At 28.9% G+C, this 72089-nt stretch overlaps 3 protein-coding genes and 1 long non-coding RNA gene across 6 annotated transcripts in view; 2 read left to right on the top strand and 2 right to left on the bottom strand.

Moving 5' to 3' along the window:
• The window catches only part of LOC114131519 (meteorin-like protein), an 18950-nt gene extending 7968 nt beyond the window's left edge, over nt 1-10982 (top strand). The window contains exons 2-4 of the mRNA XM_027996757.2: nt 3251-3660; nt 7853-7909; nt 9421-10982. Of these exons, the coding sequence (XP_027852558.1) occupies nt 3251-3660; nt 7853-7909; nt 9421-9773 (820 nt within the window). The 3' untranslated portion in view covers nt 9774-10982. The remainder of the gene's footprint in view (nt 1-3250; nt 3661-7852; nt 7910-9420) is intronic.
• Nucleotides 10983-51945: 40963 nt separating this feature from the next.
• Nucleotides 51946-59205, top strand: LOC126548966 (uncharacterized). 2 transcript variants are annotated; one of them, XR_007603091.1, is made up of 6 exons: nt 51948-52087; nt 52172-52387; nt 55348-55583; nt 55710-55868; nt 56382-56664; nt 56732-59205. It is a non-coding gene; the product is annotated as an uncharacterized LOC126548966 (long non-coding RNA). The 2 variants fall into 2 exon arrangements; XR_007603090.1 differs by having other exon boundaries at nt 51946-52087; nt 56382-59205.
• Nucleotides 59206-60089: 884 nt separating this feature from the next.
• On the bottom strand, nt 60090-61971 carry LOC114131532 (uncharacterized). 2 transcript variants are annotated; one of them, XM_050197117.1, is made up of 3 exons: nt 61813-61971; nt 60670-61690; nt 60090-60549 (listed from the first exon to the last, which is right to left on the bottom strand). In XM_050197117.1, exons 2-3 carry the CDS (start codon nt 61601-61603, stop codon nt 60269-60271), a joined length of 1215 nt encoding a protein of 404 aa, XP_050053074.1. In that variant the 5' UTR covers nt 61604-61690; nt 61813-61971; the 3' UTR covers nt 60090-60268. The 2 variants fall into 2 exon arrangements, with proteins under 2 accessions (XP_050053074.1, XP_027852580.2); XM_027996779.2 differs by having other exon boundaries at nt 60090-61690.
• Nucleotides 61972-71158: 9187 nt separating this feature from the next.
• LOC114131533 (nucleolar protein 12) overlaps nt 71159-72089 on the bottom strand; it is a 3718-nt gene continuing 2787 nt past the window's right edge. Inside the window, exon 4 of the mRNA XM_027996780.2 lies at nt 71159-72089. This exon is cut by the window's right edge and continues 173 nt beyond it. Within this exon, the coding sequence (XP_027852581.2) occupies nt 71987-72089 (103 nt within the window). The 3' untranslated portion in view covers nt 71159-71986.

The raw sequence follows: 72089 nt of genomic DNA, 5'->3' as shown, positions 1-72089 counted from the left end.
TCTTATTATTTCCTTTGTAACCACCATTAAAATCAAAATAATATTTATAAAACATATTATTATACTGAAAGAATAGGTCACTATTCTTTCATTTTTTTTTTTTTTTTTTTTATTTAAATAATAAATCTTTAGTAAAAAGGCTACATATACGGCGCTGCTATGAAATAAATAAAAAAAAAAAAGGAATAGAAAAGAGCCGCTGCTGTCAATGCGTCCGAAAATCAATTACTCTAGTCAAGTTGTTGTTGATTATTCATTGAAGTGACAAAATTAATAACTATTATTTATGGTACGAAAAAATCTCATAGACGTCACATTACGCGCCTGTTACCATTTATCATGCGTTCGGATTGTACGTATATACACTACGAGTAGGCACACAAGGCGGAAGGGCACTCGTAAGCGGACCTTTTATACAATATAATATAATGATATTATTATGTCCTACCATTGACGATAGTGTGTTGATAGTTTCGTGTTATCCTTAACCTCCATCATTAATATCCAAGACGGAGCGCAATAATAAGCCGGGTATAGGGATAATCGGAACTTGGCGGCCGATGCGCAAGCCCCGTCTCTTCCCTGGTGGTCCGTTGTAGCAACTCTTCGTCGTCGATCATTTAATATCATTACTGTCGGCGCAAATCCCCACACGAGGTCCATTATAATTATACTTTGTGTATATTATATACATAGACGCCCGCAGTGTTATATATAAAAATATATTAAGTATTAATGTATTATACATTATTATATTTATAATCACAATGCAATATTCTGTTTCGGTATATGCAGTATATGTACAATAATAATAATATATTATGTTCAAACCGAAATCCGGAATGACATTTTACTCGCCATTAAAGTATTATACTATTATATATTTTTATTCTTTAATCCAGTGTAAGTACTTACTACACGTCACGATGTGGATCGATGTTACTTTGGAAATATTTGTCGATACGAGATCATTTGAGGCGAGCCATCTATATACATATACGATTGTTTCAACTCAAGGTTATCCGTATTTTTTTCCAAACTACATATATTTTATCCACGTATCCGAGCGGTAGTTATATTATTATATATTATATTAATTTTATGACGCTTGTCGTGCCCCTTACACGTAGCTACATTTAATTCTATTTTCAAAAAGACAAGACGTCGAAACAATACAACATGTATAACGACCACCGTGTTAAGACATTAATCATAGAATTAATCCGTAGAGGGTTATACATATAAAAAAAATAATAACACGTAGGTACCTATACAAAATTGGGCACGATAATCCGTCGGACGCATTCGTTATTGCGCATTATCGACGCTTCGCATCGTCGGGTCGACGTCATCCGATTTCGGGGCCAGAGGGTTGACTCTCAGACATGCCACAATACTTAATGAAGTGTTTGCCGGACGATTAAAAAACATCCAATAGACTACGATGCTCGAGATGATTTTACACGTCGTTATCCTTAACACGTGTTGAAATCCGGTGTAATTTACAACGACCCCGGTGAAGTGTGCGCGTCTGTACGTATTTATAATAGGTATAGATAAGATAATAATTTATTCGGATTGTTTTTATAGTTCAAACGAAATAATAGAACCGTGTTTCGGGTTTTGGTGCAGTAATAGCTCGATTTGCATATACTATAGTCTATAATATATACTTATTTTAATACCGCCAGAACTCGACTACTATATTATACTATATTATATTGCTACAAATATTATTAAGGTATAAGGTATACGTTGTAGATATTATTAGGAGGTACTAGTGCAGGCGTTTTGTGCACTGACGTTTGTCGGCTGTAAAATATATATTATATTTATAAATATATATTATGTATATTTTACACAACATAGAATTGCCCACAGGGAAATTACAGTAATAAAATTTACATTTCATCCGTAAAAATAAAAAAATCCTAAGGGCGGGCTGGAAGATTTTTGACCTCACATGTTAATGACAAAACGTAGATTTTTGATATTTCCGGATCATCTGCGATTTCAAATAAAATTTTTTTTCTGGCTCATTAAAATAATCAAAAATCTGTATTATTGCACATAATATTATAATATAAGAGTTTTGAAATCAAGTTGATTACGAAAATAATTATTATTATTCATGCATGTTGTATAATGTACGTATCATGCATCGCGTATAGACGATAAAAATTATGTTATTATAAATATATTATTATAATTAATATATTTGTATCGTTCATAGTACAGCTATATATTAGTTATATGATTCAGTTATTATTATATGTGTCTGGAAAAAAAATCCGTAAAATGTTAAGTCTGACATCAGTGACTTTATTACCGTATTATTTCCACGTAAACTCTGTATAATACCTATCTATATACCATCTATTAAGTAACTAACCTGCACTTGAAGTGTGTATAATATATAATTATATAGAGTTGACATGTCAATTTATGTACTCTAAACGGGTATGTAATATAATATCTATATTTTAGATATATCTACATTTAGGTATGTACTTATAAGGTCGTATCGTTTAAAAATGTGCATTATATGTACATTAATTATTGCATGGAAGGTACAAATTCGGCTGATTTTAGCGGAATGGACGAGAAATATTATGCTAACCTATAAGTTCTATCCAAATCGTCTAAAAAATCGAACACAACTGAAAAAAAAAATCATAAGCTTCAATACTATAGCGTAGAAGTCTTTGCTTAATCTATTAGAGAGGTTTTTGTCCACATTAAGCGATATGTTTTTGGTAAATAATGTTAGACCATGTCTTAAGAAATGTATTCATTTAATACTATTCGGAGACTCGATAATGGATGGCTGAACGCATCATAGATAATATTATTATATACATCAATAGAGACATGTATAAGACACGCAATGTATCCAAATGCGACAGAAGAACATAATATACTAAACCTATAATTATATATATTTTAAAAAATAACAAAAAAAAAAAAAAAAATAATTGAAATCAAACATATTTTTTCCCCTATGGACCGTATACCTGTATGTATCTACCGCATTATTATGACCATAGTCCATAATATGTGGTAGGTACTTATATAACTATCGTAGACTCTTCGATCACAACAGTATACATCGTGCGTGTTAAATATAGGTTAACGTACAACGATGTACATACCTACCTATGTTGTCTAACATTAACATTTTATTTAATATATTAAATAATAATATTTTAAGTGGTGTTTTTAAAACGTATCTGTTTTTGTTGTTTTCCAGCGGACTGACTTCGGACTCGTCGGAACACTCGGTGAGGCCCGTCCGATTGGACCGATGCTGGGCCGGCACGGTGCGCTGGTCGTACCCGCGGGGCGCGCTTAGGGTGGTGTTCCGGTTGACGGGCACCAGTGGCGGCCGCGAGTTCCGCGTCTGCCTCAAGCCGGACCGGCTGGACGGCGTGCGCGTGCTGTTGGACAGCGCGCCCCGTCGCCTGATCGCCGTCTACGATTACCGCACGGCCGGCGAACCGCTCCGGTCGCGGTGCTTCAAAAGCGTCGGCGGCACGGCCGCGTTCTACGTGGAGGCTGACAAGACGGGCGATCGGTCCGGTCCCGTCCGGTTCCGGTACGATCTCGAACCGCTCGCCGAGCCAGCGCCCCAACTGTTCGTAGCCGACAACCTCGATGACGGTAAGTGAGCACGGCGATTGCTATATATAGTACGCCCATACGTATTAAATTATATTATATGCAGTATGCACATTGCACATGCATCCTATCCAATGCTGCAGTAAAACGAGATGTCTAACACCTGCCTGTATGTATATATATATATGTATATATATATAGGTATACCTATCTCAATACCTGCAGTATCAAAATATATTTGTTTTTGATATTCTGCAATCATTTAATTAGTTATGTTTGATTCAAAATTATACGAACAGCGCAATGTATATCTACAGCTAAAAGATATTTTAGAATATTTTTTTTATTCATCTGCATCTAATTTCCCTAGTGGCTAGTTGTCATATTTTATGTTTTATTTTACAGTATTAAATTGCTATTAAGTATGTAAATTGACACCACGGGCGAACGTTTGGTTGAATTTTTAAGGGAGCTACTCGTAGAATAATCATAACACAACTAACAGTAATAATAGCATTTATAATAAAGTTTCAATTATGGGGAGAGTATATAAATTTGTGGGAACTAAGCCCCCCCCCCATACACAACTATGATTGGCCCAAACAAGGTTGATTAAATTATACGATATTTATTCGGTTCGGCACTGATAAATCAAATAACCGCAATAATTTAATTTGTTTTATTACGGTCGAATACATTATTTTGTCGTTTTACAAATATTTACGGTTCATCTATTAAAATAATACATTGAACTAAAGTTTTTAATTTTTTTTTTTTTTATGTTGATTGTGAAATTATTGACACAGTTGACAAAGAGAATGAATCCATCAAATATCAATAAAAAATAATGTAATATTATATAATCAACTATATAAACATATTTAAGTTCAAAACAAGTCAAACACGTAACTATAATAATTTCATTTCTGCTAATAGCGACCGTAATGTAAAATACAAATCTTAAAAAAAAAAATAAAAACTTGGGAAGTCACTGTCCTGTGTAGTAATTGTCGAGTAGTCTGAGTCAGAATATAGTCACTGTAATGGATGTGTTAAATTTGAATCCGATGATAATATTGCATACGAAAAACATTTTTGAACAAGACTGTCTCTGAACCTGTATTTCTAAATATATTATTTATTTTATGTTTTTTTATAACCAATATGACAAAATAGACTAATATTTTGAAAATATCTTTGTGTATTATTAGTAGTATAATACGAGTATGTAGATAATAGCAAAGAGTTTCAAATTCTTACGAATATTATTTTTCGAAGTAAAAAAAAATACTAAAAATTACACAATTTATATTTTAGACACATATTTTGTCAAAATTTGAACTTAAAGTGTCTAAAATCTATGCATGATATGTATTTTAAATATTAATTTTTTCCTAGACCTCCGAGAAATTTTGTATTGGATATTCAAGCTTTTTGACCGATTTTAAAAATGTTTATCGGCATTTCACCAGAAATCATCATTGCATTAGAAAATAAAAGCATTTTTATTACTCCATGATGTTAATAATAGACAACATAAAACACTCATACACAATAATTTGTAAACCTAATACAATTATCGCTTCTCTTAGAACATAAAATAGAATGCAAAAGCTTTGATAGGCATAACAAATTGATGTATAATATTTAATTGGTCTATCCATAAAGTACATAAACTCTTTGGCCGAAAATGTTATTTTAGTATTTGGAAATAAATAATACATTTTTGTTGTTGGCTATTTATAACGCATTGGTATGAAAAAAATAAATTGGAATCGTTTAACTAAACTCGTTTTTTAGTACACAAAACTGCCGTAGAACCCAATCGCAGCTGCAGTGCAGTAAAACATATTTTATAATTGATCAAATTACATTTCATCCGACGTTCGTTCTTCATATATTATTATCTGCTTGAAATAACTATCGAAGAAATAAACTATTAACACCATTAACATCCCAGTGTTCTTTTCACAAACATATGTAGTTTTTAATCTGATGGGGCGTGACAAGCATGGCGTTAAAACTTAAAACCGGTGGTTTTCGGCGGCACACAAAATCAGTTGTCCGTTACTATAAATTAATAATAACAAAAAAAAATTAAACATATTTGTTTTCCGAAGTACACATTATTCAGCCTTACGTTTATACGTGGGTGTTTACCTAACAGGTAATTTATAATATATTAAAATATAAATAAATAAGCAAGTACACACATGGTGAGTTATTTCTGTAACGTTTCACAACAAATATAATTATTATTATTATTTTTTAATATATCTAATATTAATATCGTTCTTCCATCAATATGGAATATACAATCTATATTATGTACAACACTAATAAAAAGTTGGATAAAAAATAAATAAATAAATAATGATAGACAAAAAAAACGATTTGTAGTGCCATATAATAATAATGATTATTATTTTATATATTTTCTTATTATAATATTTTTTTAAACCGTATTCGATCTGACGTTTTGAGATATTAAAATTCGGGACAACTCATTTCATGATAACATAAATAATTGTGATCGTGTTCATATATAGTTTTTACACGCGTCCATCAACTAACTAAGATTACAAGATAGATATAATAATATACAATTTTTTTTTGTTCTTATCTCTGTGTTATAGTTATAATTATTTTTTATTTTCGTACATCGATCACGCTTGTCTTAAGCCGTCCGAGTTTGTTAATATATTATAATGTGGAATAACAATGACACGCCGGCGTCTCGCCGATATTGCTGTATGCCTATAGTATTATGTAGATACCTATATACACTCCGAACGAATTAAATCGGGCAGGTGTCCCAGGTATATTGTTCTTTGAAATGATCATTGACCCTAATTTTCTTTACTTCATAACAAAAACAATAGAAAATCAGCTTAACAATACGCATTTGTCTTAGATTTCCGACTATCTCGAGTATATAGGCATCAGGTTTTCACTACAAGTGTATAATATAGGACCATAATTAATGGAAGAGTGTAAAATAATATTGTTTAACCATATATTATATTTCTATGAAGATAATAATGATTTTTTATAAAAGCATTATATTTTTGACAACTTTAGAAGTGTTTACGCATTGTTAAGCAATTAAAATTATTTTACTTCGTTCTATAACTGGTCTGATGTGCGTATAGGTACGTACTTAACCATAATTTAAGTAATATGGAAAAGCACACGTTGCTACATATAGTATATTATACTATGTTTGCATATAAATCGTACAGACTATAAAGCAAGACAGTTTCTAGATAATTTTGCTTTTTTTTTAACTGCGTATACTTAAACAGTTAATTTTGACACGAGTATAATATATTCTCGATATTATCATTTTTTCTTCTCTTTCGGTTTCATATGTTAAATGCGGATTTAACCTACGTACGGCTAATAAACGCGTACTATCAAAGTCCTCGTTGAAAGTCACAAAAAAAAAATAGACCGATCATAAATTTACTCGAGAAACCTCAAGATAAAAAAAACCACATAGGTACGCGTTCTTTAAAAATACCGGTTTCGCCTACATTAACAAAGTACACACTGTATAATATACACTTTTATTTCTGTTGTATACGAGTAGGTATATAATACTATATTATGTATAATTTTTTTTCTTTTATTACTCGGTTATAATATTTATTTATTATCACCATAAACAATGGTAGATGGTGGTCGTCGAAGAAACACGCTAATGGTGATTTTTATTTAAAAAAGTTATAGGCCATTCAACATAAATTTCCCTTTATTGGATATGTATATATTTTATATGTATATATTATATATATGCTATTATGCGCATTTGAAGCTCCTTAACTGGACACAACACTAGACTATAATTATAACTATGTAACACTACACCTAATTATAGACGGTTTATTGGATTTTAATACTATACTATGGAGTCAAGAGTAATAAATATAATAATATTTTAATTCGTTGTGTAAAGAATAAAGATGCATTCAGTATCTCAAATATACTATAGGTACTTATGTAATAAAATAATACGACTTAGACTAATCTAAAAGAAAATTACGCTTATCCAGCCATGGAACGTCGTATGATTATATGTCAATTTAAGAAAAAAAAACATAGACATTACACACAGCAGTCGAACATTTGGCTTTATTTTTACTTTTTAGTGATATAACAGTGAAAAAACTAAAAAAAAATTCAATGTCATCTTTAATACGATTTTAATTATATATATTTTTTCTATTTTCAGAATGCCGACCGTGTACCGTGGAAGAAATGACACAAGCTTACTGCACGAGTAGTTTAGGTGAGTTTAGTTGTATATTTATATTTATCATTTTATACTTAATTTTTACAACTGTTTTATAAATCTTCACGGTCGGGTGCGTGTTTCAAAAATCAATGACCACATTAACCAAATTGTCCCCGTTATATAGTATAATCGATTTAATTATCATTTATCGAGTTTAAAATTTTAAATGTACAATAGTTTAAAGTTAAATAAATTCAATAAAACATATGCGTACAATAATGAAATAATTTACATTTTAATTATCCTTTTTCTTATCACTGCCCACTTGATTAGACCATTGTTATCTTTAAATTATAGAGGTACTGACTCTATAATACTTGTCTACAGAAATAAGGAGAGTTCTTTTAATTACTATCAAATAACGATATACGATACGTGTTGCCGGTACATCCCGATAACAATACGCGGATAATCAAAAGCGGGTGTGGGAAATGTAAAAAAATATTGTATATAATATATACGTAGGTATATATAATAATTAATGTAATATATAATTATATGTTTAATACAATAGTGATGATTACGATGTACTTCTTAGGTTTCTATTTGAATTAATTATTCTATACACCGTTCTTAAAATACGTATATAATAGTACATAATATTGTTTTAATTACGTGCAATAATATATATGTATAGAAACTGGGAGTTCTTTTATCGAATAACACTCATTATTTCAAAGTCTATTAACATCTTTGAAAATAGTTTTTATTTAATATCTAGTTGAAATAAAGTACCCATTTTTAATTGTTATATTTTTTTTAATTTTTCAAATGACAACATAAATTTTTTATTTCATATTCGGAAGCAGAAAGTTTTTAGGAATATTTTGATGTACAAAAATCAAATTTCAGACGAAATACACGCAAAATGTTTGTCTACTATTTCACAAATATCAAAAAATGTTTTTATTATGTAAAAAAAAATATTTTCAAAAACGTTAATAGAATATTTGAAATAATGAGAGTTGTTCGATAAAATAATCGACCTGTTGTATATATATTTGCGTGTAACTATAACAGTGATACATACCTTTAATAGACATAAATTGCATCGGTACAAGCGTTTTACGACGCGCTATGTACAACGCATTTAGTTTTCTATTATCATTCATCAATCATCACCATACACATTACATTATATTTTGTGGATTTGTTTATAATAATCAGTGGCGCGAAATTTGAATTTGAGCTAGTCTTATATGTATTTTTCCAATCATCTATGTATATTTATAGTTTGGTGTTATATATTATTCTAAAAAAAGTTTAACCAGCTTAATGGGAAATTCGATTGATCCTTCGAAACCGTTCCACTGTATATCTACCTTTATATTATAATTATATTATATTGATTTATATTGATATTGTAATATGCGCGTGTCTCGAACCGCGGATCGAAGTATCGTGCAATTTAAACACGCGATAAGAAAACAATTAATATTATATATCATATTATGAATATCACTCGAAACAGTATCATAATTATATTTTATTTTTTTCCTTCGCAGTGGTCCAAGGCACCATAGTGGGCGTGTCTTACGACGGCGACGTGTCACGCGTGCGCGTGATGCCCACCAAGGCACACCGTTTGCCGCCCGAAGAAGACGACCGGGTGGTGGTGCAAATGTCACCGCCGCAGCAGCTGCAGCCTGAGGACGAAAGCGGACGGCCCCGCCGCGACGACCGGCCGATGACCATAACGTTCGGCCGGGGCTGCAGGCCCGCCGCCGGACCCGGTGAGTTCGTGTTCATGGCCCGAGCCAAATTCGACGAGTTGGCGCTGCGGTGTGCTCCCAGGTTGGAGGAATGGCGACAAGCAGTAAAGGCGGACAAATCTCCCGGCTGCATTCTAGCCGGTTGAACGGCCGAAAATACATCATGTTATGCGTTCATATACATATAATATATTATATATATATGTCGTCTAGGATAAGATATATATAATATTATATATTTATAGGTACGCGTATAGTACCTAAGAGTAGAAACTGTTATATATTGCATACTATAATACAGGGTTACCAGAACCGTTGTTGAATTAAGTTTTTTTTTAAACATATTTTTAATTTTTTTTTTTTTCAAAAGTCATCGTGCTATAATTATAGTATTACTCTTTTTTGTATAAGAATATACTTATATAAAAATGGCCATATAAAGGTAATATTATATTATATATTATACTTTCAGTTGACGCTTGAACAAAAATCGCTTTAATACTGCTACCGCCTACCAGCTACGGCTATGCATATAAATGATAATCGTTCTGTAAATGAGAATTCGTATAATTATACTACAGCGGATATAGTGATCTAAAATAATTATCGTTATAAAAGTTCGTTTGGCGCGTGAAATTTGCAAAAATTATACGTTCGGCCAAAGCGACTCATCGGTAAGATAGGAGGAGGAAGAGGGAGGAAAGGTTCGCGTACATATATTATTTTACTTTCCTTGACGTAGAAGAAAGGTTCTGTGGCTGTGATTTCAAACGTTTTATGTAAACGTTGAAAAAATTCAAAATAATGTAAAAAAAACACAGTGGATGTGCGTATACTATTATATATTATACATTCATAATTAATAACATTGAAACTCTACATCAAGTCTTTTGTATATGTACGTAATTTTTTAATTCTGATTACTATAGGTAAATAATGTAGCTCTTGCACTGCTTTTCGTAGAAATTCTTATAATATACATCTATAGTAATGTATATAGTCTTTATGATACTATAGCTACAATGATATACTATTAAATATTATAAAGACTTAAACGCACGCCAAGGGCGGCTTCGACGACAATAAAAAATATAATATATACGAACGAATTATAAATTTCACAGGAGACATGTTTCTTTCCTCCGTGTCTCTTATTATTTCACACTTAAGTCACATTTATTATACAATATTTTTATTCTTTACCCCATAATTATTATTGTAGCCAAAAGGTAATTTTACTTCCTCCCCAGTTACATTTATGTAAAATAAGCGCGATATATGCATGAATTGTATATATCGTTCATATGTGAATCTATGTGCCAAACTTTATAAAAAAAAAAACAAAAGGTTTTTTTCTACAAGTATAATATCATAATTGGTTCGTAGTTAAATTACGATACGTGTTATATCAAATGGTTTATTCGATTTTATTATATTATTTTACTTTATTTATACACATTAAAAACAATACCTATATTATAATTCTATTATTTCTAACGAGTTTCATATTATGCATTTCCTAGTGCAATGTTAAAATATTAATATTAAGATAATGTGTTTGTTAGGATTATTGTATTAATCATTTTGTTATGTTTTTAATTATTGTAAAATCTCATATTTTGTGTAAATTATTTTTGTTTGTATATGAATATATTGTCATTATCATTATACGATATATTATGATCTCAACTTTTTAAAACGATATTAAATATAGCGAACAAAAATTGTAATTAATTCGACTAATATTGAAAATATATTTGTGTTATCGGTTAAAATGGATTTATATTTTTTTTCCTCTCCCGAACCGTATATACTATTATTATAAACATCTATATCTATATAATATTATATAAAACCACTTATTTTGCCGATATAATATTATATATCGTTTTCCTCTCCGCCGTACAGCAAAATGCAGCATTTATACGGTATAAAAAATAATAATAAAATATGTTATTATATAATAATGCCTGTTATATATAACTTATAAGTATATATTTTTATAATAATATTAGGTATTATATAGTCGGTCGCATTATATGTTGTACGAACACAGTCGGGCCGGACAATGGCCAGTGGAGAGTGAAAAAGAGCGCACATTGCAGCAGGAGATGATCGAAAAAAATAAAATATAAAGGTATGAATTGAAAACCGGCCATAAATCAGAGGAGCCTCTGTGCAAGATGCCCTACGGAGGACGACGACGACGAGGTATGCCGGTCTCATTAAGGTCCGATTTTATTTAGAACACGCGCCGCGGCCATCTCTCGCGAGCGTTCACGGGACGTCCTCTAATTAGCGGCGGCGCGCGCTCGTTTCGACATTCTCCGAGCTCGCGCGACGAACTCGTTTGTCTGCCACTGCCGCCACTGCACCACCGAAAGACGCAGCGTCATCGGATATACCCTGTGCGGCTGTGGTGGTGTCCCCCTCCCACCGTGCGACCATCACTGCCCACCCGCCAAGCGACTACTCTTGGCGAGTATATATATTTTTTTTTATATTTTTTACCTCACTATTATATTCAGCCCCCCCTGCCCGCCATCGATCGCTTGGCGATACGATCACCTCGTCGTCGTCTGCATCACTGAGCTCAGGTCGCGATTTCCATCTCGACGCGGTCGAAAAACTGGATTTTCTCGTCGATTTTTGCCTTTTATTTTTATTTTTTTAACGACCATACAGTACACCGGCGGTTTGTTGTGTAAATTATAATATTATCGAAACAAGCTGCAGGAATAGGCCTATATATATACCTATATAGGCCACCACATGTTTTGCGGCCGCTGAAGCTGCGATGATATTATTATAAAAACAAAAGCGAAAAACATAACCTTATCGCACGCGTATATTGTATTGTTTGATATTATTCAATTAAATCCGAAAACAAAAAAATTGTACTCCTGAAAATATCTAAAAGAAGAAAAAAGAGCTGAACTCATTATGATGATATCATTATAAAGTAAACTAAAAAAAGAATTTTATGTTTTGTAGGTGGCCGAATAAACTCATAATTATTTATATGACGCTTATTATATACCCGCCTGTTTCTGAAACGTCGAATAGTCTGAAAAAATAAAATACGAGTAAATCATAACATAGCGTAATGTTATATGACTTATAAATAATATATAATAAATAACTAATAGGTAGATAAATATATAGGCGGGTAGATATATATTTATATACACGCAATTACTATCAGAGAGTAGGTAGTGGCTGTACCTGTGACGTATATAGTGAACACGAAATATTGTTCAGAGGTTATAGACCATCACCACCCTCAACACGATAAAGGCATTTACTGTCATATTTTTAACTATATACACCTATTATAGTAAGTAAATACTAAATTATTGTTCGTTAGCCATTATCCACCCACCCATCACCCCTTAAAAATACTCGGAGGCGGCCGCCTGTTGATTATCCCTTTGGCACACCACTATACATATAGCGAGGTATATACACTTTGGATTAGTATACCTAAATACAACAAAACTGTCGTCTGTACGGCGGCATAATAATGTACCTAATAATAGCAACTGCTGTTGCTGCTGCTACACCTACGACGTTTCGTGCGGTTTTTATTTCCAATTTTTTTTATTCCATCGTTTCCGCCTTTTCCCGTAATGGTGTACCGCTGTTATACGCGAATTTATATACATACTATGAAACCAGTACCTACAATAATGTGTATAGTAACATAACGTTATATACGCTGCTGCACCGACAACCTAGTGTGGTCAAACTCTAATAATATATAATATTATAATAATAATATGTATATAAGACGTGTAATACGTTCGGGCAAATAGCCATTTACATATGCGCGTACGATGTATAATTTTCTGTGTGCGCCAATGCGAACATTTTCGTGTGGGTTTATGCATGGGATTGTTATTTATTATTCTTTATCATTATAATGTGCACACGACGTTATAATATATCCCGCACAGCACACATTAACCGCGACATCATTTTACGTACAATTATTATTACCACTTCGGTAATAATTATTAACATTATAAAACCGCCCTATCAGACGCATAATGTGTGTATACCTGCCATGCTAATAAATAAATCGTATAAATTATAATAATAATAATATAATATATATACCATGTACAGTACACTATATACGTGTATAACGAGTGTTTGAGATTCAAGTCTACTGAATATTGTTTATTTTTCGCTTCTCTGCACCATTATAATAATACGAAGTTATAATATTATATTCATATAGCATACTATACCGTATCGTACGTAGGTAACTATTATTTACACAACAGCTGTTCGCAGTCGGATGGATATCGTTCGTGTTGTTCAATGAAATCTATTATTTTTTATATACATACAATATATATATATTTTTTTTTTGCTTTTTCGTAAAAGTAAATAATAATTTGAAATCCTATACGATGAAAAAATAATAAAAACGTCCAACGGACATAGAAACAATCTACGGGGAAAAAAACTATGAGGTGGCCACCATACTTACTAGGTATATGATTTTAGTTTATATTAAGTACGTCATACTATATTATATACATCTACAGGTTGTTGCTACTTAAATTTTTACCAGGTAAAAATATGTGGCAGGTATTTAACGTATAATACATTCTGTGAACCCATTTCTAAATAGGTACTACCTATATACTTACTTATTTTACATATCCCAACGGACGAAAACATAAAAGAAATTATCGTTTTAAGAAAATAACTTCAATATCAATAACTATGACAGGCGTTGTTCTTTCGTGCGCTGGGGTTTACTGCAGTCATAATCGGTGCCTCGAAGAACAATTGTTATAGAAAATTATAGATCAAACAAAAGTAGCCACAATGCCACATGTATATTATATTATTTCATTCTCGAAGACCTATATGCTAACAAATCTGCAGTGATGGCCAGTTGTTCTCTTGTACGATCGTCATTTCTCTAACACCTGTTGAGACGCGTATATACCTAGCTATTATTATATAATTTAAAATAACTTTCGTGTGTACCAACGGTCAACGGACAACGAAAACGTCAAATTGTAGACATCCTGATGTCATTGTGATACTATATTATATTAAACATTGATACGCAGTACAAAATCGCAGAGTAAGATATTGTACATTTCAATTTTATTGTACTTCTATCGATTTGAGAAATCATATTTTTCGGGAATTCCCGTAATTATCACTTCGACGATTTGCATTAAAAAAATGGAGATAGGTATATCATATTATCATATTATATATGTACGTGTAGTACGCATCGACGCCGCTACTATTCAGATACCGATCGTCGTCGTCGTCGAATACCTAATAGCTTCGTACCTACTATAATATAATATCGGGTAAGGTAAGGTATACTACTCTAGGAGTATCTGGAGACTATAATCTCGAAACGTAATTATTTTTGTAGGATGAGTATCATACATAAGTATCATATTATTATGTATATATTGTGCGCTCGTATAGAGACAAACTAATAAAACGGTATATTTTTATACATACTACGCGATAATATATAACGACAATAATATTTTAATGTCCGACGCAGCACGCCCGCGGCAATGAACGACGCAAAACATATTATATTATAATATAGTCCGTATAGGATAACGCAACATAATAAAATGTCCGTAGAAACTGAAGACAGGACGAAAATAATATAACTATACGGCCAAGATATATTATATACCTGTGTAGTAGTTTATTATATTCGTATTCGTGTAAACGTTATCCGCACGCGTCGTAAAAAAAAAAGGCGCGGCGGCGGCTGGGCTGTTAAAAAACATATTTATTTAATATCATACGAAAAACACGACGACATATATTAATATATAATATAATTAATGTGCGTGTGTGCACGGTCTCGGTATAGGTACGCTTATAAAAATAATATTACAAGATAATCGCGCGGCGAACCGTGACCTTTCGGTCCGCAGTGACGACGCCTCAGCGATGAATATGTAATATTATTATAATGTTTACCTGATATGACACTAGGTATATGAAACGACGACCGACGACGACAAATCATCGGGACGAGGTCGCTATTTTCGATCTGAACTTTCGACTGGTTTTAGCGGAATCTCGTTTTTGGATGACGAAGAAGGGAGTGGATGGGTCAGTATGGGGTAGTCGTACCGTTCAATGTGGAAAATTGAAATTTCCGACCGAATCAAACGACGGCGGCAGTTGTGTTTTACGATAAACCGTTTGCGGATCACAAGGCGTTTTGTGTGACGTTCCTACATGGCGTTTATACGATAAAATGAGAAAAAAGGAAGTCTGAGAGAATAATATTATCAAGTCGTCAAGATAAAACCTTCGAAAGACCTGAGACTCGTCAACGAGACCAGCCTTGGTGATTATAAAACGACCATGATAGTGATATCGCGAAACACGGGTACGTGCCGTCGGTCGCAATAATAATAAGCGTATATTTTTATTATCATTATCATTATTTTAGTTTGGTATCGTGCGACATATACCTATTCTCTGGCTCGAGTTCTCCCGTACGCCATATTATATTCCAAAACATGATATCATGTTATAATAATTATTATTATATTTAAGCGCGAGCTGTAGGTACCGCCCGTCGGCTCACGCGATTAATAATTATCGCCCATTACAAATTGTTTGCGTCCCGCCGCCGAGTCCGTTGGCGGGACGCAAACAATACCTATGTAGCTGTAACAATAATAATATTAATAACACGCGCGCGCCTTATACGTGTGCCTACACATCAGTTTTTGCACATATTGCCATTATATATATTATGCGGTCGTCCGGCGTTATATATATATATATTTATATTTTATACACGGGTAGGTGCGCGACGACCGACGTTAAAAACGATCGTCACGATAACTGCATTGCGGCGTATATTTTTATAATTACCAATATTATTATTATATTATGTATATAATGTATAATGTGGTCGACGCGCGTCGATAAATGGATTTTATATAATATTATTATGTGCCGAGCAGGTACAGAAGACGACGAGTGGTATACGCGGGCGAGAGGGTCGCTATGGACGGGAAGAGAATATTGTAAGGACGAGGAGATGGACGTGACGGAGTAGAAAGAGTGACGACGATATATCTGCGGAGACGGAGTCGTGTACTCCACTATAAGTTGTGTTATAGGTAGTTAATAGGTGCTGTATATTATATATATATATATATATATTATTATTATGACTAAAAAAAAATAACGCGTATACGCGACCATGACGAGGTGTGGTCGGGCACTATAAAATTAACTACTTAACAGAAAACCCGCACGCATGTATTGTAAGTGTATTATATATATATATATATATAAGTATACTGCAGGTATAATATGGTACCTCATAATATTATAATGTACGCGTGTACGGCGGGTAACACTCTCGCGGTAGTAGTCGTCGTCGTCGTCGTCGTCGTCGGCCGGCTAATGGAAGGTGTGTTCTTGGTCGAGATCGGACGGCCGTGCACGCGGTTGCAGAATGTGTAATATTTTTGGACGTCAATCCGCCGCCGCCGCCGAGATCCGGTACATTTTACCACTTATGAGTTTGACGGCCGTGTGTGTGTGTGTGTGTGTCGGTTTACGAGTGGACTTTGTCACATTCGAAGAGCCCGAGACGTGTGAAAAATTTACATAAATATTATTATCGTAAAAAAACAAATCAAAACGTGCGGAGCGCGTGCGTTATACGTATTACACCTTTAATGGAACGCGGCCGGTCAGAGAGACGGGCGGACGGACATACGGTGCTAGAGAGCGGATAAGTCTTAAAAACAATCGTATAATATAATGTAGGTACACGGCTTACAATAAGGAGGTAGGCAGGTACGACGACAACGAAGGCGGCGGCATGTCCTGGCGGAATGGCAATTACGTGTTTTACGCGACGTATACACGAAGATAAGCCAAAACGAACACCTGCTTAAAGGTTTATTATAGAAACACGTCATAATACGATATTATAATATGTGGTGCCGCTGCGCAGTGTGACGAAGTCGTGTACGGTATTTAGTAATTTTATACAATTTGTAAAACCATACTATATAAGTATACAAGTTTAACCAAAAAAAGGGGAGGGGGCGCATTCCGGATAAAAAAACAGTATTTAGTATTTACACAGTATACTATTATAATTAATATTCATCGATTAATTCTCTCATATATCCAATAGGCAATAATTTATTGTGGATATTTTACCATAAAAAAAATCGGTTCGTCAAAATGGCATTGAATTTATTTATTAAAAAAAATAGATTCGTTGATATACTTTGATAGCTTATTTCTTTATAACTGGAGCTTATATAAGCTATAAATTATTTCTCTATTCGTTATGAATAATAATTTTAACAATTTTTTTTTTTAAATTTTATTTTATGATTGAAGAATCGAAAAAAATATAAGCTATCAATACAAATAAGTACCTACATTTTATGAACCACATAATATTTATTATTTTTTAATGATAAAAAGAAATGTATTATGAACCATTTTACCATGGATGTAGGTAAGGGGGGTTTTGGGTGTTCAAATGCCCCCTAAAATTAAAGCTAAAACAATATTAAAATAAATATTGTGAATTAAACTTAATGTATATCTAGACTATAAACCCTCTCCGAAAATATTTCCTATCTATGCCTATCTATCTAATGTATATTTTACACTATATACGTACACAATTTTCACGTTTTGTTTTATTTTACTCCTAAAAAAATTATTAACTTTTTGATCAGCAAAAAAAGTGAAATATTTTATGTAGGCAATTGATTAGAAATTGCTAAATTATTATGGCATGTATATGATATTATACTAACAATTGCAATTGTACTTTAAAAACAAATTAAAAAAGTATAATTTAGAATAAGAATTGTTGTTAAGTTTGATTGAAATAACTATCCTATATAATCTTTATGATCTTTATGAGCATCTTTCAGAGTTTCACACGTATTCTATTGATAGAGAAAAGACTAAGTATACACGCAATAATCTATCGGACGTACGTTTCTCTAGGCCCACCTAATACCCATTTCAAATTTTGAACATTTATCTATGTACAAATATTCAGCACGTGATTTACATAGATTTTCTGAGTTAAGGGGCCGCCGCACCAACATTAATTTTCTCTATCTTCCACATAATATTATAGGAACAAATATATTTCGTATTTCCACGATTACGACTCTCTGGTTTAGTTTAGAGCAAAGACACCTATTATGCATTTTATAAAGAAGAATATTTCCTGTGCGTTGACCGGATAAATTTTTAATTTTTACATTTTTTAAATAAGTTATTAATAGTTAAAAATAATCGAAATAATTTTAAATTAAAGCATATTTATTACGCGATATTATCAAGTCTATTTTTTATTTTCAACAATTCCGAGTGATTATAGTCTATATACGTCGTGTATTATGCTCTGATACTGACGTCTAATATTGGATTCTGCTGAGAAAATGGCGGCACGTCTTTGTTAGGACGGTTTTCAGTATGTTTCTCACGTTACTTGTTATTTTTATGATGTATAACTCGAGTATAAGTTTCGATTTATGTATTTTAATACGTCCAATTCCGGTCCAATAATAAAAATCAATTTTGATCTTGATTACGACCACTGCGGCGTTGTGTATAATAATACGTCATAATATATAGGCTATAGGCATGATATACATTTCGAGTTTAATGCATCAATGCGAAATAATAAGCACAAAATAATCATTCAGCAATGAGTCGACGTTTCACCAAATACGATTGTATACATATGCGCTATATTGTTATCGAATTGATATATTTTACATACAAATACGAGGTTACGTATGATATGGTATTTATATAGAGATTTCCGTGTGGACGTGTGGTAGATAATTCGATTTCAATTCAATCGTCGTGAATTCGTGATGCGTATGAAATAATATCGAACGCGTTGTGCTGTGTTATGATTGCCGCACATTATACGCCTATTATATTATACATACAATATGCATAGGCAAGTATATGTGGCAATTAGAATACTCATCGATTTTCACATACACCAGAAGTTCAGAATAATATATAATAATATTTGTCCGTTCGAAACATTTACTTTAAAAGTGGATAACTGTACAGGAGTACCTCCTCTACCAAAAAATGTCAAGTACAAATTGTGTCTTATAATTATTTTTAAAACATATTTTTTACTTATCGCTATTTTGAAAATAATATATTTATATATTTATTTTATTTATACAGTATATGTACCTACACTTGTATACGTGTACAAAAACCGCGCATTCGTTCCATCACGAGATGTTTTGAACAGACACAATATTGTGTAATTGTATGTATACTGATACTATATGTCTACATTATACATTCAGTATATTTCTGAGAGCGTACTGTACATTCAGCTATACATAGAGCCTGAGACTCAACCAGGTAATACTTTATTGTCTTAGTTGAGAAAAGCACGTACCTACCTATACTTTATAAAATGTAAACAACTATGAATAATTATTTTAGTTGTTGTTAATGATTCCGTTTGTTATCACTTATCGTACGTATAATAATATGTAGTATATACATGTTAATGTATAACACACCTATATAATACATAGTGTATAGAGATAAGTAAGCCTATTTACGTTTTTCATTAGTAATTATGTTCTTTCAACTAATTTTACAACTATTAAATATTTTAAAACGTTTTACCTCATATGTGCCGTATATATATAACATAGGTTATTGACAAATATTTATTTTTGAGTGACCAACGTACCAAATGTCTTTTCTAAGTGTATTTACAATTTACCTCAACTAACAAATAAAGAAGATTTTTAGTGCCTATATGATAAATAAATACGTTTATTTACAGCGCTTGTATATTATATTATTCGTTAATAATTTTAATTATTAGTCAATTCAATTTTTAAAACATTAAAACAGATAAATATTTATTTAAACATATTTTTCATGTTTAATATACAATGTGTCCCGGGGCGAAGTGACCGGCCGCTGTCATATGAAAGTATACCTAAAATGACGAAGAAATAACCTTTAAAGTGGGGGTCTAACTCTTTTTTTTTTTGAGTTATGGGCAATTTAAGTTTTTTTAAACCAAAAAAAAACTACCACGGATTTTTTTATGTTTCTCCGAAAATTTTCAACATTTTAACATAATTTTTTTTTTGTTTTAAAGCTATTTAATTGTCCTTTCAACCAACATACGCAATTAAACCAAACTTATGTAAATTATTATTATTAAATTGAAAAAATTAAATTTTTTATCAATAGTTGGAATTTTTAAAAATAAATCTCGTATTACTCAAAATAATTCAATATTTAGTATGGGTTATTTTGGTTGTGTATTATTCTACAGAATAATACCTTGATTACCTTATAAGTTTGGTTTTCATATCTTTCATAATCGCAGAGTTATACGCAGCTAAACATTACAGGTCTTTTGTGATTTTAATTATTGGCAATTTATAATTTTTCTAAACATCAAGTATAACTTAGGCATAAACTCATTAGGGGCGTTAGCAGCAGAAGAAATACGACAAAATCATGCTGAAATACAAAGGACTACACAAAGTGTTTCATTTAGAGCTCAAGCTTGTTTGCAGTTAGGTGGGGAACACTTTGAAAATCTTATTAATTAATCAAATAAACATAACATTTATTTCCTTGTTATTTAATTATTATTATTATTAAACTACTTTATTTTTATTTTATTTTTAAAAAAAATTGACTTCTTACATTATTTATATCACCTAAAATTACCATAAAATAAATTGCCAATAATTAAAATCACAAAAGACCTGTAATGTTTAGCTGCGTATAACTCTGCGATTATGAAAGATATGAAAACCAAACTTATAAGGTAATCAAGGTATTATTCTGTAGAATAATACACAACCAAAATAACCCATACTAAATATTGAATTATTTTGAGTAATACGAGTTTTATTTTTAAAAATTCCAACTTTTGATAAAAAAATTTAATTTTTTCAATTTAATAATAATAATTTACATAAGTTTGGTTTAATTGCGTATGTTGGTTGAAAGGACAATTAAATAGCTTTAAAACAAAAAAAAAATTATGTTAAAATGTTGAAAAGTTTCGGAGAAACATAAAAAAATCCGTGGTAGTTTTTGTTTGGATTAAAAAAACTTAAATTGCCCATAACTCAAAAAAAAAAAAGAGTTAGACCCCCACTTTAAAGGTTATTTCTTCGTCATTTTAGGTATACTTTCATATGACGGCGGCCGGTCACTTCGCCCCGGGACACATTGTATATACTATTTATTATATGTTATTATATTACTTATAAGATTTAATGTAGGCACACATCAATACTGCGTCATTGCTAAAGGACATTTTTTTTTCATTATTTGACGACATTTTCAAAAGATTATTAAATTATTAACTTAGCACTCCCTTTCATTTCAGAGTGATAAATTGATGTATGATATTATGAAATAGTTTAACGCGAATAGAGGGTGACTTAGTCATTTAAAACTGTCAAGTAAGTTCTAATTATATATAATTTGGTTTACATTTTTAAAATTAAATGAAATAAAAATTATTCCATTCATGGTGTTTGTGATTGTAGTTTTGAGCTCATTCGGGTCTGATAAACATATTTTTACATTTTATGTTAGTTGATAAAATATGCCTATATAAATACATAATATTATTATACAATAATTATTAATTAAACACTAATAATAAGAGTATTATAAATACAATATTTTCGGATAAAATATATCAACCTATCGTAATATTAAAAGTAAAATAAATGGTCATCTCAAAAACATTTGAAATATGCTTTGTGGTATGGAGTATAGACTATAGACTGAATATATCGACAGACCATCTCCGCTCAAAATCATTTTTTGTATACAATTATAATTTATAATATATTATTAAATTCAAATTTAACAGACACATTACACTTACCTATCTTATTTTCATTGTTAATACAACTATAGGATAATAAAATATGTAAAAAATTACTTGTAATTTGGCCATGGGGTACCTATAAGTAATATTTTAGAGAGTTGAAAGGAGGTAAAATAAAAAAATCTCAAATTTAACCTAAATAAAGGTATAATATTATTTAAAAATATAAATATAAAATACACCCTATACCCTATAATTATATTTAATTATTTATATAATTAATATATTTTTAAATATATTATAGTTAATTAAAATAAATTTCAATAAGTAGGTACAGGAAAAAAATAGAAAATAATAAAATAAAATATAATACAATGTATTATTCGGTTTATCGAATAATTAGGTAGGTAATATTTATTAAATTATAAGTTAATACTATTTTTCCATGGGTGTCTATGACTGGCATAACTTTTTTAAAAACGTTTGTTTTTGATATCATCCCGAATAGTGAAAACAAAAAAATTACATTTATACTCTCACTCTCACATGCCACATATAATATATTAATATGTTACCTATACGATAATATAAATAATGTATATGGTAGCCGTCACGAAATCCTCTCTATACTTGGCCTATATTATAATTATGAGTTTCTAGTGGTGTTTTTTTTCTAGCACATACTATATCGATATAGTTGCTAAAATAATAATGTACAGACTTTCGCAAAGCGTTTTATTGTACGCGACAGTGTGCCGATACACATCTGTTCACGACTTTCGTTCACGTCGACCAGGTGAATGGTTATGTTATATACAAATATACATTATACACACATACGGTTATTGCTGTGCACTGTGCAGACTCGTCAATCAGTGTTCCTATCTTGGCCTGTATACAAATGTATACCTATATATATATATAAATATATAACTCAATATAAGTAACGTTCCGCACGCGATCCGGACGGGGCCACCGCCTCTGTTTTACTTATATATGTTATTTTGATTTATCGGTGACCATTATAATTCATACACATCAGCCTCTGCAACTAGCTATATTATATAAATATATATGTGTGTGTATGTGGATTTACGATCGAAGAAATCGCTGCACTGTTTTAATAAACCATGTGCGAAGACGAGTTAACGAGTGAAGAGGTGTCGGAACCAGTTTTGCGCGATTTATATAAGTACGTCGATAACTGTTTATTCGTGTGATGCTGGGCACTGCAGCTGACGGACAGAAAAGAGTATAGGTATATATAGCGCATATCTAATGTACACTTTTCTTGTATTATTATTCGTGTTGGGTAATCGTGACACGATGAGTGAAATCCGAAATCGGCTAGTTTACGGGTTGTAGAACTGTATAGCTATTTTTACTTACCGTACGAAAATTATGTCAAATGTAGTGGTGAGTTTTACGTGAAACATTTTTATCTCTTACGATATAGATTTAAATATTAAAACTTACCATAATGTAACCACGATTAGGTTAGGCTTCCGCTAAAATTAAGCCAAATCCGAAACACATCTTAAAGACTCTTAATAAACCAAACACTTATAACAAAATACAACCCAAATTATGTTTTTCCGTTTATATATTATATAAGAATCAAAAATATGAAAATACTACTATTTATTGAATTATAGGCTGGTAGCGCAACACTTACAATACAAGAAACATTTAAGCACATTGTTGAAATATTATAATATGAATTAATTAATTATTATTTTTTATTTTTAAAATATCTATAATATTATAATACAATAATTGTTAACATCTAAAGTTTTTTTAAAAATACATAAAACTTATTGATTTTTAATTATTTTATAAAATATAGTGTAAATTTATAGAAAAGTATAGGTCTATGGGTATAGCAGAAGGATAATGGATAACGCGAAAGTTTACGTAGTTACTAACCATTTATTGTTTTTAAACAAAAGCTTTGACACTATCGCGACTAGATAATAGATTTATCGATAAGATTATATATATATGGCCAAGTACATTTCATAATCAAACAAGTGATGAATATATTTTAGTAATTAATTTAAATTTAAAAACGTTCATACAAATATGTAATATATGTACCTATATACATTATAAAAAGTATAATTTTATTTATATGTTATATTTATCGACAATTTAGTAAGATATAATACTACAACAGTCGAGTAAAGTTGCAGCCGTTGCAGGAATCACGAATAATAATGCGCATTCGGTTTATTATTTCGGGTTTCCTCCACGACCATTTCTCAGTCGTCTATAGACAGTTTACGCGATTGCAGCTGCATAAACCTGCGATCTGTACATAGATTTCTCATTATATTATTATATATTTCCATGATTTCGTAATTTCTAAGCACAAGTGGCTTGGCGACGACGACCATAGTAGATCGTAACGCAAGTTTTGTATTTTTAATACACCCGTATATATGTAAATAGTATATAATATTATTTATATGTATGTATGTATCATATACTCTATCGCATAATAATATTATAAATTACAATACATATTTTTATTATTTTACTGCCTTGTCTCTTTGTCTCTGTCTCTTTCTCCCTCCGTTAACGCCGCGAATCCGCCGAGTTCCATGTATTTAGTTTTCAAAATACATATAATATTATAATACACTCGTGCTCATATTTACATATTTATACTATCGCATGAGTATTAAAATTCAAATCAGATTTATAATCACACTTAATCTTAGTTCTTTTTTTTTTGCGATTTTTTTCTTTTACCACAAACATAAAAAATATATTATAATCTTTAATCACATGTTTAGAGCGGTTTAATGTGTCTTTTTTTTATTTTATGTTATATTTTTACATTGGATATTTGTTGTTTTCCGAATCGCGGTACACGTACACGTATGTTTGGATATTTTCTTAACTCACAAATATATAATAATATATTAATACAGTGTATATTTATCAAAATTATTATATTGAATGTTTTACGAGAATATGATGTATAGATACATGTACTTTTACCATAAATGTTTTAATACTTTTATTGTGACTATTGTCGTCGTTTTTATTTGCAAGAAATCATAACAATATATTGTAAGTTGTTTACAAATCGATGTATGTTTCTCGTTATTATATGACTATACAAAGAATAATACCTATCTATGTATATAGTTTTGTTATAATAACTAGCTATAAATAACATCGAAGGCAATTCTAGTTTCATACGGTGTCATATATATATAATATGTATATAAGTATATATAAATCCTTTTAAAATATACCCTTTTAAAGGATTACATATTGTTTTTCCCAGATAACTTTTTTACCTACCCATTCAAGTACATGTCCCCTTCCGTTATTTAATAAGATGTGTTCATATGTTTTATTCCCTGTATTCCCTGCGAATATTAGCCACTATTCGGTCTTTTAAATGTCTTAATATTATTAATACTCATTGTTGCACATTATACTCGTATTCTATTGCGATCAAGAGTATGAGTTTCTTCTTGGTTTTGTACCCATTATTTATTATTTTTATACATTATCTAGTTTACTTCCTTTACCGTTTCATTCTCAATGTTTCTGTTATTTCCGTTATCCCAGTTACCATAATCTTAAATATATCAGCACTTGATTTCCTTTCACCACAACACACCTTTTTGCACGAATTATTAACATCGCCAACACGGAAAGGTCTAAAACCACTACCACGCCCATTATCCACATTCGCATAATGCTATAAACTAGATAACATCGTTGTTTGCCATTCGTGGTCTGTATAATATGGTTTTATTGAAAATGTAAAAAATATTTTTCGTTTAATCTTTAGTGTGAATACTCGATAGTACAATATTATTTACGTTAGTCGTAACTCAGTGTATTTGAAACTAGTTGAAACTTTTATAGATTTCAGATAGGTACTTTATAGTTGGTCTAGATAGCAGGTACATGGAATTGTATTTATATTCAATGTTTTTAATCTAAATATTTTTTTAATGATCTTAAACAACAAGTTTAAAAATAAATTATACGTTTTATACATTCTTATCAAGTATTACAATTTAAAACCGATATTAAATATTCAAAAAACATAATATATTTCACTATTACTAACTATAAGCATTGATTTTAAATTATATTAGTATAAGTATATAAGTATATATTATTTATCTATAGTTTATCTAAGTAAACAATCAAATTTTATTTTTAATGAATGGGTAACTAAAAAAATGATTCTTCTGTTCGATAAATCATTGTAACATCTCAACTGATTAACTAAATAAATAATTTTAAGACTTATACTTTGACTGTATTAAAATTACTTTGAACAAATTTTACAGAAACATTTGGCAACAACAAATTTTAAAAAATGTTAAGATTTATTTTACTGCTCAACAACAGATTATGTATTTTGGATTTTTCGGTTTGAAAGAGTGATACGAGCAAATTTCGGGATAGGTCAAACAATTGCATACTAATTATGTGCAAAATATTAGAGTAAAAAAAATTACAGCTTATTATGTTAATATATTTTGTTCTCTAATTATAAATAGTTAAAGGTATACTCCATAGCATTTTCATCATTTGCTCTTATCTAATTATGTTTTTATACTTTTTTAATTTACGTGTACACGATTTATAAAAACAATACACCTATTTATATTATATACTTCTTACAATTTTTTTTTTATTCATTATATAATTATATTACAGTATTGAATATTAATTCATTTTTCTACTATTTTAATATGTATGTATGTAAAATAATTTACATATTTTACATAATTTAACCATAGATGTATGTATAATTTTGTGTTGTCTTTTATATTCAATACGCATATTATGTTATGAATTTTCTTATGAAGTATAATTAAAAAAATTAACTAATTACAGTACGTCATTTAGTTTTATATAAAATGTACATACAGTTGACTCTCGGTAACTCGAACCTTAATAACTCAAAATTCTCAATATTTCGAATAATAATTATTCCCCTTCAAATAACAATAACACTTAATGTTTAAACAATCTTGTTAACTCGAAAATTAATTTTAAAATTTTCGATATCTCGAATTTTCTTATCCAAATTTAGTACTAAAAATAATTTATCAAGGCGATTATTTATAATTTATGATTTGGTTGTAAAACCTGACCATTTGAGAGTCAACTAAATATTTGTAACTTAGAACTTTGATAACTCCATACAATCGATTTCAGTTTAGTCTTATGTCGTCTGTTCGTTTAATCATTTATCGTGTGTGTGAGTGTTAATACAGTGATAATCATGGCTCAAAAAGAAAATTAACAACATTATCACTTGCAGAAAAATGAACTTGCTTAAAATTATTGAAAAAAGCGAAAAGAAAAAACCTGAAATAGCCAAAAATTTTGTAATTCCAGCGAGTACATTGTTTATAATAATAAAAAATAAAGATGTTATTTTAAAAATCTTTAATTTAAAGTTAAAAAATTAAATTTTTAACTTTATTTAAACTTGGCAACTTAGTATATTTGCCTACTATAGCAACTATATTTGTATATAGAATTCTGTTTATTAAAATGGGTTCAACAATTTCTTGACAGAAAAATAAGAATGTAAGAAAACATTTTTTTTTTATTTCTTTAATGTAAAAATTTAAAAACATACTTTTTAAAAGTTTTTGATAACTCGAAATTTGTATTGCCTTTGAATTTCAAATTACCGAGAGTCGGCTGTAAAACTAAAATAAATTTGTGAAAACTTTCGATATAGGTACTTGATTTTAATAACTAAGCAATATCAATATTTTAAGCATTAATAACTCAAATAAACAATATTATATTTAAAAATATATTCATTTTAACTATAATATTATAATACATAATAAGAGTTAATAAATATGTTAAGACATAAAAATAAAATATACGTTTCACGTCAAACAAATAAAATATAATTATACATTGTTGAACGATAAAATAAATCTACAATTACAGTAAAACCTGATATTTAATCATATTTGCGATTCTATAGCTGTCAAATTGAAATATTATCATCAATACGATGAACAAGTTATAATAATTATACAGATTATAATGAGCATTAATGCATATTAATTTTTTAATCAACTCATCATGTAAACCATACCTACATTGTTTTAAATTTAAATTTTTGTGATGAATACTACATAAATCACAAATTTAGGTAATGTCAACTACATTACATTATATTTTATTACATTACATTGTACTATCTACTTACATTATATGTATACCTATTTTAAAACCAATATTTTTATAATAGTCCATTTATGTACTTTAAAACAAATGGGTATCAAACAAATAATTGTATGCTGTATTGGTTTTCTTTATTATAAAATAACCAGCTAATATTTAAATGAAATTAAATGTTATTTTCTCAAGTAGTATAAAATAAACTAAATGTTTACAGGGTAGGATAGAATAGAATATTTTGAATATTAAGACTTTTCACAAAATTAAAATTAACTCATTAGAAAAAAACAACAAATCTTATTTGTATACCTGCCATAAACATTAAAACGTTGAAATTTCCAAAGTAAATTTCTAATCAATACTATTATACAAATATTTGCACCGTGATTTCTTTCTGTAATTTTATACTACACTCACTTGATACTCTACCTAAATATAGAAGTTAGTATAATTTAGACTATGACAATTAATAAATCATTGAATCTAAAATCAATTCACAGTAAGCGAGTACATCAGATTCGTATAAAAAAATAATAATAATTACAGTGAAGGTGCGTCTTATACTTACACATAATATCGTAAATTTGTAACAGCCAGTCGATACTGTATATATATAATTATCGTATAAATTTTTATACCTATACTGAACTTGGTGCACATATCATAATGTTAGGTAATGAGTAAAGTCGATTACGCGTAAATTGACTGCAAATGTGACGAACAACAGTCGCCGCCGCCGGTCTCAATACTCTAGCCTGGCAGTGCACGTGTGTATACGAATATATTATAATATATAATATTATGCTAAAGTACTACACAGGTGTGTACAAATCGCTACGGAAAACATGAATTTTTTCCGTTTTTTTTTTTTTTAATCCACGACGTTATTACACGTCTTATCGCATCGCGTACAATATATACGGCGGCGCGCGCGATTTATGTAAATCGTACGAGCTGGTTTTTTTTTTTATTATTACCTATTCTTGTCGATCGGGCGACGAGCCCTGTCGTGCCGAACCGCTAGTAATAACACATAATATAATTTTACGTATTACGCGCATCTATATGCGTACATATATATATAATATTACCGGCTAAACTGTATACTATATAGGTAGTGATGTATAGATATAACCTATATGTGTACGTATTATAAAAAAAAAAGAGCACCACCGAAGGGCTTGCTATTATTATCAGACACGTGAGCGTGCGCGATCTCCTACCTATACAAGGCTCGATACTCTCGATATATATTTTTCAAACGGACTATAGCGTTAAATCCGGTGACTGATGGCAGGCCAACAGTTTGTGTAGGCACACTACACCACTTTGAGTCTGTCGTATCCCGTTTCATCGGTAACGTACCCGCCGGGCCGTATACGAAACCGGTCCCCTCAGCGCCCCGGACACGACGACGATTATATGACGACCTGCTCGGGCCGACGGCTATAAGGTTTGTCGTGTGTGTGTGTGTGTGTGTGTGTGTGTGTGTGTGTGTGTGGTGTGTGTGTGTGTGTGCATGAGTAGCGGACTGACTGGACGTCGTGGCGTGCTCAATGATTGACGGCCATCGATTATCTTATATGTATATACTCCATTACGACTTACCTACCTATGTATTATAATATGTAATATATTAGGCATGTACATATAAATAAATAATAATATATTGTAATTTATCTGTATATGCATACCATTCCGAGATCGATACACTTAATATATTATAATAATATCTCTATACGTGTACGACGTACGTATCAATATAAACATAATATTATATTCCCTCGGATTCCCACATGTGTGTGTGTGGATGATTTATAACAATAAATAAAGTGCGTAATCAAATTAGAAAAATAACCATCTCCCCCCGCCCCGGGAGTCGACTCTGTCCTCGATTACGTAATCATCACGTAAACAGTGGTGGGATGAGGAGTGTTTGCGGGAGTTTAAACCACGCCTAAAATGTTTTCGAAAATTATCCAGGATCAAGATATATTATAAGGATAGACCTTAATGATTTTTTATAAAGATCGATGTCAAACGCGCTTATATGATAACGTCGTCATAGTGATAAATGAATAATATTCTGTTTATTGTAACCACGAAAAAGGTTTTATTGCTTAAAAAACCCCTCACCCCTTTAATTGTTTTCTATATCAAGCACTGGTTGTGTGTATGTGTGTGTGATACTCTCTCTGAAGCGTCCAAAATGAGCTTCTCGTCAATAATCGGATCGTAAATTAATAATGCGTGAGCAAATAATTAATAATTTATAACCGACGTCCGTTGATATTACATAATTATATGGAATTAATATTATATACTGGGCGCGTGCGCTGCGTATAATATCGTCGTATATCATTTTTTTTTTATTATTATTATTAATGCGTATTATAGCTGTTTGCAATCGCTGTTGTGTAGAGTTATATTTTGTTTTCGGCAATAAATAATATACTAAAATTTGATGTATCTCGTGCTAGAATCACTGTAATGTAATAAGGTATTTCTTGTCTCGAGCGTGACGCATTATAATAGTTTAATCCACATCGGATTATAATATAGAGCGTTGATATTGTAAATTGTAATTAGAAGATTCTAAAAAAAAAAATATATATATATCGTGTTTAAAGCTTTGCGGGTATGACGTGACATCGATGGTCTTCCGATTCCGACTCGACCTTGACGAAAAATAAAAGAACTTAAAAGGTTTTTTTAAGAACACGCATTATATATCAACCGTATTAATAACGCGGTGTTCTAAACAATTTAATGTGTACGCCGTACGGTCTCTGTAATATTATATTATTATACACACACGTACACGTTGCCGAGAAAGGTTTGAAACAACGTCTCATAAAAAGTCGACCGTCGCCCGTCAAAAATCGAATTGTTTTACGACGACGACGCATTCTGCGGCGTGGTGTATAACCAAAATTACAGCTAAGTGCAGTTGTACCTAACTCTCTCCGTCAAATAGCCTCGCCCATAGCATGCATATAAATACATTACTTATGTCTATAGGACGTATATTGACGTCTTATTAGTATTCGTCCGAGGCGCTTGCACCATACGTTTTATACACATAATACATAATATTTATATATATATATTACATATTTAACGCATTAATATATTATAATATCATAACCCGTGTGCACAGACTATACGGTTAATGGATGCATAACTGCGCATAAAGGGTAAATATGTATAGCGTATTAAAACGAGTATCAGAAAGAACTAATACTTGTAATTATACGTATAGTTTAGGTATATTATAGTATATGATGGTATATGTACTAATAATTTTTATTCTTATCATTAATTTTATAACTATTATTAATTATACATTAAAAAAAAATTGTATTGATATGACCAAAAGCTATTGTTTAGTTAGTTAATTGCATTCATCAGTTATTTTTATTTCACCATATATTATATAGATATCATATTTAAACTTCTGAGACGCACAGATATTATATAGTATATACCAATACATAAATAAATGATGATTTGAAATATTTGAATGCCAATAAAAGTCTTTACAGATCACGAGAGCATTAATCATAAATTGAAACTTTTATAGTCATTTTTGTTATAAGTTAAGTTTTCCTAATTCAAATAATCAACTATAGTACTGGGTCGTATAACTTCTCTTACAAACCCTAAAACATCATATTAACGTGAGTGTTTTTTTTTCAGCAACTTTATCACAATCAAAATCGTAGCAGGATTTGGCAAGTTTAGCCCAAACCAAGAAAGTAACAAAAAAAGGGCCCAAAAACTAAAAAAAAATATTTAGCCATATTATAATTATTTATACTAATATAATATTATAGATACATTTTATTCAGAATATGCGCATAGTTGTACTTTATAAATCATAAATTTAGGTTAATTTTAGACTATTAAAAAATTACTAATCAATAATAAACAATATTGGTATATATTTAGTATACAAATATACTGAGTGATGGTAATTATTTTTAAATTTGATTTGCATTATTATTATTTTTATATATTTATATTTATCGGTAGGATTTATATATTAATTCATATTTCAATATTCAATCATTTATATTTTATAAAATATACTGTAAAGTAACCAGAGTTCTCGGAATAAAAATACTTTTACTAGGTTATACACATATTATATAACTTCAAATAGTATAAAAATGTTTTCAAAAATATAAATTTACGGAAAAAAATATTGTTTAGTAATAAAATAATCATGAAATGTATAATACAATATACTTATATTAATATAATATAAGAAGAAAAATAAGGCTATAACAGTTCTATAAATTATAATAGGTACATGTTAAACAATAAGTCTACACGATATATTATATTGTATAGAAATAAAATGGAAACAAAAAAAAAAAACAAAGAAGAAAAGAGATCAACGTCGACTTAACTAAATAAGCGCTTTTATTTTTTACCTTCCGTTTGATACACAATAGGAGTACATTATAATATAATAATAATCTGGTGTATGCAGTGAGTATGCTCAATATAGGTACTTCGTTTGCAGTACGTTTGTCCATCGTTCTTATAGCGATCTATTTTAACTCGACCTTTATTATGATAATTTATAATCCACATAATTATAAAAAATTGTACACAACTGTACATATATTTTTATTACATTATACAAAAGTCCTACACATTCTTTTACACAAGAATAATACAGTTTTGTTTTACTCGTCGGCGATATTGTTCTATACGCATATCACATAATGTAATCTGCTGTTATATATATGTCTATGGTATATCATATAAATATGTATATAAAATATATTAAATACATATACATAGTCTGTGTATAGAAGAATATTGTTTTATTGTAATTCAACCGCAATAAGTGTCTGAAAAAGTACAAGACATTTTTAAACTATTTTAATGACAAATATTGAAAATCTTTTAGCAAAAAATGTAAAAAAAAAAAAATAACGTAAGTTAAAAAATTTAATAATTTTTTATACACTTTCCGATACACTGTCCGAGATAAATAAATCATCCTTTGTATATAATACATATACCTATACGTATGCATATTACTGTGTATCTGATATAATATATAATATAATGGCAGATCGCGTAGCTCGTGCCCCGTGTACTTCAGTGTCCGGTGCCACCCCAGCCTCTCATTCCACGTCATTTATATGTATGTATGTACCTTTGTTTGAATGTGTGTACCTTTGTATGTATGTGTACAGTGCGCCCGGTTGTCCGTATAAGCGTGTATAATAATAATAATATTATTATCGCTGTTCTGCGACCACAACTTACTGCCGGACAACTAGACAGACTCTTCGCCGTCGGTACAACGACCCCGATGGGCTCTGCATAACCGGTGCGGTGGTCGTATACGACTCATCTTATACATCGTAACCACCACGAGTGTATATAATAATAATACGCGGTAATCGCTATGTAGTATTGTGTAAATATATTATTATGTATAGGTACCTTATGTTTATGCGGATGCGCCACCGAAGAATACGAAACATTATAGAGAGTGTTTAAGAGCGTCATAACGTCACGTACTACTGATGGATTTTTATTTTATTTTATTTTTTTTTTTTTTTGGTACGAGATGAAGTTCGGGACTTTGGGTTTCGAGTCTAGATGACAATTTTTGTTTGTCGATTCACTGCATGGCATAATGAAAAATAATATTTTGTGTACTTATATACTTATATATGTAGATTTTCTTAAAATAAATGCAATTTCGATATTGATTCTTTCAACATTCGGCACAGTGTTTATCTCAGTATCTCAGTAAAAAAATAAAAATTACTTAACACGGTATTTTTTTTTTTTTTTATATATATTCTTATGGATTTCTATTTTATTAATCTTAAACAGAATATTTTTTAAAAAATTTAAATCTATTTCGCTATAATAATATCGAACCCAAAATTGTATACGAATACAATATGTTAAGTGAATATGGCTAAACTAATGAACAACAATAATTGTGCTAAAAAATTAGGGTTAGACAGAGTGTGTCTGTCACCATTTAACAACTCCTATGTCCTATATAAACTTTAAATTCTTATAAATAAAAATCTAGGTATTCTAATTCAAAATATTAATACAACAAATTTATCGAAAAAATATTCTGCTCGTACTATAAAATTAAAATATACATATACATCTCTATACATAAAATTACTTTTGCCAAGTGATTCATCTTCGCCTAGCCGGAACCTCTGAAGCTATGAACATGAAAATTTATAACTTATTCTTTAATTTTTTATACATTGAAAAAAAACTAAATTTATTCACAACTATTTTTAAAATAATATATTTATTTTTGATGATATTACTACTTCTGAATCTGAGTAAATAATTATACTAATTAACAACACACAAACATAAAATACATAATTACATCCAAAAATTAATGAACGTATTAATTTTAAAAGGTATTTGATGAATTAGACGTATTAGAAATATTTTCGCATTTGTGATCGCCCGAGTAAATTAATATACGTACCTACCTAATATAATTTAATATGTATTATTAAGTATATAGTGCACCGTTAAGAACGCCAAAGGGCTTCAATTTATGTATTCTCCACTATGTGCATTATTATGCATGGCTGATTTAACGAGGGTTCATTTATATTTCTAGACGTTTTAAATTGCATTTGTTATGACGGTATGAGAATAATTCAATAAAAAGTACCTACCTAATATTAGTAATATTGTAATATTGTATAATTATTTAAAAACAATTTAATAAGTACATGCATATTTACATATTTATTTTATTTTTTTATAATAATTGAAAAATATAAATCTAAGACATATAATATTATTATGTTGTTTTATTATATAATATAAGGACCTACTTATACGTCTTATCCGAGTCCTGCAATAATCAGTATACCCGGGGCGCTGTCGATTGAGTTCAAGGAGTGCCTCCTAAATAATATTATCATGCCTATAGTATGCTATATGTATTAGATAGAAGTATAATATGTGTACAGATATTTTATTTTAAGATAATTATCATTTTTATATCGAACGACTCTCGGACAGACAGCCATCACGAAGGCAATATTGAATATACTTTATATACTTCAGTTTACAGGTATCACGATTAACCTAACGTATCGAATGTTTAAAATCGATTTTTCCGCGACTATATTTTAATAACGTATAATATTAAACACGCATTAACACGCGTTATACATAATGTATAATATATGCACACATATAATATAGCCAAGAGGAAAATGTTTTCAGACATACGAGTAGGTATAATAATTAATATTATCTTCACGCAAAGTAGTATATCGATAGTTCTTATTATAGTGCTAGACATAATATATTATATACTTATACGTATAATATAAAATATCAAGTTTTTTATGCTAACAACAACAATTTATTCATTGTATTTGTATCTACAACTATATACATTGGACTATATATTTTATAAAAAATAAAACTTTTATAAATTGAGATAAGCATTTACATATATCATTTAATATATTTTTATTATGTATAAGATATCACTACATTTTTTTATCGCATATGTATTGGACAATTATTATGAAATTATAAACAATAGTTTCAACAAATTATAATATTTCTTATTATTTTATAATAAGATTGTTGGTGCCTATATGTTAAAAACTTAAAAATTAAGTGATTTCAAGTTTTCATTATCACATTTTAACAGAAAAAGCGCACGTAAATAATTTTAATACATACGTAGGTATACATAATATATATTATATAGTAACACTTCGATATAACTATTAACTGCATTATATCATGGGTATGATAATTTAAATGTGTCCGCCATACAGAATAAGTGCTTGTTATTGGAGTAGTAAAATGTACTAGGTAGGTATTTTATGTGAATATTTTAAAATATCCTGGCTCTATACGGCATTGCAAAGAAATTTCAAAGTACATTTTTCAGTTCTACAACTCTATACATAATATAAATCAGTGTGTATTTTTATTTTCAAATGAAATCAATAAAATGTATTATAATCTACCTACATAAACATTTAATACCTATATAAGAATATGTCTGTTGACATTAGGATTTTACGAGGACAATCATTTAAACATAACTCTGAAAAGTCGTTAAAAATGGATTTTGGCTTTCGAATATTATACACACCAGTATAATATATTAAGTATATAAACTATTATAATACGATATTATTGATGACTCAATAAAATCTTTATTATTGTTATTTACCTTTAGCGAGCGTTTAAGTTAAAAATCATTGATATTGTTGAAAAGTAAACACTGTACGTTATATTATTATTATTGGCAGTTGTCAACAGAACACACCTGTTAGTTGTTGAATTAAACATTCAAATGCTGTTTTAAGGTGAAAATCCTATTGTCGAGACCACCCCGCTGTGGGGTGTGTATAAATGTGATAAAAGTGTACACATGCACATTGTACACGCATCATATGTAAGTGCGAGGAAATCACAAGAGGGTGTGAAATACTGAACAAATACATAATGTTTATGGTACGTGTCGTACCCGAAGTATTGAATATAGGTTTTTTTCTCACCAACACTATAATAAATAGACTATTAAACCAGAAAAATAAAATAAGTGAACATATTGTGAATGTTGAACTTTTTTAAAACGAAAATCAGTTTGTAGGTACTATTTTTTTTTTATTACTTCTTTTTTGTTTAAGGTTGTATAAATAAATCCTAAAAAATAATCCTGTTTACATTTGAAATAAAACGTTCAAACGAACTTAATTATTTCTAAATTCTAATTTTAATACTGACAACTTTTTTATGCACATCTGTATTTATATATTTAATTCTATCTCTTGAGATAAAATATCTCGTTTTAAGACTATATAATTTAGTGGCAACATTTAAAGGGTAAAAACACTAAAAAGTAAAAACCCTTTATTACGAACATATTCAATGACTATAATAATACCTACTTAAGATTTTCGTCAGTCAAATTGGTGAATATTGTTGTTCATACTAGACGTAGGTACTATTAGTAAGAATAACTTAATTATTATTATTATTATTTTGTATGGATAATGTAATTTGATAATTTATTATGTTATTTAATACAGATATTTTTAATAAGGAGTAGGTATCTTCTAGTAAAATCAGCGACGAGTAATAACTGACAATATTTACTAATAATTGTGCTAAAATATAATTTAGTACATGTTCATTGTTCATAGTTGTGATTTTTAACCTATATAATGGTATTAATTTATATTTAAACTACTTGTGCAATACTACAATATGTGCATATTATCTTGTCTAAGCTGTTCCAAAACAATCTTTTTCATCTCTATATAGACCCATACTTGAAACTAAGTGATTTTTAACGCGTTTTGTCTGTATAGAAGAACTATAATACTATAATTTTATAGTGGATTAATTGTTTTTTTTTTCAACCAATGCGATTACGATTAATTAAAAAAATCAATCGCGCGTACGAACACGATGACCGTGTTATAATCGCAGTTATCCAAAAACATAGCAGATTTATAGACTATAGAGGCAATAGTGCAATGCATATAATAATATATAATATATTATATAGTATTACGAGGCATGACCGAGTGGGTAATTATTTCTCCAGACAATCGGTCGTCAGGATTGTCACCGCAGCGCTGTGGACTCGGACTCGGATGATGACGATGAAGAAGAAGAAGAAGAAGAAGGAAAAAAAAGAAAACCGTACTAATTAGTTAGGCGGCGTACCCCTGTATTATAGGTAGGTACATACAGCCGCTCTACCCGGGTCGTCCGTGATCTGTAAGCGGACATTGTCTTTGGAACGTGTCCGGCGTTTCTTTCGGACGAGGCGAGAATATCTAATGACTCGAAGACGACGACTAGAGCAACCGGTGTAAAACGATATGCGTATAAAACACGCGTGCACATAAATTATATATTATACACGAGCTCGCACCAGCAAAATATAATATCATACGAGTTGTATAAGTACACTTTTGTGATGCAGTGTTTGTTCTTACATTATAATATATACGTTCATAATGCTATTCCGTCGAATCCCGCGGGAATAATAATTATCATATATATATACATAATAACTGTATAATATATGTATTATTTGCAGTATATTCATACACACATTATACGTATATACGCATTATGCGGGTAACCGGTTCGATCGCGTGCCATAATATTATATTATATTATTATGCACCACAACAAACATTACAAAATATAATATAATATATTTCTTTTATCATATCGTATTGAGTAGATTCTCATCGTCCGACGCTGATCGTCGAATCCCTGCAGTGATGATATCACATCGCAATCCACGTTATAAGAACACGAGAACAATAATACATTTAGACCAAGGACTTTCATGCATTCGCAGATTTTTTCTGGTTAATTTTTTTCGTATGCAGGGTAAGTACAAAATACATTTCACAATGTTAGTGACCAAAAGCTCGAAGTTTTTAGTGTGTGTTTTGACATTTTTGAGTTTAAAGGACATATTTTTTGATTATAAGAGCATATTTTAAGTTTGAAGTGCATATTTTGAAGGTTTTTCGAAAATCATGTACTTCAGTGAATATATTTTTTCATGATCAAGGACACAAATTATTATAATTAACTGTTTCTATATAATATTTCTCATAAAGACGATAGACTCATTTTATTTTAATTGCGAATCTGTAGATTAAATTATAATAAAGTGATATCATATTTAGTTAAAACTTATAGAGAGATAATATAAAATTATTAAAACTAAATAGGTATTTAAAGAAAAATTTAATTTTTAAAGCTAAAAATGTTAAGGGGATTGGAAGCGTTGATTTTCTGTCTTTGTCTTACACACGTGGAATATAGGAAAAATAGCTATACGCGCCTGACAAAAATTAAGGTACTTCTAGTTGTTTGATTTAAAATATGTAAAGATGATTGAATTGGCATACAAGTTTACTTTGCATCAGTTGAAGTATATTTTTAATATTTTCAATTTATATTTAATAATAAAAATTGACAAATTTATTAAATTTAAAATATTTATTCTCATCAAAATATTTATTTTAAACAATAAAACAATCGATAAAGTGCTTCGACCGATGCAAAGTAAACTTGTATACCAATTCAATCATCTTTACATATTTTAAATCGAACAACTAGAAGCACCTTAATTTTTGTCAGGCGCGTATAGCTATTTTTCCTATATTCCATGTGTGTAAGACAAAGACAGAAAATCAATGCTTCCATATTAATTTTTTTGAGGGCATATTTAACTGCATATTTTTAATTTTTTGATGCATAAGTGCAAATTTTTACATGCTTATTTTTGATGATTTTTTAGTGCATGAAAGTCTTTGCTCTAATAATAATAATAATAATAATTGAAAAAGAAAACCAAGCAGTGCGCAAGACCGTACATGCCCTATAATAACGCACAAGCTATAGATATCATATACCAGGTATCGTAGTCTACACGTAAACGCGTTATTGTTTCGTTTCTTTTAAGCTGTCGCGAATTGCAGTTTTTTTTTTCATTTCGATTTGCCGATAGACTTAACGACACCGTCGACGCACGATCGTCCATAACAATATCGTACCTGTAAAGTACAAATAAGGCGTACCTGCAGCAATAATTATCATCAAAGTCGCGACACTTGAGCGCGTTAGTTCAGTGCAATTTGTATACTATAGGTAGGTACCTACTTGGAAATGCCTGCAGCACACGGGTCATAGTTGAATTTTTATTCTTTTTTTTTCTAGTCATCGTCGGCTTCGAGTGTAATATTTATATATATAGTAATACGAGTTTGTGTCGAGGTCTTGTGCGGATATTTTTAATTGTTCGAGATTGCATGTATACGTCCTACCTATTTTGGGTATACATACTTGCAGGAATTATTAAGCATACATTTTATTTACGATGAAAAAAAATGCGTTAGGCATAAACCCATACACGCATATAGGTATAGGTACAGCTGAGAAATCCAAGTCGTCGTTGAAGTAATAATATTATGTTTTATTGTTTTGTCAAACATTCGACTGTTACCATACACGGTAACAGTCGAATGTCTACGTCTACGTATTCACGTATATATAATGTCATCCGCGCCATATGCGTATTGCGTAACTTGTACTTTAGCCTATAAATTATTATTATTATTATTATTATTATTACACCATTACGTGTCCGTGTAACAATATAGACTTTGTATGTACGTTATCAATATTCAAATATTATGCTAGAAAAACCACATATTGCCATTATTATCATAATCATTTCTAATTAAATTATAATATTATGCGAATATTATGAAAGATCAAAGATTAATTTTATTTAACATTATATAATAGATTAGTATTATATAGTATAGTTTATTTTGTTCATTTTGACTTTAATCACGACGTTTGATGCGCATTATTTTAAATTTTAATAATTAGGATTTAATTTAATTGAATTTATATAAATATCACTGTGATAATTAATAAAATAATAAAACTAATTAATTTTTTTACCTGTTATTAAGTAACAAAATTCTCTAATAATTACTTAGTAATATTGACGTTACCTATGGCATAAATCGTAATGATTTTTGGTAAAAAAAATTCCAGTAAACAGATCTCTGTAAAAGTTCTCAGAAAATAATCCCCAGTATAAAAACGAATCAATTTTTATATTTTCGTAATAGAAATTGATTATTTTAATAACAAAATAAAATGCTTAATGTAAAATAGCACTATATAGCACTTATATTATGCTATTATTGTATTTTAAAAACATCAGAGGTAATTAAGTAAGTTTATCATTCATTTTTTATTTAAGAATTAAAAATAATGCTTGACTATGTTGACATGCAGAACTATTACTACATTATTATTCTTATAGATAATTTATGTTTAATAATTATATTTTATGGATCCAGTGTATTTTAGCCTTTATAGTATCAATAACCCATTTAATATAATATAATTGTGTATTTGCAGATACTATGTATTTCTTATATTTGTTTTATTATTTGTGAATTAGTTATATTTTTAAAATATCATTTTATTATTATTAGACGTCCAAAAATGTTTTAATATTATTTTTATACTGCTATACATAATACATGTCAAAGTCGAGTTGTTTAAGAAATTGATTAATTTAAGCGGTACACTAAAATTGAATGAGCCACTTAATAGTGTTTAATTTATTATTAGAACATTATTGGTTTAATTAAATATCTATATTCATTGCATATAAATTATAACCCAGTATAAGCAAACTAATTTCAAATTTGATTCATTTTTTTATAAGATTTTTTTTTCAATTACTACAATAATATATACTTATTGGATATACAAGTCAATTATTAAAATAAACGAGCAGCGACAAGTGCTCGTATCTAATAACTATATAATATGTCAAATAAATTAAAATAATGTATATTATTATTTAGTATGACTTTATGAGTTTATGATTAATAATTTATAATATTTCAAAATAATAATTATTACCCAATACAGATGGCTCTTATATTTTTAATATAATATAAATCAATACTATCGATGAGTATTTTACAATTTGAATATTTTAGTGTAATAATTTCTAAGTTATTATTTATTTAGCTTCTACATTCACCAGAGAAGATTGGTGCATTGCAAACGCATGCTTGATATTTCTATTAATATTTCACAGTTTAAGATTTATATGGTGATGGTGAACAAGTTTTCAATTCTGATTTAAACTATACTCGTTAGTAACCAAACACTTATAAGATAAGTACAATATATGCATGTATACGCGTTAAAATAATTTAATAATTTATTTAAATTGAGTGTGTTTATTTTACGTAGTAGATGACAAGGTATTTTAATAAAGAATTGTAAACATTTTAGTAAATCATTTATAGAAGTATATAATTATACAGTCACCTTGTATACACCTACATTAATATAATATGACGACTTGTCATGTGTTATATTTTAAATACTAACGATAATAATACTATAGAAACCAATAGTTTTAAATTCAATGAACATTTTGTATAGTATAGAAAGTAATTACTAAAATAGATGTATACAAAATATGTATAGAAAAAGAATGATATTATATACTTAGTCACCTTTAAATTCAGATCAATAAGAAAAATATTCTATTGGTTTCAGTTTCACAGTAGATTATTGTAAGTTAACTATTCTATACAGATAGGCATGACATCCATGGAGGGGAGGGGCACGGCCGTGATAGGCATGGAGGGGCATGGCCGGGCACGCGCATGATAGGGAGGGCGGAGTAATGGGATTCACGGGATTTGCAGGGGGTACAGAACCGACTAAAACATACTTACCGAAACATTGCATATAAATATTAAAATAACCTATGGCATAGCACCCTATATTAGAATTAAAAAAATAAGTATTTTTAACAAGTATTTAGCATGTAATTAGAGTGTGTTTGCATACTTTTCATTTATACTAATTACAATACTAAATTCCTCCGTATAATTTTTGATATCACTCATAAATAAAATACATGCAAATACATGTTAAATATTAACCTAATTTTTTTTTTTTTTAATTTCAATAATGTGCCGGGGACACATAAATGATTATGTAGGATAAAAAACAAACTAAAACTTATATGAATAAATTAGGTATAAAGTGTGAGGATAATAATAATAACACTATTGATTTGATATAACAAAATGGCTTATTATGTATTAACAGGTACACTATGTAATTAACATAAGCACAATAAGCAACAGCGGATACTTGCACATCTTTTATGACGTCAAGTCCGAAAGTCTACTCACTCTACTATATTTGATGTTAATAAAATGCTTGACGATGTATCTATAGACGTCGTCAGCAGTCAGCATCGATGCTAACATAACACAACATAATATTTTAAATATTATTTAAAATAACAAATAATTCCTCACAGTAGTTATTATACGCTACTTTTAAAAAAAAATGCTTTATCGACTACATTATTGTTTATATCCAGGTTTTGGATATTGTATAAACAATTCAAATGTGTAAACAAATAAAAATACTAAATTATAACACTAAATCAATTTACTTTTATTCGAGTACAAGAGCTTGGTGTTATAATGGGTTGTACTGAGTATACTGCGGGCGGTTATGTTTTATTAAACACAGTTTCTATTATAGTATACATGATAAAACAATTTGTTTTATTATTTTGTTAGAATGCAAACAACAATAAACCAAGTTTGTAAAATAATCAACTCTTTCTTCTTTATCTTTTTATTATTATTGTTATTAACAATAATTTTTTTTTAACATTTTATTCACAAAGAACCCGCTTTCATTAAACTCATAATAATAATTAATAATGTAGTTTTGATATTTATGTTTTGTTTAGACTTTTTTAGTCTGCGTATTTTAACAAGAATTTATTCTAAGATTAACATCTTTTACTTATAACACGCAAAAATACGCAAAAATTAGTAGTTGATCAATTTTCTTTGGCAAAATTTTTGTCAATTCATATATATAGTAGACACCATAATTTTTTTTCTTTTAAAGAATTTATCTGACCTCTAATAATTATTAACATTTTAGTAAATGGTATGAAATTTTGGAAGGTGGAACAGTATATTATTATGTTTCATTTTTTAAAACTAAAATTCACTGCATACTAATTTTGAGCAAGAGATATCAATCATAAACTTTAATGGATTACAGTTTCTCAATAACATTTAGTGTAGAATTGATATGATTATATAGAGTTATGTACACAAGGAGGGTTTTGGGTATTAACCCCCCCCCCTTCCCGTAATATAGATTTTATATTATAAAAATACATGTTTTTATAGATATTACCTAAAAATTAATGTTTTAAAATGCTAAAGTTTTAAATAGTTTAATAAGTTTTTAACTATGTAAGCTTTTTGTTAGATTAGATTATATAAGTATGAAAATATATAACTTAAACGTCCTAAGCCCCCTGTAGGTTATTACTTTAAGGCTATACACACCTGATTATATTATGTTCCTGAAAATAAATTAGAATGAGTTGTGTCTTGTGTATATATCTAATATAAATAGACTATAAGTCGCTCATTGACGTATTATAGTATATCACCTTATTTTAAACATCAAAATGTAATAATTATATGACGTCTTGAATACAGTATAAAAATGCGTATCCATATGAACAAGTAAAACACAATTAAGTAAAATAATTTTATATAAACAATTATTTGCACAAACAATTATTATTAAAATATTTAAATTGTTTATACTAAAAATCAAAAAAATAAGGTAGGTATTAGGTAGTAAATGTATACAAAAACATAAATATTTAAATTATATAAATAAATTTACCATTTACCTATATTATACTATACTATGTATAGTATTATAGTAAACTACTAAAAAAACTAATAAAATAATAGTATACTATACTGTTCTTATTAAAAGGAGATATTGTATAAATTATAAATAAGTAATAATTGGGGAAGGAAAAATTTTATTTTAGTAGCTACTATATAATTTATGCATGATAAAGAAGAAATTAAAAAAAAAACTTTGCCTAAAAAATAAAAAAATAATTACAACATTACTGATAATTGAATCAACCGAAAGTGATAATGGATAATGGTTTTTTATAACTATTTATTTATATGCGAATAATGTTAATTTTTTTATCAAGCAGATGTTAATATTTTTTAGTTCTGCAGTATATCACGACAACAAATGGCTATTGGCTATTATATCAAGTTGATAGAAATTGCCGAAAACATGAAAAAAAAAACTAAAAATCCTTTAATATTGACAATCTGCTCTGAGGCAGGCAAGTATGGTATGCATCGTGTCCTCAGTTGGTATGTTATCACTTTTTTTTGATATGTCATATTATTCGTCGTAGCTTTATAAAAGCAAAAAACAAAAAAAACATTTTTTGCTCGAGCCAGCCTAGATGGTCCAAAAATTCATCATCCAATAACAAGTGCAACTTTGTAACCCACATCATACTCGTATTTTAACTATTTGTATAACACCATTAACACCATAATACTATAGCTGATAATATTATATGAGTATGCAACGGCAAAGTCGACAGTGACAAAATATCATGTTCAATAATCGTCTATAATATGATACTCATTTGGAGTGCACTGAAAACCGTCTTTTGCGTTCAGTTGTCAATCCATATGTATATCATATTTTATGATATTGTAATATTTTGTCGTACACGCATAATAATAATAATAATAATACAATAATACATGATGTGAAATGTGGTTCAGCGTGTTCATTGCCCTCGGCGGCAGCGACACAAGGCTCTATTGTTTTTATTATTTCCTCAACGCCGGCAGGGCGAGTTGACATATTATCATTCCATGTGTCCTTGGACATTACCGAACAATGGTCTCCTTACAATGTATAATATAATATTATATAGACGGGCACGTGCTTGCGCGCGCGTTGTATTGTGATCGCCCGACGGCACATCCATCTGAACGGCGTTAAATACGATTACCGATCGTTATAATAATAATAATATATAGACAGGTCGAAGGTATACAGGTAGGTGTAGACGATGCGAGGTGCCTATTTGGAGAGCACGATTTATAAAGAGCTGGTATAGTATATGATGATAATACCTATACATATATAATGCACATATGTGTATAGTAGCGGCCGTCACTCGGTGGCCTGATGGTTTCACCGAAGAAGCTCTTCGAGAACGTGCCCCATCGAATTGTATTTCGTAGACAGGTGATAGGATACAGGGTAAAGTTTTTACGTTGTCAATTTACGATGTTTTTTTGGTTTTTTTTTCATCAATATTGTATTCACGTCACCCGTCGTATTGGCAGTACTCCAATCTCGTACTATTACAAAACCAGTAACTATATCATATATCTATTTACATCATAACATATGAAAACTAAAGGAAATTTATAGTGAAAGTATCAATTTATGAATAAATTTTGTAGGTTTTTATTATAAGACATTGCCAAAATTGGTGAGCAGTCGTCAAAACGCTAACGTTATTTATTTCAAACGAAATTTTAATTATGTTTTACTGTATATAGGTGTATGTATATTCACTGCATGTGTCTGCTACTATTATACCTATACAGTATATAGGCTACTACGAGTATATATATATATATAATTATTTATAAATGTATTGGTTAGGTCCTATATAGTTATTCGGTTACCATTTTCAATCATTTGTCAATAATCGATCACCGGATCCAGCACTAACCGGTAACCATTATATTACAAATTACAAAATAAACAACTTCAAAACGGTTTATACTTTATAGTTGTAAATGCATCTCATGATAATTTTTGGTCGGACCATTGATTTAATGACACCGAACAACGGCGATTACTGGTAAACGAGGCGTACGAAAATCTATTAAAACTCACCACTTTGACCGCAGTAACTTTCCCACACGTATTTGTACGTTTTTAAGACTACACCACAGACCGTCGAAATTGATTTTCTATAAATACATACATATAAAATAAATATATATATATAAATTATCGTATACCTACGCTTACATATTTGTTACGGTACTTGTATACCAAAAACACATACCTAGCTAAAGGGTTTACAGGTTTCGAATCGTTCGTAAACCAAATCGAACCTACTTATCGACTTAACGAAATGGCATATACATTGATGTATTATTATATCGTGAAAAATTAAGTCCGTCATACATATGCACGTCAATAATCAACGTTGAATGCAAAACAGTTTTCCACCAGATTATTTCTTATTTAATTATATAATTTCATACAATAATAATGATTGGTATTATTCACGACAATGAAACAGCTTCCTTCGCGTGCACGTTGTATTTATCATATTTATAAATCGTTTGCGATATAAGTCAATAAATTCGACTTACTATACACCACACGTGATACGAATTATGTGGTACCACGTTAATACGTTTCGGGATTATTAATCGTCCTATACTCGCGTATATACCATTTTATCATTATTATTATTATTAGTGGTAGTATACGTTATAAATTATATATACGTAAACCTATACCACACTCGCATCGTTTATAATAACATATATAGGGTATATGTTATGTCCGGCGAAAAAAAGAGAGAAAAAATCATCAATCAAAGCATTAGCCAATTGTTGCGTCTAAGTCAATTGAATATTATTATTACGTCTTTGGCTAAATAACATAATCGTCACGAACTCTTCGGGGAGTATAGGTACACATACACACACGCACATACACACATTTCATACACGACGTATATACGACATCTTTATAATACTTATATAAACGTGTGTATGTGTGCGAGTGCAGTATACGGCAGTTGTGTGTTCTCATACATTAAACCGGCGGCGAACCACCGAGTCTCGGACTTACACGCGGCTTTCAGAGTCGTTCATTTATCGAGTACAAATAAAACGTGACCGTGTCGCTGGCGTGGAGATATCCGCGTACCTTTTTACGAATATAATATTACGTACATAATACACGAGCGAGAAGCAACGATGTTGTTATAAATATGAGTAGAACGGCTATAGCTATAGTGTATAATATATTATATATATATAGGCGTAGGTCTTATATACGTAAAGGTGTTTTATAATAATAATATATATATATGTATATGAAATCGCGACGTTGTTGCTGTTGTTGTCGTTGCACTATTATCGATCATTATTAATGCGACGATACGATTATATCGTGTTTATTTGTTACCTACGTATAGTACGAAAAAAACGTCGTGCCTATAATAAAATCGTGTAACTTACAATCGACCGAAACGTCAATAATTATTGTGCAGACGTTTCAATCGCAATAACATAATATTATTATACTCATTACGATTACTAATTACATATACAAAAAAAATACATCATAAAAGTGTAATAAACGCCTACGAAATTTGTGTAGAGTGTATTCGGAAATCTGTGAAGTAGGTATTTAATTTATAGTATTTTACTCGAATGCGTATTTTTTGACGATTTTTATAATTTATAATGATTTAATACACTTTGATCAATCACAAAAAAATCTCGAGTATAGGAAAATACTATTTAATCGCACAAATCATCCAAAATAAATATAGTATTTTGGGTAGACAAATATGGAAATGTGTTACATATTTATAGCAAATTCGTATGTATATTCAATATAATACATAAATAGTATGATTTGATAAAAAAAAAAATATTTAAACAAGTCTAAAATACGCTAATTACTGATAGTGCAGAATGTATAATAATATCAGCTGTATGTGGTTATAAACTTATATTTGTCATATTGCAGATTTATAAAAAAAAAATGTGAAGCTGATAAAAAAAAACCACCGGAAACTATTAACATTATTAAAAATAAATCGTGGTTTACATTATGCTAAGTGATGATAATTATTTAAAATACGCGTTTATTGTGTGTGTGAATTTTTTTAAGAACCTTATCAAAAATTTGACAATTAAATGTATATCAAACCACAGTGAAAATTTTATAGTTATTAATATTATTTTCATTTAAATAGTAAATGGCCTATATTATTATTCAACAATATATGTTTAATCAAAATGTATGAATTCCCACACAACAGAAGCAGAACACATTATAATACCTATGTAATTGTACGCAAACGTCAAAAATTTAATACCGGCCGTATATAACATACGTATAGTCTACGTAGATTCTACAACTGTTCGATATACCTATCGGTTTCGATTTGAAACTACTGCAACGCTATACTTATAATAATATATCTTACACTAGTTAACGATTTTTGTTCCAAACTCACATCATGTATACGATAGCTTATAAACCTTCGGGCACCATCCGGTCGGGTCGTATCGCGTGAAACGCCTGTACACTATTAAAACCGAAACATAATAATAATATAATCGTTTAAACAAATTCCACCTTTAACCCGCGGTAGCATTTCGGGAATTAAACACGAATAATTATGTTCGGATCAAAATACGGTGAATATATATTATTATGCGTATTATACCGATTCAAAGTTCCAGTATTGTTATTACTATTTTTTTTTTTTATGTTATTTAATGGCTATACGATCGTGCCCCTGGCTGCAATGTTCCATTTCGATTGTAAATATAATAATATCTACACGTAATGGAATAGATGCCCATATGTATAATGTATAACGCACCATGTGTGCGCGCGCGCGTGTGTGTGTGTGCGTTTGTAATAATATCGAAACGAAAACAGAGGCAGGTGCCGTGCTTTAGAATGCGTGGCAAACGAAATGATGATAGGAATTATATCGCGATGTGTGCGGACAACGGAAAATAACTATTATTTTCTTTTTACAGATCAGAACACACAGTTTACAGCAATTATTGGTACAAAACGCAGTCTCCAACCGGGTCGAGAGATTTGTTTAATAATATCGGATTATGGATACGTCTCGCGCCGGCAAGAGGCGGATTATTCAGCGTCTTTATTTTCGGTGAGCATACAGTTGAGTATAATATTATACGCGTATAGTATATATATAATATATATATATTGTGTTTTTTTCGCCCATACAACCCACTACCACGCATTATACGGGGGTGAAAAAAAATAAGTATAATATGCGCCCGCATTACATCACGCACCCGTCAAAATGTACACCCTTTGCCACCAGCTATATAGGCTATACACTATATTATCATAATGATTATTATTGTATACACGTGATATCCATCACTTCCCCCTAAAACCGTGTCGAAACTAATGGTTATAGCGATCTTAAATTATTATTATTTTTTAAATATAAGGGATTTAAATATTCATTAGTAAAACGTGTGTCTGTAAAATACGATCGCATGACCTATAATGTATGTAAAATATGGCGTATTAAATCATATATTATATTATATACTTATAAAATAAACGTACCTAGGTACTTAAAAGACTAATCGTTTTCGATTTCTATCGATAGCTTATATGAATTCATTATTTCAAAAAAATGTGTAATTTTACGCGTACTTATATAACATAATGATATATTTTGTGTCCTCGGATGTTTAAAATAGTCACGTATCCGATGAAATAGACATTTGTAACAGTCACGTCCCCTGCAGCACTGCAACGGTGTTATTATATTATGCGTTTCGTAACAGTAGGATCTTTTTCATATATATATATATCAAACACCTAACGTCGAAGAAATCTATTGGAATCGAAATATTTGACGTATACAACATATTATTATATATATACACAAGTGATAAATGATAATAATACAACGGATTCATTTTTCATGTCTTTGACTTTAGATCTATTGATTGGATCGAAAACTATATTTTTATCTAACTGTTGGGTTCATTTTAATGTTTATAGAAGTCATAGATATATTTAAATATTTTCCCCAAAAATGTCTTTGTCGGCTTTATATTAATACTAAATACTTCTCATGTCAACGATATTATGTCTTCCAATATACTAGTGTGTAAACGTGTGTTCAATTTTATCACAAAATATTTTCTATAATACTCATAATTTACAAAAACCTATAACAACCTAACCATATAACTCATAAACTATTTATTTTAAACACAGGTAATTAGATACTTTTTAAATTTATGCCTGTATAGTGTATATAATATATAATCTATTATGAACGCTTTACACATTTTTACAGTATTATTATATTATATTAAACAAATGTAAAACGAAAATAAAAAACGTCTTATGGTACAAACTTAAATGTATGTACTTGATACATACGGCCTCAGCACGCATTAAAATCAGATACGAGTATGAAGTTATTACTAATACGTTTATTTTTTGAGGTTAATATTTTTTATATAGAAAAATGATACCTAGATACATAAATAACGACATTATAAAAATAAAACATTTATAGATACGCGCGTATAGTTGCAAATAAATATATTAATATTATTTATTATACTTAGCAGTATAATATATTATAATAATTATTATTATAGTTATATTTTTAATGTTTTTTTTATTTTTTCAGCTTATGCTGAATATAATTATAAAAATATAAAATATCTTTTATTTTTATTCATATATCTGTACATCGTATAATTTATGTGGACTGTGGGCTACACGCCTACACTAAGCAATATCACTTAAACTTACCAAAATTTGTTGAAACAAATTGTACAATATATAACACAATGTTATATTTAATATTTCTGAATATATTAATGAATAAATCACCCATAAAGATTTTATATGTGTTCTGTAAAATAATTATTTCTGCAGCAGATCGTTTCCATGGCACACATGATTTTGGGAACCAATGTAAGAAAAATAATTTAGTTTCGAGTGTTTCTACATAAAAGAAAATCCGTAAAATAATAATAAATAATATATAGATACACTATATCTAGATACAGCTGTTTCAATCTTCAATGGTTATACATATTATAGGTAATGAATATTAATAATATATCACTGATTAGAAAAACGAATTAGTTATTATTATTTATTAATAATGAGTACGTGTTCCTTTAGGCTACAGTGAAATAAATTCTTAGAAAATACATTATTTCCTACTGCTGCAATAATGGATTATTTCTTTTGGCCCGAGGAGCTTGCGTTAAAATTTATTTTGCTAAACAACCAATATAAAATATACGTGTATATTATGCAAATAAATGGGCAGGTGATAAACACCGGCGAATAATAAACGCTTGCAATGTTTACCAGTTACGCCGCTGTGTAGTCAATGTAAGTGTGCATTTTACATTATGAATATAATATATTTATATGCTAAAATTACATGACCTATCTATGCATCATCTTTTATAAGTTGAGTAGATTTTAAGCTGATTATTAACTAAATAAAATAATTACAACTGTAAATAAATATAATAGTCCAATAGGTTAGATATAAGGTATTCGGTTATGTACAGTGTCAAGACTGGAGCTAAAAAAATATTTTGGAGGGGGATGTTTGAGTATGAATATATTATATTGTGTAGGCAATAAAATATGATATTATAAAAATATTATAATTTCGGGGGAGGAGGGGGTATGAACCCTAACCCCTCCCCACTGGCTACGTTCTTATACAGTGTACATTCAATAGATTTATAAATAACTAATGAAATAGTATTTAAAAAAAAAATAAATTCAACTGTAATACAATTGGATTGTTTCATATATTTTACAACGGGCATCATATAATATTAATATATACATACTGTTTAACTACTTTTCTAAATGAACGTGCTACATTAATTATATGTGTGTGTGTGTGTGTGTGTGTATGTGTTTGCAATTATTATTATATACACTCATCACACATATAATATAATTAGGTTAAAAACAAAAGTAGATCATCTCTATTCTTTAAACTTTTCATATTTATGCTAAATATATATTAATATAATATTAAATATGGTGTACTACCTACGGTATTACAGTAATATAGTGATTTAAAAGGAATAGTGATCATAACATACTTTACTATACGTATACGTAAACTTGAATGTGTTAAATCTAGTGTCTAGACTTTCTACACGGCTAGTATATTATACACTATATGTCTATACATACTGCTATATATTGTATCAGATACGTGTATTAGCTTTGTTCAATAATATTATGTATGTTACGAAGTATATTTATGAAACCATAAATCGCCAACTACTACTGCAACAGTCTTTTATCTTGACCGTCTTGTATATCATTATAATGTATATGAACGGGAAATAAGCCTACATCGTATATGGTATATAGAGTGTAGTGGGCACGAACACATAATGCGTAATGTGCCGTTGTAAATCGTTAAAATCATTGAATACATGTAAATCCATATAAACATCGACGATAAATGCCTTGCCTTCATCGAGTATATAGGTACAGTAAAAAGTATTATTCCGATATCTGTCTACGTACTCTATAATAAAGTGTTGAGTAAATTATTATAATAACTATACGTAGACACGCTTTAGCTTTTGCAGTATATATTAATATAAATATAAATAGAATATTATAATAGTATAAATATTAATATACTAATATATTTGATATGTACATATTATATATGGATGGTCGGTATTTAGGCCGTATTTATTTACATTTTACTTTCTCATGTCAGAATCATTTTTTGCATACAATAATAAAAGTATTGTTTAATAAAAATATTTTAACACGCCCATAACAGTGACCCACTCATCGACACTATAATAGGACTGAAATATTATATCCCCTTGCCTACCTTTTCAATATTAAATACCATAGTTAAACTATTTTTTACAGAAAGCAATGGATATATTATCTTGTACCTACTCTTGTAGTAATTATTAAAATATTATAGTATAATATATATTACTAACTGTCAAAGCGTGCTCCACCCCCGTGGATACAAATTTGCAAATTGTGGGGCTGTTTTCTTTGTCTTATAATTATTTGGATCATAAAATGCTATAAAGTATACCCACGCAAAATAATTGTAATTTAAGGTGTTTATAAATTCTCATAAATATATACGTATAGATAATAAAAACAATTTTTTCTCACATTAATATCATTATTCTTACACCCAGGAAATAAATTATATAATAATATAATAACTTCGTTAAATGAATAACAATAATAATGATTATTAAATAACAACGTTGGTTATGGCATCTTGTGGGTTTTTGCATCATACAGCCAATCAGTGCGCTTTTGACTACTATACTACTTTTCTGTTGGTTATTATTATTATTGAATACCTACGTTTAAACCTATCTTAACTACTCGAGTCTCAAGATTAAGTTCGTCAGTCGTAATTAGAACCCAGTGATCGATACTTCTAACTCCGCAGGATCGTTCAAAGCACTGAGCCGTTGTCACATCTCATAGATGTCCACAAAAATAACTGATTTATTGTCGATTCTATATACACATTCTGAGGTGGGTCGTGAGCGATTGCTTAACTAAGTATACGCTTTAAAAAAACTTTCTAATATATTATAATATAAAATACATATACCTACGTCGAAATCCAAATTTTACAGGAGAGACACAAATCTTATTTTGTGTGTAACTTATTATGTTCCCTTTTCGAAATAAATTAAATAAAGATATATACATACTACACTTTTACTATAGGAACACGTAGATATGTTTCGTTTTCACACCAAATAGTGTGTTTAGATACAAATAACATATTTCTAAAAAAATTACTAAATTTCAAAATATTGGACGTTCCCTAACAAAAGTGGTACTAAAACCTCCAGAAAACTGTCATGTATAACAGTAAAAAACTTTATGACGATACGTTGAGCGGTGTGGATTTGTAACTTTGTAAGCGTGACAAAAATCGGGACTTGCTTTTATAATATAAATTATTGGATATCAATGCAATAATGTATATTGTAGTAAAATTATAATACATTTTTAATTTACCAATTTTCTTTGATTATTGAGAAGTCTTCTATTCTTTGTCAAATTGCAATTTTAACATATCTTAAGTGTCCTAAATAGGACACTTTATTCATAAAAAAATATCTACAATTCAGTGGACGAATGCTTTTTGAAAAGCCTTTGCAATTTCTGATAATCTAAAAACATAATTTAAAAAACAGCGGTATGTTTTCATGAGTTATTGATTATTCCATGAAAACGGAATCAATATGTCTCTGTCCATAATATTATGATCGACAAATTTTAATATTCTATGCACCCTCCATGTATAGAGTTCAGTGCGTCGTGCGTGTAATAAATGTGGACACATATCAACTACATTTCAACATTTCCAATATCGCATACTTGATATCAAGCAATCTGACAACGTCAATGACGTTTAAGAAAATTATTTTGAAAAAGAACAATTAAGCGAATTTGTTTGTGAAAGATGTCAATGACAAGTTACTGCCTATGAAAAGTTCTCATTTGAAAGAGCACCAAACGATTTATGCATTCTGTTAAAAAGGTAAATCATTGCTTAAATGAAATTTAATTATATAATATATGCTTATATCTATTAATATATACATATTATCGTGCTGCTAATCAAGCAAATATACAAAAATAATAAATGTGTACTATTATATTACAGGTACAGTGTAGTTATGGATGATTTAGTGGAAATAAAAACAGTAAAGCTATTCAAATAAATGAACTATTAGATGTCGTCTGCACCATTCTAAACAATAATAACTTAATAAATACACGATTGTATTGAAAAATGATCATTAGAGTGAGCTTACTAATTTTGGTATGTATAGAGCTTTGCAGGTACGGTTTATTATATCTTTCCAGTCAATTTGTTGAAAAAAACAATGCTTTTTGATCTCTTCATCTTCATTTAAACCCAAACCTAATCTATAGCTAACTTGTCTCTGTCAATTTGAAAAATAATATTTACTTAATTACAATTAGTTTACGTCATAATTATTAACAATAAACAATATGAATTATACAATATTTGAATACTATCTATAAGATAATAATTATATCTTAAAATTCCTATCTAATATTTCTATTTTTATGTATATATTATATAATATATATACATACATATATTTAACATTTATAATACAATTTGTATTGTACAAAAATATCATGAATCAAATTATAACAAGTTTATTTTTTACTTACTTCAAGTAATTTGCTTAGGAGATCCAGTGGCGTATTTTCAATATTTTTCTGAGAGGGTCCACAGTTTATACATAATTAAATAATTTACCTATATAAATTATGAAAACTATATTAACTATTGCCTTTATAGCTTTATCACACATTATGTTTAACTGTAACTTGGAAACCGTCGTCAGAATACACAGAATACCAATTTCTATACTTATTACTTTACTATACTGCAAGAATATGTATCGGTTTTTTTCTCTGAGGGAGGGGTTCAGTACCCCTGGACCACCCCCGTAAATACACCACTGAGGAGATCACTAGCTTCAATAGATACATATAGTGGTATTTCAAGGTCTCTAGTAAGTATATTATCCATAGTGTCTTCTGTACTATCCGTACTATCAGCTCTAAAAGATGGCTTGAAGGTAAATATAAATATAAACAAATTAAAATTGTAATACTCATAACTAAGTTTAACAATATTAATTACAGTTTCAGTTAACATGTCAAAAATGAGAGCTCCAAGTGACCATCAATCAACTGGTTTTCCATGACCACTCCTAGTCAAAATTTCTGGTGCCCTGATATCATAAATTGATGTTTTTTTTTAAATAGATTCTCAATCTTTTGGGATTTCTTACAATGTATGCAATTGTGCCGCAAAATGCATGAGTAACATTATCCAGTGGCGTATTTACGGGGGGGGGGGGGGTATGAGGATAGATCATATCCCATAGTCTTTTACTAGTAAGTTTAATAATGTTGGTCTAATAATATATTTTCTGGTTTAAATCTCTAAATACACAAATAAAATCCATAGTTTATACATTTAAAAAATGTTGAAATAAAATAATACTTTGTAGCCTTAAGTATTAAAAAATAATATTTATTAATTACCACAGAGCACTACATATTAAATATTTAGGACATTTATAAATAAAAATAATGTAACATTGTAATAATATTAAATTATAATTATTTAATTTAATTTATATTCAAGACAAAAAAAAACCTCGAGAAAAATCATTTAATGAAATATTATTTTAAGACATCATAATCGTGAGGATTGTATAAAGTAGCAAATTGTTCTACCTTTTCTTCATTCTGGTAAATATTTAAATTCTAATTTGTTACTTTCTATTTATTAGTAAAATATTTTTAAAGAATTTGTGAAGTAGTGTACTTTATAATGAAATCAACCAACTAGGCGCGGATCCACGAATATTGGCATTTAAGTTGTTATTTTAGAATTTTTATTAAAAGTTTTATAAGAATTTATTATATGTATTATATATTTATTATTTAGTAATCGTAAATAACAAAACAATATAATATTCCACATTCAATTATAATTTTACTGTATACCTTCTATCTTTTGTGGTTAAATTTACGGGCCCACCCAAAAAAAAAAAATTCTGGTTCCGCGCCTGCAACCAACGTGGTTGATCATCAAGTCTTGAATAATAAATTTTTATTAAATTTTTGAAAAAAATAAAAATAAATCTTCAAATTCTATAAATAGCATCAAGCCTCAAAAAACTGTGGTTTGTAGATCTAAGTGGATGAATGTAAAACATTTTTTTATTTTTAATTCCTTAAAAACTAAAAAATAATCAATAATATACCTATTGGATAAATATTATAAATAAATATATTTAAGAATGTTAACTGATATATTATTAGTGGATAAATTAATACCTGTAAATTATGTCTAGACTGTGTAAATACTATTTTGCAATAATAATTTCTGTCAGATAAAAGCTGTAATATTAAAATTATAATAGTATCAACTGTCAATACATAATAAGAAAAATATATGGACTCAACATAAACCAACTTTTAATTTAATTAAATTAGTAGTTAACTGTGAAACCTCAAAAAAAGCAAGACATACAATTTTGTTTTTAAAATAAAAAATAAAAGTATTTTACTGTCTACAAATTGAAATTCAATATACAAAAAAAATAATAATTAACACTTAATTTTTTTATTCATTTTTAACCTATATTACTTCTATTACAAATTTAAACAGAAATTACTCAATGTTTTAGTATATGTGCTTGTGTAATAATCATTATAATTTTTTATATCACATACATCACAAAATATTACTTAAAGTGGTTTGAAAATACTATATATTAATGGTACACCCTCGCTCACCAACTTACTATACGACATCAATGGAATTTCTGATAAATATAATTATACATTGTTGTCAGGTAAACGATTAGTATATGGTATGTTGACTACCTCTTAATACTATACCAAAATGTTTATACTCAAATTAACTTTGGATACTACTAATATAACTATAAAAATACAGCTCAAGATTGAGATAGTTACTTCAGTAGGTCAAATTGGCATGTAATGACCTTATCTACACTATAAGTGTGATAAAAAATATATTAAACTCTAAATTGTTATAACACATAAATAATATGTATATATTATACGTTATAAGAATAAAACAAGATATTTAGATAAAAATATTTTTTTATAATAATAAATATAAACAAACTATACTCGTATAGTAAATGCATTGTGTATGTTACATGTATGATGATGAATGATGATGGTGGGAAAAAATGTATACTGGAGGTACGTGATTAAGTATATCCATTTATTAGTTACACTTAGCTAGATTGAAATAAATATATATTAAACTGTTTTTTTCTTATAGTCATTATTATAAGTAACAGAGAATTAAAGAAAAAAAATTGAGTATAAAGTATATATAGTATATAAAGTATAAAATGTATTACATTTCTGAGTACCTAGTTTGTAGCACTTAAATTCTTCTACATGATTTTAAAATGTTTAAAACAAAATTACCTTTTAATTTGCTAAATATTTAAGCTGTAAAAAGTATTTTTATAAAACTTTTTTATCGGTAGTTTCAATTAATTTTTCTATCTAAAGATTTTTTAAATTGATTATTTCTATAGCTATTTTAAAAATATCATGATTTACATGAGTAAATAGTATATTTAAAATATAAATAAATATAAATAGTATATTCAATAGTCAAAATATAAATATTCTATTGAACTATTAATTACAATTTTCATTTAAACATGTTAAATAGAAAATTTAATTGAAATTCGGACAAGCGCATATTTGTAACAGTAATTTTAATAAGTATAAGATATTTTTAACAATTAAATAACACGCTTACGCGGCGCTTTAAATCGGCAATTTAAGTACACTACTGTCTTACTGCATTAAATTTACTAGTTTTAAGTTTTACATTTAAAGTTTAAATAATTCATTGATTATGAATACTTTGTAGAATGCGGCGTATTTTTCCTGGAATCAAAGACCACGAATGCCACGTTTAGCATCGAACTCTCTTTTTCAGCCAATTTCCCAAACCATAACTCTCAGTCATGTCCATTCCGGGCAAAGATTTTGACTCGGTCTTCGTCAAGGAGCACAGTATCTCAATATACTGATGGAAAATATTAAATTAAATTCTCAACTCATAGCTACTTATACAATAATTTATGAATTTTTAACTACAAAATAATTTATAAATACTTATGATTTTGACGAATTTTGTCAATATATGAATTTTAAACACTTATTAAAAAAAATGTGAATAAGAATTTTTGATTTTTTTTTTTAACTACAATAAGAACAATTTATAAGAAACCTCAGGGGTAAATAGGTTATGATGTAATCACACATATTTGGCTGCGTTCGAATTGTATGCCAAAAAACAAATATTTTAAACGAATACAATAAAAAATAGTCAAATATTCGAATTTTTAATCGAATTCCTATCTGATATATAAAATAAATAATGTTAGTGAAACACAATCAATTCATATGATAAATAAAAATATATAAATTATAAATTATAAAAAACATTTATTAGGAAACATTTTTCGTTACAATATTATCATTGTAAATCGTTGGTTAAAATTGGATAATTGTACAATATTTTATTTTTTTTTTTTTTGTTTACAAATGGTTCTACAATAATTTATAAAAAAATTAATTGACTAATATGTTTTTAATTAAATTTTTTTAATTCAATGAAGTTTTTGAATCATAATGTAAATTTTTATTACAAAGATTTAAAGTTTTGATTTTTTCAAATTCTTTAACAACATAATCACTTGTAACTAGATCATCTCTCCGATTTAAACGGTAACGAAGTCTGTACATTATATCGGATATTACAGTCCACAATGAAAGGATAAGTTCGTGTCGCAAATATGACCCGCAATCTCTATTACTATTTGTACATACATGTTGATGAAATGGTGAATATGGATTCATTTGAGTAGTACGATGCTGCACAACATCTAAAGCAAGTTCATACAGACGTATGTAAAATGAAGAACTGCTAGGACTAAGTTCGAAATCACTTATGGTATTTATTACTATGTTTAAAGCTATTTCGTAACCTTCACCTATTCTTATACCTCGATAAAAAGTCGGCAATAAAAATTCCCATGAAATGAAGCCAGTAGGAGCCGTGTTATAGAGCGGTATTAATCCATTACAAACTCCGTTTATACCTCTAGTATAAAAAATAAATAAAGCCCAAAATTCAAATTCCGAGTTATGGCGTAAACTACGTCCTTGTAAATGTTGTGATATGACACGATCCGATAATGAATCAAAAATGTTCATAAATTCAATTGGAGTCTCAGGATGCGATTCTTCGATAAACTTACAAGACTTAAAACTCCTGTATAACGTTAAATCAACAGTAGTAAATATTTTAGAATTATTAGTGTATATTGCATCTTCATTTCCAATGCAAAAGACGTTACGATAAAATTCCACACATCGTGTCTTCGTTTTATCATCGAGAGTTATTTGAGTGAAATGTGTACTATTCTTAAATAAATCATTACAAGTACCGTGTTCGTATTCCAATTTGATTCCTTCGCCTTCTCCTTTTTTCAAGAAAAAACTTTGTTTCATATTGTTAGTTTTCGAAAAGTTTAATGTCAAAACTGGAAAATATTCGGGTTCTACTGATCCACATGCCTTAAAGGACTTGTATGTTGAACCTTCGTATTTATAATTTATATCTACACGATCATATGTTATACTTGGTGTGTCAGCGCAAGCTTCATTCGAAAAAAAATCTATTCCAGATACAGAGCTTTCATCTAAACGTATTGATTTGTAATTCGTCATATAGTCATAAATTGTATAACAAATACCTGGTGAATAATGTGCTACTTGTGAAAGATAAGCAAGCGCACCGCTAAAATGAAAAGTTCTTAACTCTACATTGGGGTTGATTGGCGCAAAGTAAAATTGTCCTATATCAGCTTTACTTTCAACAAACAAGATGCAAAATAACAATACGTACACGAAGACGATGACACTTTTAGGATTCATTTTGAAAGAATTTTTCCGATCAAATTATTTTTTATCCAAAGTTCTATGAAATGCCTTGCGTTTGGTTGAAAAATTAAAATTGTGATTCTGTAATAATAAAAAAAAAACATATTTAACTTAATATAAAATATATTAATATATAATATTGTAATATTATATATATTTATATTATTATATAATATGCCAACATTAATTCCTAGTCAACTTACAGTTATTCATTATTCGGTCGATCGTCTGATGATTTTAAGTTTGACTTGTTGCATCAATCAAATGAAGATGTTATTTGTAGATGTTTTATTTATACATCAAATTTGCGGTCTATTCACGGTGCTACTTCTTCGCATATACAAATGATAGAGGTTATCTGTCGTGACCTAAACTCTTAATCTTAAATAAAAAAAAATGTACAACTTATTGATCATTATTCAAGATATTTCTAATCAATAAAATATAAAGGTTATAATAACAACTATTAAATAAACAATTATTTATTATTTATTTTATTATTTATTTACGTGCGACGTAAATATAAGTATTCATTAATTGCGTATTGAAATCGTATATTGTTGAATTTATGTTTTTTATTTTAAATTCTGAACGAAGTGATGATTGATTTTACAAAGATGTATGTTTTTTTTGTAGTTGATATCGATTTTTTTGATGTGTAGTAAAGTAACTATATTTTACTAAATGTTTCTTAATTTTCAGTGGGTGAAGAACCAAATACATCCAATTTATCTCCTAAAACCAGATTTAATGTGTTAGATTGAAAACAAAAAAGATGACGAAACAAGAAAAAGCAGCACATTTTGTTATTGTTAGACTTATACATTCGTTGTTCCGTTCAAACTTCAGAATCTAAAATACAAATTCATTATATTTTCTATATATTGTATTATTGTAAAAATAGATCATTTTCAAATAAATCATAATATTCTAATATCTATTCAACATTTCAATGAGAATTTTGGGATGTAATGACGAATTTCAAATTGTGTATATGCCACAATGTCGCATTTGTTATTAGACGTATGTGTGTTTACTGTTTATATGTAATTAATTTAAATTTTTTGATTTTTATGTTTCAAGATGGTATTTCTGTACGTCAGAATATCATATTCACGAATGCTGCATCTGCTACTCAAATTTTAACGTACCTAAATATTAAGATATCTCAATTATATCAAGACTACTTTATTCGACAGTCATTACCTTAAGTGACCTACCTATATATTATATAAATATATGTATGTATATTGTATATGAATATAAATACAATAAAAATAGGTCAAAATAGATTGAAAACGCATAAGATTTTTGTCGTATTATTAACTAAAATTTGAATGACTAGGTACTTCAATTTTCATTCTAGTTTTCATTCGTAACCGTAGGTATACTCGGCGTAAGTTTAACATAATATATAAGTACCTTCTTCCTACATAGCTATAATACATGACGTAGTATAATACGATTTCCACTGACGTGAATAATATATAGTATAATTTATTATCATACATTCGAATTTGGTTTATATTTTTCAATTTCCTGACAAGGAATACTATCATTACCAGTTATTCGACTTGCGAGTAGGATGCCTAGTTATATTCCTATTTTATTTTTGCTCGAGGTTTGCAGAAGACTATTTTATTAAATATAACTATGAAAAATCCATTATACGCCATCACTAAAACGTAATTTTATGTCTACGTCTCAAGGCAAAGAATAGTAGGTATTATTATTGGTAGGGATTAGGTATACAATATTATACTGCGTAGAATTATACATTATATAATATTATAACATTATTATTATTAGAGCTATCAGGTACAACTGTAGTACAAGTGTTACAAACATCGACCATCGTGAACAAATACGAAATTATGTTTGAAACTGGAATACGTCGGATCTGAGAAATTCACCCGCCGTTAAACTATTTTAACATACACAATGCTACTATATATTGTAACCATAACATATAGAGGTACATAAATATAATATAATAGAATATATTGATTATTATTATACACGACCCCCGGACCCGCGATTGTTCTTGGTGGCTTGCTGTGTTTCTGATGGAAAAATTCATACCCAAAGCCCCCAAAGGTGAACTCGACCCGAAACGATCCATTGTTTACCTATCGGGCAACCTGTCTTTATTCTATATAGTAATAATCATAATAATAACAACAACACGGCTGATGAATCTCAAAACACTCCGGGGTTATTATTCCACAAGACATAATCTAAAATATATAATAATAATAATAATGATAAAAAAAACACATAAGAATACAACGTTGGAAAATCGAAAACGTGTGTCATGGTATAAAAGCGCACGTGCGTCCATCTGACGTGACCGCGACACCTAAACGTAATCCTCATCTTAAAATATTTTAAGTATTCATCGGATTTTCAGACACAGCTCTTAAAATATATATGTGAGTATCTATTAATTTGTCTTTTTTTCACTGTCTAAGGTTTGTACTAATTTAATTTCTACTGAAAACTCTGACATCAAAATATACACAGAAAAGGAAGGACGACACAAAGTACATAAATTCCTGAAAATATTATTTAGGTATTTATATAGATACCTACTATCTATATGGCTATGGGTATATGGAGTACTGTAGATACAATATTACCTATGTAAGACTATAAAATGAAAGGAACATCGAGTTAAATTCAGGTTCTATTTTCAATTGTATAATACCATATATTTTGTTTTTACCAGGCTATTATTATAATACATTATGATTTATGATGGTTATGCAGATTAAACAAATTTAAAATTAAAATGTTGAAAAAGTTTTATCAAAGCCGTAAATCAATAAATTTTTATTAACTGTAAGTCTGCAAGCATCTGTATCAAATTCACATTGTCTTAAGTTTTTCAATGTGCTCTCTCCAACAGTATCCACCAGCCCTCAAAATAACCAACCGACATTTCAGTTCATCCCAAATCCTCTCTAACATATCGGGAGTGCGATAGTTTGAAATGCAACGGTAGGTAATTTTGGTTTTCTAATTCTAAATTCTTTCATGTTAATCGCTAATGATTGACTTTCTTATTTACGTAGTTTTATCGTCATTAAAAGAAATTCTCAAATGTAATAATTGAAGAAATGTCCACCACTGACTAGTTAGGAATGAAGTATGAACTGGAATAATGTGAAGGTGACTCGTGAGAGGTATTAAATAACTTAAGACACTGTAAGTTAAGAAGTACTTCCAGTTAATAAAACTGATTTTGAATTTATCGCTATAACAATATAGGAAGCTTTATGAAACTGTGACACTAAGTTTTTATATTTTATATTATTCATCTTTGACTAATTCTAATATTATATTAAATTTCATGTGGATTATTGATCACCTGCGCCACAAATGTGTAGATATTATAATTTATAATAGTTATTATGTTTGGTACATAGTACTTTATCAGTTTATCTCATTGTGTGTTATGTATAATAATTATTTAAATCAAGTGAAAACAAATGGTAAAATAGAAGGGTCCTTAGAAATACTAATATAATATATTATTATAAAATGTATAATTAATAATGAGCAAAATATAATAAAGTTATTAATTCATAAAAAGCAGACGGTTATTATAATTAATATAACTAATTATGTATTTATGTGTGAGTTTAATACACGCTGTTGGCAAATATTTGTTTGTAAATAATTATTTGAAGTAATATTCATTAGCATGATTTATTAAGTGTTGGTGTATCATACGAATCGCCGCGGAATAGCGAGAAATAATAAGTATAAAACGATGTGGAGAAGATGATATTAATTTACCACTACGTATACTGTTCCGCGCACGGTTTTATATAGACTTCATTACGACACCCGAACGTAATAAAATAATAATCGAAAATCGTGCGAGGTATACAAATAGATTGGTGTGGCGTGTAGGCACATGACTAACCTATATATATATATTATGGACGGTAGCTTCGATAAATTTCTCCGCCCTCGTGCCTGTTATTATAATATTATATTGTTGTACTTATTCGTCGCGCGAGAATCGACAATGACACACGTATTATAGTCTATAGAAGTATTGTATTATTATAGCAATGCTGGTGCCCATAATATTATATAATACGTAATATCATACTATACAAATATTATATATGTAGGTAGGTATATGATATTCGTTTATCGTTTATCGTTACAGAATACAGAGACCTTTTATTATTCCTTATACAGCTCTTTACTTACAATGTGCTATAAAATCAATGCCAGTGCGTGAAAAACGAAAAAAATTACCAATAAAACACTATTTAAATAATAAGAACGGGTAAATAATAAAGATGATCCATGCGAATCTTTTTTTTTTTTTAATTAATGAAAACAATTATCTTTTGAGTCTTGACTCCGTTGATATTACCGGTAGGTACCGAACAAAACTAGTAGGTAATTCCTTGAGAAATCTAAAAATACATTTACACTCGTTATATTATTATGCTTATGTCGCTTACGATGATTACTCGAGAGCAATCAACTCATTTATTAAAAAGGTAAGTCATAATTTTCTACTTCCTTGAGAATTTGATTTTAAAATGTTAGAATGATAAATTATTTCTGACCGGGGCGTACTGGAGACAGATCAGCCCAGGGAGATTTGAAAATCTATAGAGGTCCTCGTACATTATTTTAGTAGACAAACTTTATCTAATTTTCCTCAAACAACTAATTGATACTACATTTTAATTTAATCTCAAACAATATCTAATTTGAGTAGTAAATAAATAGTAAATACGATTGATACATACATATTATGCATATTTACTATTATGTAACAAAATAACAATTAAACTCCTAGAGAGAGAATAACCTAATAAGCTATATATTTCCTTACAATACATTTAAATTTTAAAATTTTGGCAATCGGCAAAATGCATACTGTGATTCAAACATCGATTATAAATTCTATAATATAATGTAGTATTTATAGTAATGTAATCGATGGTATAATAATATTATAATTAGGTAAAATAATATTACCTATGTCTATGTAAAATTGCAATGATCATTCAATGGTACTAAAATAATATACCAGTCAGTTATAGAAAAGTGGTTTTAGCTTAGGCTGAGGCTATACACGGCGTTTTCCGCATCGTTTTCCGTCGAAATGAAAATGCGTTGGTTTATATCAGAGTAGCTATACACGACGGACGTAATACGCCGAGCATGTATTACTTTGGTCTTCAGTTTTTTCCACCACAGTGTCCGCGGATTAAAAGGCGGCGTATTACGTCTATCGTGTTTAGGTATCTATTCCGGTATATACCAACGCATTTTCAATTCGACGGAAAACGCCATGTATAGCCTCAGTCTTTACCTTTACCTTTTACCTGTACGGCTGTACCTACAATAAAACTTCTTAATATTGTTATTATTATTACTAAATACCAATGAGTAATGTTATCGTCGTACGTCTACGACGACCGCGACGGCAACGGCCACGACAATAACAACAATTATCATTTTTTATTTTTATGTATATTATTTTATGGTATTTTACCAATTTTTAATATCAGTATTTCATACTTTTATTTGTACAAGTCCCTAGTCAGTACTCAGTGGTCAGTCACTACTCACTACTCACTAGTCACTAGTCACCAGCCAGTCTTTGGGTATGGTGTATCCGTCTTCCGAGATCGTTGTTTTTACTATGTCTATTATTTTTTTTACTTTTTGACTTACAAATAAGTGATTTGAGTACTTCCTCAATGTCTTCAATTAAGAATGTATGTGACTGTGGTAGGAAAAGAGGTTCTATGAAGATGAACGAAAAAAATTATTCGAGATACAACAACAACATAAAAAAGTTTTTCGATCCGATAAATTAATCTGTGAATTCAAAATGTGTCATCTCAAGTGAGTATTTAATAATATCATAATATTATAATATTTTTCCTAGGTAGTCATAGTTCACTACACACAAATTATATTTTTTTAAAGACCAAGAAAAAATACTACATTTCCAGCGAGGTTTCCGGTGTTTCCTATCCATAAGGAGAATGGGTATAAATCTAGTTAGTAGAAGACAATAATTGATTTGGAGGAACCAAATAATTTTATTCTAAAAAATTCTTTGGCTACAACCAAGTTTCAAAATGATCCAGCATTTTATGTAGAAAAAACAATATTGCTTGGTTTAATACTAAAATCATTAGAATTGGGCCCATGTCAGCCAAAAGATATTGGCCTACCTGGAGGAAAATTTCCACGTGATTCTTCTACACCTTCGCGTTCATTTTCAATTTCATACTATACTAAATTGATAAATGAAAAATCTAAAAATAGAACATGGCATGCCTATTCACCATCCACTGATAAAGTATACTGTCTGACATGCAAACTTTTTAGTATACCGCGAGCACAAAAAGGTTTGTTTGCTAGTTGTTATTGTAATTCATGGGGTCACCTATTTCATATTTGGAATTCAAGGGAGATTGTATGTACATGAAACATGTAAAGATCATTTAGAGGATGAATTAAATCGAGTAATTTATATTAATAACAACCGTATAGATTTACAACTAACAAAATCTTCTAATACACAGGTTGCTGCAAATAGAGAAGTTGTGAAAGTTCTCATGGATCTTGTCGTATGCTTAGCCAAACACAACTCAGCTTTAAGAGGATATTTAGAATCAGCAAATGATAATATTCAAGGACAATTTCTTGATTGGGTTAACCATCTAATTTAACGCGCGCACTAAGAATTTAAATTGTATACGATCATCGTCTAAGAAAACGAAACTGTCTTTTATGTCTAAAGGGTCACAATATGCAATGCTTGAATGTATAGCAGAAACCATTTGTAAGAAAATACTTAATGAAGTAGAGTTATCAGGTATGTACTATTATGTATTCACTAATAAATTCTAGATTCTACTACTGATGGTATCATATATGAAAAATTAATGTGTGTTGACTGTATTTTATCTTAAAACATATAATTAAAACAAAAAAAGTATAGATACAGATATAGATCAATCGTTATAAAAATTAATTCCTAAATTTAATATTCCTAAATTTTAATACCCTAAAAATTCTAAAAGTTGCAGGTTAATTGTTTTTATTTTTATTAATTGAGTATAAATTTTAAATAATATTTGATTAAATTAATTAAATTTAATTAAAAGTGATAAAAATAATTTTTCCATAGTCCAAACTTCAGCTTGGAGTTCTTTTAATCTAATAAAACAATTACTTCCTTATATATATATATTTTTAACTATTTTGATAGATTTGGATCATATATTAATTTACTTGTATACTGAACTATTATACACTGAATCACCTGAGATTATTAAAGATTTTAGAATAAAAATAACCTTCTGTTAGGTATCCACCAGTAAATTTTTGTTGATAGAGAAGCTCCTTTCAGCGTCTACCAAAGTGATAGGTGAATATTTAATGAACGCCTAATCATTTACTACTATATCATCAGGAATTTCATTTGTACCAAAAAATATATAAATTTACATAAAACTCGAGTTAGCGTGTAAAATCTTAAAATAATATTTCAAGTTTGAAATAGTTCTTATATCATATAAGATTATATTAGGTATATATTTATTATTTATTTCAAATTTTAAATTTCTATTGTAATTGCATAATATTAAAGGGCCCCATTGCCGAAATACGAAAGGGGGGCCTACCGGGAAATGCCCGGTTTCCCGGTAGGCCTATTCGCCTATGAATATACTTCATAATTAATTAAAAAAAATTACCTTTCTGGTCTGCGTATTTGGATAAATTGGTTTTCTGTGTGCTATTAAAACTGCTGAAATGAGCCATATGGTTTTCGTACTTGGGGTAAATTCATCAAGGTATGATCAGGTCTTCCACGGTGTGCTTTAAATGCGATATTTTGGGAAAAATTTTTCAGTACTAATAGTCTAATAAAAAAAATTAAGCTACATTTTTAAATATTTAATATTATACAATTTCAATGTTTAGAGTAAGAAGCTAAGTCTTAATAGAAATCATGATTTATTTAAGAATGTTAAGAGGATAACTTTTGATTTATTGGTAAATTATGATTAATGTTTTAAGGTGATAGAACTATATTATTCTATTTTGAACTGTATTTTTCTAAAAACATTATTAAAGTAAAAAAAAGTATAGATACATACATTTAACAGAATGAAGAATATATTTTTTATAATATAAAATGTTTTATTATTATTATTATTATTATTATTATTTTAGACATTATTATAATTATCTTGATTTATAATTTAATTTTTGTTTTAAGTGCTTTTGTGTTTATTTTATTGTCATTTCATTCTACATAAATAGATTTAAGTCCTATTACTGTAATAACTATAAAAAATTGTTATTGGGTTTCATCCTGTTTAAATTATAATTATATTAATAAATAAATAAAATTTGACTATATTTTTAATCATTATACAACTCTAGTGATTATTTATTTTTGTTTTTTTATGAGGTAATTGTTAATGAGTTTAATTTTATAAAATTATCAATAAAATATATAGCTGATAGTAGCTTACTATATTTGTATATCGTATATTATAAAACCTATTCATTTTTGGTCATTAGTCTAAGTCCGCTAAGGTTTACTATAGTGTTAAACCGAATTTCCTTTGATCCCCCCCCCCATATTTCAAAATCCTAGGCACGCCACTAGCCAGGCTATCTGACCTTTCCATCATCAATAAAAAAAGGTTTATCTTAACAAGTTGTACATTTTAGTATAAATTATTGTTTGATTTTTCTATTTCTTTGTCTCTATGATACACTTTATTTATCATACAATATGCCTCCAATAGTGAACGCATTATGCATTTTATTACTTTGGCATACAGTTTTGAAGGTTTTATATAAGCAACCCTACCACATCATTCAAAATTGTTCAACTAACCAAATTCTTATGTATTTTATGAATTTTTGTCTAAAAACTCAATTTTTTAATTTTAATTTTTACGTTATTCTAGAAATCCAAAACTAAATCCTTTATAATACTGGCTCCATCAACATAAATTCTGGATGCCCGATGCACGAAAATTATAAGCAATAGTTGGGTATCAAAGTTTTAACTATAAGATTACTAAACACTTATTAATTTAATTTTAAAACTTTTTTAACAGTTAAATTATTTACAAAGATAGTAGGTACTACTACTAGTGTGTACCACCATATGTACAATAGTACGTCCCCACATCCAGGGGACTAATTTGAATAAATTAAGTTGATGTACCAACTACAGCCTCTTTTTCATTTAATAATATGATTATTGATATAAGCACGGCTCGTCCATTTCATGAATAAATACTGACTTAATAATTTAATTATGCTATGCGTCATATTACTATCAAGATTCATAAGATAAAAAATTATTAATAATCACCAATCAGGTATTTTCGATCCTGTTAACTGTTAACATGATTTACTAATTTCCTAATTTATTTTGCATAGAATTGTAACGCTAGTATTTACTATTTAAGTATCACAGGTAATACATGGTAATTATTAAACATTTAAAACACTCAAACACACGGGTATTATACTTGTTTTTTTTATTTTATTTATTAAATGAATATTTACAATCTGTATATATTATTATACAATGACAAATTATGAAGGGTTAAAAGATAACAAAAGACATGTAGACTTGAGAGAAGGGGGAGTCCGGTGACACCACTTCAAATTTCATTATTCATCAATCTATTAGTTTAATTAAATGTTTAATAGATCTCTAGGCCAACGTCATTTTAATCGACTTAGTGGATTGATTGGGTTAGTTAAAGAACGGAGTTGGAGATGAGTGGATTTCGATGGTTAATTGTGGCTGTATGAAGTTTTTTGTAAGATTGAGAGGCTAATTCAGAAAGAGTTGGGAATTTTTATTATTGCTGACGAACCAAAGAGCACCTGTGATGATGCATAAGTTTATAGACTGGAAGGATTGGAGTGTATTAATATTTGACTCTTTAGCTGCTCCCCAAATATAACTTGCTTATATATTGGAATTTTGATTTCTTAGTGAAAGTTTAGAGCGTAATAGATTTCTAAGAGAATGAAGATGTAAATTTAAAGATTTACGTTTTTATTTTAATATGGTTAGACAAATTGAGTTTTTTGTCAAGATGGATATAATTATTAAGCATTTAAAACACTTAAACGCAGAGGTATTATACTTACATTTTATGAAATTATTTATTTAAATAACTAGACATTAACAACACAAATAAGTTATTTACAGCTAATGCTATATTAATTTTAGAAGTATGATGAATTTAAAAAAACACAATATACGTCCTACATTATAATATATATCTTTTATTTATTTTTAAATTCATTGATATCAATAATGTAACCACTATTAATTTACTTCTTTTTTCCTTTTTTTTTTAACCATTTTTGTCTTTTTGTTTCTAATAATTTCTTCCTTTTAGCTTTCTTTTTATCTTTAATTCGTTCAATTTTGTTT

Source organism: Aphis gossypii, chromosome 1, assembly GCF_020184175.1.
Source record: "Aphis gossypii isolate Hap1 chromosome 1, ASM2018417v2, whole genome shotgun sequence".
Lineage (NCBI taxonomy): Eukaryota > Metazoa > Arthropoda > Insecta > Hemiptera > Aphididae > Aphis > Aphis gossypii.
The sequence above is the reverse complement of the archived record's forward strand: the minus strand, read 5'-3'. Positions and strand labels throughout refer to the sequence as shown.

What these genes read in the sequence shown, in the direction of transcription:
- LOC114131532 (XM_027996779.2), bottom strand. Translation starts at nt 61,603, where the DNA reads ATGAATCCTAAAAGTGTCATCGTCTTCGTGTACGTATTGTTATTTTGC.